Source organism: Carassius auratus, chromosome 19 (assembly GCF_003368295.1).
Source record: "Carassius auratus strain Wakin chromosome 19, ASM336829v1, whole genome shotgun sequence".
Classification (NCBI taxonomy): domain Eukaryota; kingdom Metazoa; phylum Chordata; class Actinopteri; order Cypriniformes; family Cyprinidae; genus Carassius; species Carassius auratus.
The window spans coordinates 22,612,281-22,684,369 of NC_039261.1; the positions used below are offsets into that span (position 1 = coordinate 22,612,281).

The 72,089-nt window shown below is 35.8% G+C and overlaps 1 protein-coding gene and 1 pseudogene across 1 annotated transcript; both read right to left on the reverse strand.

The window, feature by feature from the left end:
- Positions 1-847: 847 nt before the first annotated feature.
- Positions 848-58,214, reverse strand: LOC113119845 (trafficking protein particle complex subunit 9-like). Its single transcript, XM_026289531.1, has 3 exons — positions 58,009-58,214; positions 2,039-2,240; positions 848-1,328 (listed from the first exon to the last, which is right to left on the reverse strand). Exons 2-3 carry the CDS (start codon positions 2,222-2,224, stop codon positions 1,158-1,160), a joined length of 357 nt encoding a protein of 118 aa, XP_026145316.1. The 5' UTR covers positions 2,225-2,240; positions 58,009-58,214; the 3' UTR covers positions 848-1,157.
- A 3,722-nt stretch (positions 58,215-61,936) lies between these two features.
- LOC113120215 (trafficking protein particle complex subunit 9-like) overlaps positions 61,937-72,089 on the reverse strand; it is a 139,495-nt pseudogene continuing 129,342 nt past the window's right edge.

A 72,089-nucleotide genomic window follows, 5' to 3' on the forward strand; every position in this document is an offset into this window, starting at 1 on the left:
CTGTAACCTAAATATTATGCAAAAACAGCCACTGTAATGTTATCTGAACTTCTACATCAGTCATTTGAAAAGCAAAGGACCTCTTCTGTTAATGAGTCAGATGGACTTTGAGACAATCTCAGCGCTGGAATCCCTGAGTGGATGTTTAATGCTAACTGAATTACTGCATCTGCAATCACTTACCATTACAGCACATAATGTAGACCATTTCAGCACCTCTCGCATTATCATCGCTGGACCACACCACAAAAAAAGCATTCATATTTCAACATTTCAAGCAATCATCACCAACCCCCTAAAAACTGATCCAAATGTGCTAAAAGCTGCTTAATACAATACTACAGATGACAGATGAAACTGATATTTACATGCACGATTAAGGCAAACCCCTAAACACTTGCTGAGAACATATTTAGATCATATTTCAGCCCCAAATAATTTTTTATTAAAAAGCCTGTTTTTATCCAGAAAGATTTTTCAGAATTGTCAATTATTCTTACAACAATTAGGAACATTTCCCTTCCTACTCTCACTACCATAATGAAACACACACACACACACACACACACACACACACACACACACACACACACAGACAAATACATTATATTATATTATTTAAAGAATCTGTTGACTGTTTAATGTTAAGTCTGTTTTAAAAAAATATATATTAGTTATATATATTATTATTGCAATATAACACAAATATTGGAGGATTGCAAACTTAAGGCAAAAATGTTTTTAAAAATTACATTAAAATAATTTCACAATGCAAAAAAAAATTAATGGTTAAAAACAGGCTTCAACCAAATTTAATCTTGTGTGTTTTTTTAAATATGAGCAGGAGATGATTCATGGATTAGAAGCATGACGTTGTTGTGCAGTCCAGCACATTCTGCATTTCTTCACAGTCACGATCACTTAAAAAGAACGATTCCGGACCAAATTGTTATCCCTCCTTAGATGTTTTCAGTTAGTGGTTACCTGAAAAATGTTCTTCATCCTTTAGTCTGTCTCTAAAGAGGAGAATGAGGGCTTCAGAACGGAGTGTAAAGTAGAGGATTTGGCACAAACTCGATCTTTAAACTCTAAATGCATCATACACTAGAAATGCACTCACTCTAGACTCAAATATACTGAGTCCGTCAGGTCAAAGGTCAAAGGTCAGAGTTCAGCGTTCGACTGGCTCCTGGGCTTTTGGATGCTGGGCAGACAGAACCAGGTGGGCGGCAGGTCACGGGACGTGCTGTCATCTTGGAACTTGATATTCGGATAGAAATCACCGGTGTATAAGAAGACACACACACCGAGTTCTCTGTAGGGTTCACCTGCGGGCGAGAACATCACACTCCTCAAACACCTGCAGCCTACACACTCCTCACATACATGTCCTGTGGCCGTCAAAGACAAGTCTTACAGCTGCAGAAGTGAACAGTCTGTCCTCTTTAAAACAACCAAACCCAGACTGCTTCAAGAGGACCAAAAAGTGAACAGAGTAAACGGGATTCATTGTTGGAAATCATGGTTTTAAATAGAGCTCAGTTCTCATTTTATTTGAGATTCAATCTACTTTTGTTTTATAAAAATTGATTACTAAAACACTATATAACGTGTGTGTATATATATATATATATATATATATATATATATATATATATATATATATATATATATATATATATATATATATATATATATATATATATATGAATTTAACATTACTGGTCTTTACATAATTCCTATATTTTTTCACTGATTTGATGACTTGTGTAAAATAATATATGTGTGTGTGTGTGTGTGTCTGTGTATGTGTATGAATATATATAGTGTATACTTATAAATACACTTTATATATATATATATACAATATTTACAATAATGTATATATTGTAAAAGTCTTGCAAATCTCTCTTTAAAAGTCTTAAAGAAGATGGAAAATGGTTGTGGAAAACTAAATGAGGATTTCTTTAGGAAGAAACCTTGCTCAACACATATGTAAGTGACCTGTGACTGAGAGCTAAATGTTCCTGTTGCTCACCGTGCAGATGTAGAAGGTGCTGGCGCTGATGAAAGAGACGGTATCCTGCAGGTCGTAGTTTTGGACTCCGTTCTGGTAGTGTTGGAAGGGGACGACGGTCAGAGAGAACGATCCGATGACGCTCTTGCTGCGGTTGGTCAGTTTGACCTCTAATGGCACATCGTCTCCGACCCTGCAGTCTGCCATCACGTCACAGTCAGATCTGCAGACAGAGAGACAGGCGTTCAGAGAAACTCTTCTCTGCTGAAACACCATGCAGAGAGGCAAAACTCTTCAGCTCACATTTATTGAAAACGAAACCGCAATAAGAAGTCATTCAGAAATCATCACAAACACAAGCTACTGTTTTTCTCAGCTGTACACTTCCTCAATCCTGTAACACAGTTCTCATTACTATATATATATATATATATATATATATATATATATATATATATATATATATATATATATATATATATTTTTTTTTTTTTTTTTAAGAAATTAAAACTTTTATTCAACAAGTATGCATTAAACTGATTAAAAGTGACAGTAATTACCTTTATAATGTTACAAATGATTTCTGTTTTAAATACATAAATTCATTTGAACTTCCTAATTATCAAAAAATCCTGGGTACAAAAAATAAAATAAAATAAAAAAATCAGTTTTTACAAAAAGTATTAAGCAGCACATCTGTTTTCAATATTGATAAGAAGAAATGTTTTTGAATGATTTCTGAAGGATCATGTGACACTGAAGACGGAGTGATGCTGCTCAAAATTTAGCTTTGCATCAAAGGAATATATTACATAATATTAATACATAATCAAATAGAAAACATTCATTTTTAAACTAATATATTTCATAATGTATGTCATTTTTTATCAAACTATTATTATTAATTATTATAATTTCAAAACCTTATTGAACTGTATGGTATTGTAATTCAGACTATTTTTAACATTTTTGCAGCTCATCGACTTGAGTCCACATTCACTATTACAGTAAGAAAAGAAAAGATGTCCTTTGATTTCCGCCTAAGAGAAAAAAGTAAATGCTGACAAATCTTGGATGAACAAACCCTTTAAAATTAAACAAAACCCACATAAAACAGGTTTTGTGTTACTGATAGTGAAGAAAGCTGTTCTCAGCTGTCTCCATCTATCCCGATGAGGAGTTTTCTGTGTCTCTTCAAGCGCCGGAGGCAGAGCTGTCACACGAGCCCCGTCCCCGGAGAGCGGCATGCTGGGAGATGCGGTCCCTGTGGGCTACTGTCAATGACACAGAGACAGCCAGCCTGCACCGCAGGACTACAGCAGCTCAATAATCTCTCACTGACAGGACAGCTGTAGATGTCTTGGCTCGTACGGCTGTCTGTTTTGGTAAAGATGATTTAACAGTCGCTATCAAAAACCGAGAAGGCAAATGTCAAGCTTTTTTTAATAAACCGAGCCAAATGTTTTGCTTTGCATGCTCCCTCGCTCCTGACGTAAAACTTGGTGAAATAAAGTTTTTCACTCTGCAAACCCAAATGTTATTTCAAGTCCCAAAATAGCATTTCACCAGAAACAGAAAGCGTTTTTGGAACAGAACAATGCCACCGGCACCGACTAAACACAAGCTGTTTAATCAAGATCCGTTCCAACAAGTCCTGTTTCATTTAAAGCTTAGTCTTTAAATGCCACAAAACACATCGTCACTTAGCCGTCAAAATAATGTGATGTATGAAACAATATTAAGATGAAAATAGGGCACAACTTTGAGTCGATTGAACTGGATTATGAAAAAAAAGGGTGTTTCATGGGTTGTTTATGATAAATAAAGGTTTAGGTTTGTTTTGGAGTAGTACGATTTTTATGTTTTTTTTTATTTATTATTATCTTATCCTCATCAAGGCTTCATTTATTTGATTTAAAAAAAAAAATACAGAAAAAAAAACTTTTTAACCTTTTATTCATTAAAGGATCCTGAAAAAAGTATCACAGGTTCCAGTAAAAATAAAAAATAAATTAATAATGATAATAAATAAACAGACAAACTGTTTCCAATATTCTGAAGGATGAGGACTGGAGTAATGATGTTGGAAATTCAGCGTTGAATCACAGAAATAAATTACATATATGATGTAATGATATATTTATTATATTATAAATTATTATTATTTTGCGAACAATTTAATTCCATGTTTTGGTATTTTTGTATAAATTAAATTTATTTAAAAGGAAAAAAAAATATTTTCAGAAACCAATAAATTCCTTACATAAAATAACTTTTAATATAATACATACACACACATATACATATATATATATATATATATATATATATATATATATATATATATATATATATATATATATATATATATATATATATATATATATTATTTTATTATTTTTTTTTCTCAATGTTCTGTTTCACTGAAATGCATCACATTGCAGTATAATTGGTTAAGAATGACATTTTCATGTTGATTTTAAGAATGTCTTAAGCTTTGTTGTCTGTTCATCCACAGCAGCTTTAATAGGATACAAATTCTTCATTCAGAAAGTAAATCCACCAAAAATTATCCAACAGATGAATGATGTAGGAACATGAAGGATGCTCATTCAATCTTGTATTCTGAACACAAGTTCAGTGGTTGGTTGTTATTTCAGGAGTATTCAGAGACGATCTCTCTCTCTCTGCGTGTGTGTGTTCAGTTTGTAGACAATACGAGATAATTTTAGCTCATTTTCTCTTGATTCACTTTACAAATAATAGCCCTCCATTTCATCTTCAAACATTTATGCATGGCAGCATTTTAAAAATTACAATTTTTCTTAATCAAAATCATTGGATTGTGCTCCCGTATTACAGTCGTGAAAGTCTACTGAGAATCAGAAATGACAGAAATGTAAAATTACAAAAACAATCAATGATTACATTTCAGGGTGCATTATGTTAATGTTCATTGAGGTGAAAACTATGCTTAATTGTCATGAAAAGATTGGCATAAAATAGGACCAGTTTAATATTCGTAACGCTCTTTCTTTTAATTTTATACTGAAATTTGATCTGGACTTTTCTTTGTCAAGACGACTGGCATCAGAAAGCACAGTTAGTGTAATGTCATATATCAGTGAGACTTACAGCACACACATGCCCACGGATAAAGCTGGATCTGTACGGAAACAAGACTCCGCAACATATGCATACACACACGGCTCTGGTGCGACACCTTACCAAGTGTTATATTTAGTACAGTATTATAAAGAGCTGTTGCTAGGGGATGTGAAAATGATAGGTAGATCAGCTGTAGACGGGTGGAGCTATTCCTCCAAAATGATGAACAGAACAAAGACAGGGAGAAAAAGGGCAATCAGACATGCAAATAAATGCAAACTCCATACAAAAAACTGCCCGACCCGGCAGAGCCACATGCGCAGACTGATTCCTGGAGTTTGCAGGGGTTCTGTGTATTACACAAGTCTGAGCTGCTGTTTAAAACTCACATGCACCCATAGGACATCAAAACAATTCAACCTAAACAGACAACATTTCTCTATGACAAAAAGTTAGACGACAAATTCATACTTTCCACTAGGAAAGCTCGCAAACAATAGCTGTGGCCATTTGAGGTGGTTAACATTGCAATAGCAGGCCACTTTGCATCAGTACTAGAAGGTATATTCATATCAATATCTATTATATATAATTGTTATTATTGATAATATAAGTAGACATTCTTAAAATCATCACATAGTTTGCACTCTAAAACTGCACACATCCTCTGGTACATGATTACATTTAAGCATTTGGCAGATGCTGATTTTATCCAAAGCAACTTACAGTGCATTCAGGCTATAATTTTTTAATTCATTTTTTTTATTAGTATGTGTGCTCCCTGGGAATTGAACCCACAACCTTTTGCGCTGCTAACGCAATACTCTACCACTGAGCCGCAGGATGTGCATGCAAATGGTTTCAAACAAACTCTTACTAACCAGATCAGAAGGGTTTCTACCGAGAGGTTTGGATAAACTCTGTTCCTAAGCTTTCTTAGATTCTAGAACATAAATGTCAGCGATCTATTAACAGCCCTCCTGTAAATGTTTAACCATGTGGTCATTTAGATGAATTATTAAGCGGGTTATACTAAGAGTTATGCTAAGGTGGAGCGCTGTCATGTAACAGCATAAATTTTACTTGGAAATCTATATAAAAGCACAGAAACAGCAGGGGCGACCTCAGCAAGAGTTTATCTTCTCATCTCATTTGCTCCACATTAGCGCTGACTCTCGGCTGGCAGACATGAAGGTGTCTGGTGCTTTCAGGCCACTACAATCACACTACAGCCGTACCTGCTCGAGGGTTTTATTCCACAAGGCTAAAGGAAACATCCGTCTTGTCTTCTTCAAGATCAGGGCACATGTTCTCAAGTGCACTACTCAACGCTGAAAGAAACACTAGAGGGAATCAGGTCTGAGCGACACAAAAGACCCTTTTCAATCTGCTCGTTCTGAATTGCAAAGCTATAGACAAGAGCAATGTCCTTCAAACGCAGTTCAGGCTGGTCGACGCGCCGCTATTAATCAGCGTTGAAAGAACGAGGGATATCTCTCACTGTCACGGCTGAATCATCGAGCACCTAAAAATGTGTGGTAGACTCTGAATGGTTATATAAGATCAATTAATTACAACGCTTCAAAGTGGCACTCAGACTTCAGATCCCTCCCTCAGATTCTTTTTCTTCGTCTTCACAAAATTCTCCAATTAATTCAGCTCCGACTGCTTAACAGATGTCTGTAGCACTTAAATTTGACATTAAAGTTTGAAAATCCCCACTGAATTACCGTAATTATGAGTTTCAACTTGTAAAAATAGCTCTTATCGGAGTCTGAGGTCAGAATAAAATCTCTCAGTTGCCACTTTTTTTTTAATGCAGGTCACTTCGACATTCAGAAATCTTGCCATCACTGATGATGTAATAGTAATATTTGCAAAAGAATTGAGAAAAATAAAATAAAAAATCAGTCAGTACAACACTTATGTGTGCTCAGCCACAACTGATCTTTTCTTTCATGCATTTACATGCAACCTGAATTGTTATTGCTTTTTTTTTCTTTTATGTGTGCATATGAACACTGAATTTAATTTATCTCTACATTATTTTTTGCGAATCTACTTTTAAAGTGCATGCACCAGTGCATTGAATAGTGATTCCATTTTCCTTCATGCACATATTCACGCTGAATTCCACGTATCCACATTTGATGAAATGAGAAATGTGTGTTCAGTGTGAATAAATGTGTATACACACACACATATACTGTATATCCATCAACACTTACTAAAAAAAGACTAAGCTTAAATGACTAAAATATAAAATTGATATAAAAAAAAATTATGAAGCAGCATGATACTATACAAGACATCCACACAAATATCAAGCCTTACATCCGATCAAGCAGAACCATTTGTTCAATCTATTATTTTTCTGTCACATTGACACTGGCTATGAAATAAAGAGACTGACACCAAACCTGGCTGTGAGCCTCCGGCTGGCGATGCTTCTTTCTCCAGAGAGAGTCTGATCAAATCAGAACTTCCTGTTCTGGACCACACTGAATTCATCTCAAGAACAGAATCACTCCTGTTCATTTCCAGCTTTAATTATTCTTCTATGGCAGAATTCCTCTGCTGGATCCATCCTGCCACATTCTTCCCTCGGCTCTGGCCAGATATGGCTGGATATTCACAATCAACAAAGGTGACTAACAAATTCATAGAGGCAGCAAATGCCTCCCTGCATCAAATGATAAAGAAGCCCTAGGCTCAAACTTTTGCAAACAAACAATTCAAAGGTTCACTGAGCAGAACAATACAAAGAATCGAACACAAACATATTGCTTCAAACTACAACAATGGAAAATTCTTCAAGTATACAGTGGTGGCCAAAATTATTACAAATATCAGTTTACATTTCCAAACATTGATTTTGCCATTACACACACACACACACACATAAGATTATATAGGATAAGTAATTAATTTAAATTTGCTATTTTATTGTTATCATTAAAATAAAATAAAATTACCAGAAAAGGCAGACTCCAACAGTACGAAGCTCATTGTGAGTGGTTATCGATGCTCAGCTAACCCGACGGACGCTGATCAATAACCAGCTATGCTTGAATCACAAACACAGGTTACAGTGTCAGTTTAGCTGTGAAAACACTGACCCGCAGATCAATGACGAAGGGAAAACGCCGTGAAACTGCTCTACAGTGCTGTCAAATGAGCAAAGCAGCACATAAAAAGAGAAAGGGAAGTCTGGATGTGAAATGTTCTCTGAAGGGAGGTCCGTGTCTACTGGAGATTTCATTTGGCCTTACGAATGATTCATCTAAACTCGATCCACTGCACAAAATTATTTGCTCATCGTCCTACTTTGCAGATTGAGGGATCTATGACACGCCACTGCAGATCTTTAGAGAGGGAATAAAGGACAGCGCAGGGTCCAAGCAGCACATAACCCATTCTATTTGGGCAAAAAAAATAATAAATTAATAAATTAACAAATAAATTTAAATAAATAAATAAATGTTGTTAAATGTTAGGCCATTTTCTGTTTTCTGTGCCATGTTGGATCTGTCAAATGCATAAAAAAATTAATGTCAATAAATATAACACAGGCTTGATCCAATTTCTAGTGATTGCACTTAACCCATACAGGCGAAATCCACCACTTGGGCAGATATTAAATCAGCACTAGCCAAAGATGAATTGCCACTTACTGCTTGCCTGTTGCCAACATGAGAGGCTTCTGCTTGGTCCTACAGTTGTCATTTAACGTGGTCATTTAAAAATGTCATTGTGACAAAGCAAAATTGCACGCTTAACATGACTATTGCCTAAATTAAAGACCTGTAGTTTGTCTGTGTTGTTCTGAAATGGACTAAATTGTCACATTTTCTTCTTTGTTCATTCACTTTTTTAGAAGCCACAGTATTTCAAAATAGACCAAAATTTAGTTGAAAGCAGCATTTCTAAACTTCAAAATAGAAAATGTTTATGCAAGCTTTCACTGGCTTTCTTTTTGTTTCATCGACATTACTGAGTGTGAAAACAGGTTGCATCTGGAAAACTGCAGTCCTTAAAAGGCATTTTTGTGTAATTTTCTTATGTTAATCACTTGAAGTTTTAAAATCTTGGGTGGATGCATGTAAAATGCTGCAATATATGCCTACACAAATCAAACACACCAGTCTCTGAATTAATTTCTAAAACTTGGGTGACTTCTTTAAAAGTGTTTGGAGATGAAATATTTTGGAGTGTAGTTTACTACTCTTAGAGAACAGCACGGTGTCTTCTTAACTTCTCTAAAGCTTTAGGTAACTGTTTGCACAGATTATTGTTATTAAATGTAGGAATCAGGCTATAATGAGTGTGCTGTCAGTGTGTGTAGCAGCAGACTGCAGTAGTACTGCGTTTGCGTTCTGTACACCGACGTGTTGGAGGACAGAACCACAGAAGTGATATTTAATAACAGACTCGTAAATGTTGCAGTGTTTTTCTTTCAGTGTAACTTTCTCCTTTTGCTGTGGGGTTAAATGAGATCAGATGCACCTAGATAGCATAGAATTAAGTTTGAAATCCAACATGGATGGGACAACTGTGTTAAGATCTCTACAGTGGACTTGCATAGTGAATGTCAGGAAATCCGTTAGTAGGGATGCAAAATTGCATAACTTAAAAATGCATAAAACTGCAAAATGTAAAAGATGCATAGAAATGCATTCCAGTGCATTATTTTGACAAAGAAACTCAATGCACCAATTATGGTTTACGGATCAATTAATAATTATTGCATTGCATATTCATTTTTTTTTTATTTACTTATTTTCAGCTAAAAAAACCAAGTCCACATGTCAAAAATACATCCAGTTACATTTGTGTTTTCAGAACGTTTTTAAAAAGAATGGTTATCTTTTTAACATTATGATGATCGCTTGATTTATTCCTTATTTGTTGAGGCACTTTGGATAAAAGCATCTGCTAATTTAATAAACATAATATGTCAGTATTTAATCAAAATGTCATATTTCATTAATCAAATTGTATGCATGATGATGCATGACTTTCAGTAAAGAATAATACTGAATCATTATTTGAGCAACTATTTATAGTGGCACAAGATTCTTGTAAAAGGTTTTAAAAGAGGGTAATGCTTACATGCAAATGCATTGACATAAACATATCTAAAATATTTTTATATTGCAGTGATACAGAATGATGCATTAAAGAACACTTATTGCACACACAACATTTATAAAGCATGACTGTGAAGATTATGAATATTAAAACTAAAAAAACACCAAATAATTAAAGAGTGATTACCATCACATGGCAACTGGTGACTGGTTTAAAAAACATGCCACAAGACCTAAGGGTCCATAAGCACCAGTCAAACAACTAGTATTAATATGACTAGAAATGTTTGCATTGATTTTGTTATGACTGGGAAGCTACTTTGAAACAATCTGTATCGTATAATGGTGACTAGTATTAATTGGTAAGATAGATCTGCTGGGAACAAACAGAAAGGCTGACTGGATCTGGCACAAGGACAGAAGTCTTCAACAGAACAAGATGCAGCCTACACCAATCAGGCCAATCAATGATCTGCCATTTGAACGGAGCTCAATTGGATCTAGGTGCTGAGAGCTGGGTCTCCATCGGGAGCTCTAGCACACAAAGGCTTCTGCTCATAATCCTGTTATCCTGCCGGTAAAGAATTGATTAAGCATTTGATGTAGGTGGATGCAGGTATGACGGCAGCATCGACCACTAACGCCGACTTGGATACCCGCTCAATTACGCCAACACCTACGGCTGTAAATGTATGCGCAACAACGCAGAGCCACAACTCCCGAAAAATGCCGATATCCAATATCCACACTGAGAAAATGTAAAGTGTATGTTAAATCGGTTTTGAAGGAGGAAATAAACACAAAGCAAACATGGGAAATTGGACGACAAGCTTTTAAATCTTGGCTGAATCCATCTTAAAGTGAGACAAAAAAAAATGTTTCAGAGAACAAAACATCTCTTTAATGAGAACCATAAAAAACAACAAAAACATTTTATCCACCAGGATCAGAGGGCAACGGCTACCTGACCAGACTTCTTAATCTGGGGTAAGATCACCACTTTTGTTACTTGGCTTGGCCGAGGGTTTCTAAATGCTGAACCAACCAGCTATTAGAGGGCAAATCCTTCTTTATCAGGCACTAATTAGCAGTTTCAATTCCGCAGCATGTTTTACACAACCTAGGATCAGAGCAGAGTCAAACCTCTGCTGGCAAAACCTTTAAAATGACCCCACACGCACACAAACACAATCAGCAGTAACGCCGACCGTCTTTCCGAGTGGCCTTCCCTGATTATCCGCTAGGGATTATAATTTGATTTGATTCCCGACTTGACCTGCTGTGGAGTTTAAATTCAACTGGATAAGTATAGGTTAAGAAGAGTGGGGGCGAAGACTTTCATGATTGAAATCATTTCACATATCAGCAAGCCTCATCTCTGCGGTTAGCAACCCCATCACACACAACTAAAATATACAAAAATACATGGTAAATCAGACATAAATGACATACACATAAAATAATACTTTTATATTACAGAAAAATTTATAATTTATCAAAACTGCTTGTCCTTTGTATGGTATAATGTATACAATTAAATTAAAATACACTTAAAAAACTATACAATAATGAAATCGACTAAAAATACTGATTTAATTAATTATGTATAGGGTTCAATGGATTTTGTTTGACAATAAATCATTCAAGTTGTTTATTGTGTTTAAAAATCTAACAAATGTTTATGGTGGCAAGGGGAGGTATTACATAAGGTATTGATACAAATACTTTATCTAAAATAATGTTTTTTTTTATAACGTCTATGTTAATACTAGTTCAAAACAATCACTTTGTTTGTTGAAATTTTCTGCTTATTTGGAAAATAAATAAATAATTTTTGTTCAGTAAAATTAATTATATCGATTCAAATTTGCTATTTAATCTACAACATAAAAAAAAAAGATATAAAAAATATATATTCAAATTAGCACAGAATCAACGTTGCGCTGCTGAGTGCACAGAATGTGTTTTGAGCGGAGGGGCTGGGGGGCTGCTTCGTTTCCTCTCTGGAAAAGCATTCTGTCTTTGTGCTAGCAAATTCCGCTGAAAGCAAATCAGCCATGGTGCAAGCGCAACTGGCTTTTAAAGGGAATGGGAGATAAAACTCTGACTGGTTTATTGCATGTTTTGCCCAAAACACACTCATTACTTATTAAGAGAATACGGACAACTCTTTTAGACCATGCGCCAGGAACGCAGACCGTTTTCTCCATCGTTAAACTACTAGGACCCACCCTAAGTGCACCTGCACCATACGCTTTAGACCTACAGTAATTGTGTTTATATTGTTAAAATAGGACCCAAAGATAAAATAGGGCTCATTCGTCACTCGATCTTCTGATTTATATATATATATATATATATATATATATATATATATATATATATATATGTATATATATATATATATATAACATGACACTACACATAAAGTTTCTTTATAATATTAAATAAACTCTCATGATAATAGCCTTCGAGTATACCATGAGTTTATTAACAAGGACACCTTTAGCTAACGCTGTTGGAGATCTTGAAGTTAACAGACTGTAACCATTCCATTAAGAAAATACCAAACCACAAACCTCTGAAAGGGCATTTACTGCCTTCCAAACCCCCTCGAGGAGCTTCATACAGACAGCTGTGAACTTCTATAAAAGCTTAGAGCCGTGCACAGTATACTACACTTTCACATGCAAAACAAACCCAATGACTCCGTATGAATGACCAAACGATACAAAAGACCATTCAAACCAGTCATAAAATGCTTTGAATCATTCAAGCTGCGAGCCGCTCATAGCCGGCCTGTAAATATTTGTTAGTTCAGTAAAAGACGGACACTAATTGGCCTAAAGGGGTACGAGGGACGGCGGCAGGCGTTTCTGTAATAACACAAGCTGAGTGAATGGAAAGACAAACACAGACGCACAAAACGACTGCTCTTATCAGTCAGATAGCATCTGTGAGGAAGACACGAGCTAGTGGGGGAAAATACTGTATTTGACTATTGTGGGAACAAACTAGTAAGCGTCCACAACATGCCGCTTTCATACTTGGAGAAGTTGTTTAACACACATTTATGCATACACGCACACTAAAGTATGTAATAATGGCACTGGGATGCGAAGCACACATCGGAAGGTAAAGTGGACGCCACTTTTTTCCAACGATGCAAAAGGTGGTGGAAATAAACAGCAGTGCTTCATTTTAAATCGCAAAAACAATCAACTTAAAATTACTTTGGAAAATCTCCATCGCGGGACACGCTCTCCTCCAGAGTTCTCCTCAAACTTGCCATTGTCTTAGCCTAATAATGTAAATGAGACATTGTATGTGCTATTCTGAACACTTAATGTGCAGGGGGAAAAAAGCTACAGGACCCATGAATAAACAACACACACAGATGCAAACACAACCCATTTAAACAATCTAATCACTTTTGTCCTGGTCACCATCACTGTGTGCGGGTGCTTTAATGAGTTTGCACTGATTACACAGTTAGAGAAAGATAGGATTGAGATGTACGGGAATGCAAGCGCTTCTCGAAATGTATCAGAACGTAATAACATCACGTAAAACTACTACATTCTGCTCATTGGGGGATGTACAACAATTGTTGGGTTTGCTAATGTCTGTGAGGTTGATGGCACTGAGTCTGAATCATTCTCAAGAGTTTTGTTTGAGACACTTAGCAAGCTGCAAGGAAACAAGATTTTACATTAAAAAGCAAACTGGGGATGGTTAGATCTCTTCCAATAAAAGTGGCGGTTCAATAAACTAAAAATGTTTATACCCTTTTGTATTATCTCCCAGTTTCTACCTGATTTTTTTTTATTTAAACAGCCACGTTGCCTGAAAAAAACCTACAAATGAAAACTTAGAAATTACATAGTACATGAAAACCTATAAAAACTAAATGGACAAATTGCATAAAATCTAAAAATAAAACATACAAATGACCTGAAAACTAAATAATTTAATTTTTATAATTTAATCATTTTAAATGACTCATTTTAAATGATACATCTATCTATAAAGTAATGTTTTAGGGTTGAAGGAAATGTCCATTCAATTCTCAAAACCTGGAAGAGATTGTGTGTTTTCCATAGACTGTAAAAAGTATGGACTTACTGTCCGTGACGGCACCCATAGGTTTCCAAATAGTGTTCCTGAAGCCTAAAGTGCGTAGCTGACTGTCGCCATCTTGGCAGTGCGTCACGGCACAACACTCCCAGATAAGCGAAAATTGGATTAATTATTCAGAACTTTAAGGCTTAATAAAATTTAAATGGATGAGTTATACAAAATAAATAAATAAAATAAATTAAAAAAAAAAAAAAAATCACCCCCCTCACAGTTGTCACGAAGGTCAAAATTATCTATACAGACCAAAATAATTTTTGAACCAGGCTGTAAATCAATATATATTTTTTTTATAATGTAAAGTTGGGCATTTTATCATGTTGAGTCTATGGGACTGACTCCCTTTTGCCGCCAGCCTCAAGTGGTCATTCGATGAATTACAGTTTAAGTCACTTCCGTGTTGGCCTCATGAGAGAGAGCGGGACCTTGACGCTTGGTTTTTTCCCCTCAATGGAAAGTACAAAGTTTTAGACTTTCTGTGGGTGACGAACATGGTGAAGCAGAAGTTGAACTGAGTGAAGCTGTCAGGATTGGAAATGTAATGAGGACACACGCACAGACAGTTTTTCTGCCACCCAAACAGAGACTCCGACCAGAAAATTTACTCAAAATAAACAATAAAAGCAGCTCATTCAGAAGTCAGTTTGAGTTTATTAACATATGACCACCCATATTTGAATATTCACCAATTTGACCCACCCCACTACTGGGGGGGAAATGCAATAATAATAATAATAAAAAAATTAAATAAAAAGACAGCTAGGGAGAAATTCAAGATATAATACAAAACTAATTAAATACATGCTAAAAAATATGAAAGTCTAAAATAAAATAAGATAAATTCTAAAATAAGAAAGAGAAAATGCATAACAAAAAAACTAAATAAAAATAAATAAAACCATGCAAAAAAATTAAATACAATAAAAACTGAACATGCTAAAATAAAATAAAAATGTAAAGCAAACATACTTAAAATAAAATTATAAACCTATCTCATGCCACTGAGGTCCTAAACAGAGGTGCCACAAAACCCATTTAATAGGTTCATATAAATAACCAAACGCTTCTGACATGATACGAACTGTAGCATCAGTTTACGAGCAGTAGAGAATGACAAATCATAAAATTATGCTATCGTTCCGACAAGTTAAAAATATAAAGTCCCTTAATGGTTTCGCTGTCCTTGGATGTTAAAAGTCAAAACAACAACAGCATTATCCATCAAATGCTGCTGTCTCAGAGCGCACCTCATGTTACCACAGAGAGCTAGAGCAAAATACAGCCAAACAATCAGCTCGTTCCCACCAGGATGCGTCCTTCACAACACAGGGTTATAGATCTAGAAAACAACCGAGGAACTGCAGATCATAATCAATAAATTCTGCTTATGAAGCTTAAGGAATGAACAAAAAAGGACAATATTCGAAGAATCTGAAAATGACAAACACACCAAAAAGTATCATAAAAACTGTCTATATGACCCACACTGTAAAATATAAATATATAGACACTCTCACACACTTGTTTATTTCCTTCATTATATGGTATGAGTCATAAGCGAGGCACAGGATGCACTGATTGCAGGTCTGGATTTGTCTTTAATTGCAGGTCTCTTCTCAACAGCACATGAATCCACTTTATTTGAAATGCTATGGGTTTTACAGCTAGAAAGCGAATGCCCTTTGCTATCCTTACATTTACGTGCATACAGGAAAACATGCCTTATATAACTGGAGGCAAATGTAAGTATACATATTTCATGTTAGCTATCCCATTAAATATGTGCATTAAAAAAAACCGTATTGCATAAGTGTTACACTTTCTAACACATTTTTGTCTTATATACTGAATACTACTTTTGTTTTATTTACAAAAAAAAAATAATAATAATACTAGTAATAATACTAATAATTGATTAAACAAACAAACCGACCAATGGGAAGTTTGAAAGTTGAGAAAAATAATTTAATGTTCAGCACTAAATTCACATATCATCCTACTATATATATATATATATATATATATATATATATATATATATATATACATATATATATATATATATATATATATATATATATATATATATATATATATATATATATTTTACTCACAAAAAAAAAAATACAATTAAATAAACATTAAATGTAAAAAAAAAAAATGGGTTGCATATAGACAGTATGCTGCTCTCCATACACATACAAAGCACACACTTACACACATGCACACCATTTTTATCATGTCAAGCCATCAGAGTCGATGACCTAGTGTGTCCAATCATGGTCCATTCATTAACACTACACATCCGATCATGTATCTAATCAACCTCCCAATCACAGCGTTACTGCCACAAGACAGCCGCTGATGGCCACAATTATCAGCGCTTACTAACTCATTTGGCCTCAGCCTGGAATGAACGACGCTAGAAGTCGATAAACTGTAGGTGGATCTGAGCTGATCACTGTCAACAATTAATCAAAGAAGCTAATGGAAACATTCTTCATTAGAAGAGCTGCATATGGTTAGATACTGTACTTGGAAAACCACCGCATGGATCCAGCATGTCATTTAAAGGAAAGTGAAATGACTTTAACGACACAAGTGGCTTTGCGTTTACAACTTTTAAATAACGTTGTCAACATTCATTTATAATTTCCAAGTTAAAGAGCAGAGTAAAAGTGAACACAAATGAGTACCCTAAGGCCCCAAGTTACACACTTTTTATACAATTAATAATTCAGACTATAAAATTTGATTGGACGAGCCGTGCTGTAGAAAATCCTGAACGACTATTAATAACTGCCTAATAATAACTTGGCTGCATTGAAGAAGAAAGCTCAAGCCATCCCCTGTGGGAAAGCACAAACAGATCAAGTCAAACAGCTAATGAGAGGTGAAACTCATTTGGGCGCCTATCAGAATGAATATCAGAGGCTCTAACATTTTCAGGATTTTAGCAGGAGCACACTGGCACAACAAGTAACGTCAAGTCCTGAAGAACGCATCTTAATTTCTAATCCATGTGTTGTTGAGTTGTCCAAAACAGACATGATGTGAATCATCTCTTAGAGCAAAATGTGAGAAGCAATAAATATCAAAGCTTGTCAGTCAATATGTTTATTTGATGGGTTTTAGACCAATGGGATTTCATTGTGGGTGGAGCTACTCCGCAAAGTCTGATAAATAAATAAATAAACACATCTGACAGCAGATCCAGTACTGAATTCAATTATTATTTTCTAAAAATGCACTTTATAAATAAATAAAAACTTTACAACATTGTATAAAATATTATTTTAAAATGCTACCCAACCTCCCTTTCTTAAAATTTTGTATGCTTTGTATTTTTATGCATATTCTGCTGACAAAATAGAAACCAGGGACAGATCTGATGTTCTTTGAGTATGTGCTGAATTCAATGTAAAACTTATAAAAAAAAATAGTAGTAATAATAATAATAATTACTATTATTATTATTATTTAAAAATATAAAATAAAATGTAAACAAATTACTTAAATTTTCTTATTTGAAATTTTGTATGCTATATTTTTGTATGTATATTTTGCAAATTACATGGTTTATATATAACAAAATGTTCCTTCAAAAAAGACTTCCTGTAGAATTGCAATTTAAGTTGCATAACAATACATACTATTTCAGATATTAGTTAAAATGTTTGGTTTTAAAATGTATATTTAGTATTTTAAATGGCTCAGTACCAGATTGAGTTCTCTTTTTTACTGATCTTGTTGCAGTGTATTTTGGGATTGACTTGTCTGCAAATAATGCACTAAAAGAATATATTTTAGAAGACAGCATCACAATGCTGCTCATGCACCTGTTAAAAACCTTTTTTGGTTACATTTTCTAAACGTACCATAAATTTAACTGCTGTCGAAAACTGACAGTAAGTGCAGTTATTATATGTGGAAACATACTGACGTAAAAGGGGAGGAAGATGAAATGACAAGACTACAAGAAAGCAAACAGCAGACAAAAAGGGATGAAAGCAGAGTACATCGAGTCCTTTCATTATACTGTCTCCAGACAGTTTAAGCTTCGCTTTTTGACCTTAATCAGTTTTGATTAAGTGAATTACATCACAACATTAAAGGTCTCTCTCTCTCTAATTGATCAGAGGCAGGAAGTTGCAGAGAAAGGGACAAAATACTGATGACAATGTCTGCGATGATTAAGAACATAAAAACGACACATCAAAGCCGAGAGGGCGAGGAGCACGTTTGATGCTGCTTCACAGTCTCAGAGGTGAATGCTTGCACTTTAAATACTTGGTTTAGACAAAAAGGAGGAGGTAAAAACAGAATACTAATGGGAAGAATCAAGCGGACAAATAGCTGTCTGTCTGATTTGCTAGATTTTCAGTTCAATGGGTACTACTACAATTTAGTTGCATAGGATTTCTTCTTTTTAACAGCTACAAACTTGTTCAGTGATTCATCCACTACTAGCCTGATCTCATTCCTAAAGTGAATTTGAAGTCAACATGAAATATATTCTTAATACACTTGTTCTTGGTGTTGTGAATGATTCATCGGTGCATGTTATTCTAAAGAAAACCAAATAGTGTTTGTCTAATCGTTAATCCAGATTGCATTACCTACGAAATGGGATTCAAGTTACAGCTGACGTGGTCATTCTGAGGCCATTTCTATAATATACTATATTAAATTCAAGTTTCCTTCAGCTATACATCACGTTAGGGAACAAAAATGAGTTGAAAGCACTGTATTAAGGTGGTTGCACGTCTCTGTTCGCATTGGGGGGTGGGGCTTAAACTGTGCACTGGAGCTTAAGATACTTTGGTTTGTTGGATACCCAATTTTGTGCAGATCTGACAAACAGCATTGGTCAAGTTCGAAAAAAGTAGGTGGTAGAAATGTTTTTTTGTTTGTTTGTTTTTTTTAGAATGAAAATCGTGTTGACGCCAATTTGACATTGACTTAATGTTGGATTTTGGTTACTCAACCTAAAACCAACAAATATCAACATCAGCTGACGTCAGTATTGGACATCACCTTGACATTAGACGTTAAATTGACATTGAGTTTTGGTCACCCAACAAAGCAACCAAAACGTAACTAAATATTAACGTCTTATGATGTTGTGTGCATGCTTGAAATTAACTGATGATTCAAAAGCAGAAAAAAACCCACCAAATTTAATACACAGCTTAACTGATATGCCTTCCACTTATCTACCATTTTTTGGAATGATCGGCCATTCAGATTTTTACATTGTAAGCTGAAGTTTGATTGGCTGATGGTAATACACACCCTTAAAGGGTATAAGATACAAAGCAATACCCTTAATGGTATTAACTAACACACATTTTTTGGGCATACTTGTGTCATCAATGAAAGGCAAGGTAAAATCAAACTTAGATTTGGATGTGGTTACTTCATGAAAACCTCTTTGACACCAACCAAAAGACCCAGACTCATCAAGATCACACCAAAAGCTCTAGTGTACTGTTTGTTAAAACTGCTGGAAAGTAGCAGACGGCTGCTTAAATACTCAGCAGTGCAGAGCTCAGGAAATAGATTTGACATGATAGTGCAGTGAGTTCAGTTCCCAAGAGGAGAGTCTATGAGTGGAGTCACTTAACCCTGAGTCCCGGAGCGGGAAAACTCCTGTCCAAAGCCCAGAAATTCATTTACTGGGGAGATGACCTCGCATAACACCTGATCCAACCAAAAATAGAGCCATTTCCATTTCCTTTCCTACAGAAATGGACCGAAATGCTACATTAACTAACTATGCTCCAAATTATTTACTTTCAGACAACCCTACGGGCCAGAGTAGTCAAATAGCAATTTTTTGATAGACCCATTATATTTCTACGGATATGATTTGTCTCGCAGACATTAACCAGAAAAAAATTATAAATTATATTATACTTTAAAGTTCCCAAAATAGAGCCTTATCTGTATTTAAACAGCCCCAGGAGCCTCCGGCCAGCTCATTGTCTTCCCAAACACTTCTCTCCTTGGAGAAATCATCACCTGTACAGTGGAGTGCTGCCTGCAGCCGGTGAAAAGCTTTCATTCCACAGCACACAGGTCTGCGGCTAATGGCTGCCCTCATCATTACACACCCTGCCATATGATGAGGTGGGTATCGCCATGGTGACATATGCCAGGTGATGCAATGTGAAGCATCCATGAAAAAGTATGTTTATCAACCGACAGAACCAACCTTTCAACAGTACCTACAATAAACCAAAAAACAGCCTACTATCAGTCTATCCATCCATCTATCTGCATATACATTCGTCCAACTGTCCTTTGTCTGTTGGCGCAGTGGATAAGACACATGCCTTTGGTGTGGGAGACCCGGGTTCGAATCCACTGTGAGACACCAATGTGTCCCTGAGCAAGACACTTAACCTCTAGTTGCTCCAGAGGTGTGTGACCTCTGACATATATAGCAATTGTAAGTCGTATTGGATAAAAGCATCAGCTAAATGTAAATGGATCCATTCATCTGTCTATCTATCCATTTTGTTCCTCTATCTGCCTTTCATCCGTGTAATTGCCTGTCTATCCATATGTGTCTTTTTATACATCTATTTGTCAGTCTATTTTGTCTATCTGTCTACTTTTACCTGACTATCCATCTATTTGTCTACATGTTTTTGTCTTTTGCCTATTTGCCCATTTGTCTATCCATCTATCCATTGTTTATTTATGCACGTGCCTATCTATCAGACTGTCTAGTGTTTATTAATCTATTATCCATCTACCTATCAATTTGCCCATGTCTATCATCTTCCTGTCTATCCATCTACTTATATACTTACCCTTCATCTGTCTATACATATATCTATCCATTTGTCCATCCGTCTAACTGATCTATTTGTCTACCTGTCTATTTATTCGTATATCAATCCGTCTGTATCTATTTATCTATCAGTCCATGTATCCATCTACCTGTCTACCAATCCCTCCATATCTCCACGTCAAGTGTTTAAGCATGGTGGCTTCACATCACTTCAGCTCTGCTTTATCAATGTTTCATTCAGTAGTACAGCATTTTACTGAGCCTTTCATAAACACTGCGCCAAACCACCAGACGTGACCTTTAGATGAATCGATTGGACTGATGGTAGTCTTAACAGCTGCTCAGTAATGGTACTAATTAATACAAATTATGCCTTTTGATGGAGATTAACAGATTTGCTCGGAGAGCGGACATCTGTGAGTGGAGAGACGTCAGAAGAGAGAAAACGCATGATTAAAAATCAAAAGAACTTAGACTGCAATTGTCACGTTTACAGAGGAAAGATCTGGACTGCAGAAATGAGCATTTTCTTCACCTCTCATCGTCTCCAGAACCCCTCCCGTCATGAATAATTCAGGTCTCGCACGCGACACGTGAGAGCAAGAGCTCCAGAAATAGCTCATGCTGCTAAAAAGAGAACAGAGGCTCCAAATTTAGTCCGCCTGTGTTCATTATTCACTGCACACGGCAGGAGTGAGCAAAGGACCGGGAATTATGGGATGCTTTTAGGTCAAAGTCGCAGAATCGCACTGCTCTTTAAGCGGTCCAGACAAGGGCTTCTCCAGGGACACTTATTTATTTAGAGAAAGAGAACGGGAAAATGAAAATGGGCATTGAAAAAAAAACTGGGCATTGCAATGGCAAACATCAGCACAGAATGGACAAACAGCCCTGTTTGCTCTAACCCAGATAAACATGCAAATATGTTGACCAAAACAACACATAAACAAAGAGATTGGTGCACTTCAACAAAAAAAAAAAATTATCACAAATATATTGTCCCCATAAAAAAACAGACACTAAACAAAGGTATTTGAAGAAATGGAGATGGATTCATCCAAAGGTCAACATGAAATGGTATTCGCAACCATTTGTCTAATATTAAATAAAAATGCTCGACAAGACTTGATTTATCCATCAGGAATTATTTGGAGAAGATTACAAAGACATTGTTTTTCTCTACACAATAGAGTGCAACAATAATCATTCACAAAAATAACACATTCACGGTTTTGATTTCATGTTGCTTTTAAACATGTGAATATGCTGACTTCATTCCAGAAGAGATTTACTGACATAACTAGTCAACCGTAACCCTTATTTAGCACACCTGTGCTGTGCCAAATGAAATGAACTGCGCTTACAACCGGAATATAAAGCTGGAGCGCACGTCTCTGCGGCCCCATGACACCCGTGAGCCGCTCTCATCATCTAGAGCAGCAGGGGAAGAGAGAAAATTAATCACTGTCTTCACACGCAGCCTCAACTGGAACACAAAACTACCTGTCCTCAAAAAACACTAACTGGAACAAAGAGCGCTGACTTACTTCTTCGAACATACATTGTGCTTGGAAAATCACTTCATCACACAAACCAGTGTCTAATTCCATCATTCAATCAGGAAAACTTTTCCTAATTTATACTACAGCAATAACATCAGCACAAAATAATAAAAATCTGAGAAGCACAATATTAAAATTCAAGCTCATAATAAGTTACTTGAAAATAATGTATTGTACTATTTTGTCAAAAAAATTATAATCTACAGGAAACATTTAGCCATCATAACATCATAATGCATGAAAAATCAATGTTAATTTTCCAGATTTGCTAATGATTATTTTAACAGGGTTATTAAAGCATTACATTAATAGTAAGTAAACTTTAGATGACAGCAAAGGTAATCTAAATGTAAAAATACAGTACATGAAATGAGCATGTAAAAGTAATTAGATAAATACAACAAAACAGTGCCTGAACATTTGATAAATTTGTGAATTTTTCACTGCATTTTGTCATTTGTGTAATGGCCAACTCTTAGTCTACTCCGTTTCCCTGTGGTATTATGTGGTTACAGCATTGCTAATACTAATAAATACTTCAGTTTCAGTCTGCTCTTCAAATACAGCTAGCATGTAACTTGAAAGTATTCATGCCCTATCATGAGACATGAAGTATAGTACATGAGTGATATGGATGAATTAAATGGAACTCTTTGTCGTTTTTAAAGCTCAATCACTTGTAATTCTATGGAAAAGTACCGAAACCAGTCTTTTCCTTTTGCGTTTTTCAGAAGAAAGTAATACGTTTGTGTTATAAATGATGACAGGGTGAACTATTCCATTAAATAAAAAAGCTAATACATATTCACTCTGTATGACAGTCTAGCTAAAACACCAAAGCTAGAAAAGTGAACAATCAAATCAGCGTAAATCTGACACGTGAAGCACTGCAAACAAATGACTCATGAAATCAGCAACCCGCAAAACGGCTGCATCGCATTCTCTCACTATGTCCAGGTTTGGTTTATTTATCTGTTTGTCTAGGACTTCATTTCAGCTACAATTAATTGCGTGTCCCTTTAGCGAGTGAATCCAGCAGGTGAAGTGGTTTTGCTGCAGGCGTAAGACTACAGTAGTTTAACTGTGCCCACCATGAATAAACACACACACACACACACCGTTTGTCTCTCATTACAGCTAATTGTGCCGCTTCTGTAAAGGGGTTTTAATTAGCCAAAACAACAACAGCAGAGAGATTATGGGGCCGTACAGATGTCCCCTTTCTCTGTGTGCCTCTAGGATGAAAGATCAGACTGAGAATAAACAGGAGGCCTTTTTGAGGACAGCTAATCTGTTTGTGTTACGATCTGTTCTGAAAGTCTTAGACTTGTTTAAGTGTGACCGTCCTTTTAAAAGACTCCGATAGCACTGTATAAAGACCTCACAAAGCTTGTGAATAGATCTTAATAAAATCATTTCTAATATGAATTGTATGCAAATTTTGATCAAATAAACGCAGCCCTAATGAGCATAACAGACTTCTTTCAAAAATAAAAATTATTCCAGACTTTTGGCCACTGTAGCGTGTAGGGTATCACAGTGAATTAGACAATTTAAGATTCGATCAGAGCCAAGTTCCACAAAGAAACCCAGGATAACAAGGCAACGGCATAAATCTGTCCAGATCCTAGCGCCAGCCAGTCTGAAGAAAGCCTCGCCAACCAACTCCACAGTCTGAACAGCTAGCAACATTAACACAAAAGAACACTTAATAATAACGCCGACTCGGGAAGGATTGTCAATGCGAGGGTTGATTAAGTGACTGATGGTTGCTCAGGTCTGTGCAATTGCACATATTGCAATAAACTTGGGATTTCACATCTTCATTATCTTAAAATCATTCTTTCCTCACTTTCTCTCTTCTCTGCAACTTGTGCGAGTGCGTGTTTATGTGTTAGATCAGTTTCAATTGTCCTAGATTTATCCAATAAATTCTTATTGATATTGAAAGTAGAAGTATCTTGTGTTTCGTGCTTACAAGTTAATGTCTTAAACTACTGTGTTTACACTACATTTTGGATTTTAATATCCATTGAAGAGTCGTTCAATGAATCGCTGGCCGATTCAGTCGATCAGCCATAAAACAATGATTTTGTCCAAATTCCCTATGAGATAAAAAATAATTCCCTTCGAGCTAAATTGCCCTGTTTCCCTTACAAGTGTATTAATCTACAGTACAGACATTTGTTTAGCATTACCACTAACAGGACATGGCATTTCCGACCGAGCTTGTGTGTCGATAAATTCCCATCACGGCAGCAGAAGTGCGTTTTTAATTAGCAAGGCTTTGCATAAGGGGCTTATGGTTGTTTCGTGGATTGTAGTTTTGTGATCACGTCAGGCCTTGTGATTATTTCTGCACAACGTTGAGACCTTGGCGTTATCTGCGTAAGAAGGGAAATTTTTAGCATGGCGGCACATAGTTAATTGGAGGGTCTTGTATGTTGAGGTGAGGCGACGCTACATAGGAAGGCATCATAGCTGGAGTGTGAGTCGAGCAAATGGAAAATACTTGTGGTGGTAATTAGACCCTCTGTAAAGGTCTCAGGGTATTTGAGGGCTCCTATATTGTGCTTTTGGTACACTGCTCATTTGATTAAATTCTTTAAAGGAGAATCAATGCTATGAACATATTACTATAAGCATGTTTGCACACACGAGAGCCTTTCACAGCGATATAATACAAATAATTCATGCTAATCTACCAGTGGATGGGGAATTCAGACAGGGTTGGTTTGAAGTATTATGCTGGCTTCAAGTCTTCACTCAGCAAGTTAAGATTTCACCTAAAAATGAACGATCTGTCATCATTTACTCAACCTCGTGTCTTTCCAAACTCTCATGAATTTCTTTCTTCTGTGGAACACAAAAGGAGAAATCTGTCTTTTCCATACAATTTCAATGAATCAAGACAGGAGCTTTCAAGTTTCAAAAAGGCTGCCAAAGCACCATTATAGTATCATAAAATTGGTCTATATGGGCTATATTCTGTCTTCTGAGCCATATGTTATGCTTTATGTGATAAACAGATCAAACGTTTAAACTGAAACTCTTCCCTTGCAGTGAACCTTTCCCTCTTTTAGCTCCCACTTAACATTCGCATTCATTATAGAGAAACAGGATATTCTGCACATACTCTTCAAAAAGTCAAGCAGATTTTAAAATGCCATGAAATTGAGTAAATAATGATACATTTTAAAATCAGGGTGAATAATTCCTTCAAAGAATATCCAATAGTGAAAAAATGTGCTCATGCACACTGAAATGAATTTATATATATATAAATATATAAATGATCTAACATTCAAAAGTCCGGGGTAGGTAAGACTTTTTTTTTTTTTTTTTTTTTTTGTAAATTTATTCTGGTGGTGCAAAGGTGAATTTTCAGCATCATATCTCCAGTCTAGAGTGTTGTTTTAATATGCTGATTTTCTACTCAATTTTCTACTCAACTCATTTTTTGTAACATATATTTACTGTCTTTTTTTATATTTTAAAGGGGTGATATGATGCTTTTTTAAATATCATTATTTCGTGCATTTGCTGTAACAAAATATGTTGAGATTCTTTAATGTTCAAAAAACACATTATTTTTCAAATACTGTACATTATTGTAGGTCCTCTATGCCCCGCCCCTCTCAAACGCATAATTTTCTACAAAGTCCCTCCTTCCGACAAGCACAGTCTACTCTGATTGGCCAATTGACCTAGGGTTGTGATTGGCCGAACACTGCAAGCACTCATCTGAAATGTAACGTTCCTTTCCATAATCACGAAAAAAAGCGAGCTTCTTCTTTCAAAATAAAAGTAAATACAGTTAATAATGTTCTTATTTTTACCATCAGTTCAAGGCTGAAAGGAGTGTGACAGACACAGTGATGAAACTCATATGTGTTTGCAGAACACAAGCCACGGACGGTTAAGACAGCTGACTCCACTGTATGACATGTCTCTCTCTCTCTCTCTCTCTCTCTCTCTCTCTCGCACGCACACAGACACACACACGTGATGCGCAAAACTCCGCATTTGAACAGTCAGTAGCAAATACTTCAACTAATAACAAAACATACTTCCAGCAGCTGATTCAGAAGTGCCAGATTGTCATAGGAAAGTCAGAATTACCTCCTCTCCTAGGTTCACGATACGGTCGTCCATAAAATGCCTAGCTGTTCTGTTTAAAGTAATCTTAAAGATTCCTAAATGCATCTAATTTTGGAAGGCAATTAAAGTGTTTTTCCCTTCGCGTAGATACACACAGAATCTCCCTGACATGACTGCTTCAACACTAACTGCGGTTACTGAAACCACGGCTTCTTTCTTTGCATGAACATTTGGACGGCATTACACAAATATTTCCACAAAGTTACGCAGACAGGTGGGGGCGTGTTTGAATGAGCTGTTTTAGGGGGCGAGGCAGAATCTTAACTTTGATGAGGAATATCTCTTTGGATTTGAGACTTTAGTCTTTGCAACTTTACAGATCTTCTGTATGCACCCAGAGCTTGTAACACTCCAAAGAGAAAGGACATTTTGAAAACGCATCATGTAACCCTTTAATGCATCCATGCATTATTTCCTCAAAAAAAAAAAAAAAAAAAAAAATCAGAACAGTAATATACAGTATATTCATGAAAATGAAACTGTAATTATTTTTGAACTGAACAGAATTGAGACAGAATGTCACATTTAAATAGATTGAAGTTGGAACATGGTGCTTTAGTTTAACACATTGAAGAACACTGATGCTACGGCCCATCTGCCAACCGGTGAAGAGTCTTCCCATCCTCCAAAAATTCAACAACAGCTACTTTCTCTTATTCTGCTATGCCAATTAGAGTGTCACTGCAACAGGGACATGGCTGGAGGCGGTGGGTGGCTTCCTGTCCCATCCACTAATCCCTTGCCATCATCCTCCAGTGCGCCTGTCCATCTCAGACCACTGTGCTGAGACATCATTCTGGATCAGATGCCGCATGGATGAACCTGCTGAAGCAGCGCCTGTGGAGGAGGCTCATGCACTGCGGGGTCACGCGGGACCAATGCTGAGGTGTGTGGATGTCACCGAGCAGTCAAAAACCTTTCCGACAGACCCGCCCTTGATGTCACTGGACATTACGATCACAGTTCGGCTTGATATAGCTGTCTTTGTTTGATTACATGACACTTCAGTTGCCCTGCTCAGAGTGACAGTGACTAAAAGCAGATATCAACAATAGCCACTTCCGAAACACAGGAAAGTCTCAGCACAATCGATAACAATGTTATTTAATAAACGGGTACAACTATGGCACAAGTTCATCCATCAGAAATTAACCAACAACCGTAAACAAACCTAACAGTAACAAGATTTTCTCCAAAGTCCTCACTGTCGCAGACTGGGAACTAATAAAGATTAAAGGGGGGGGAAATGCTTAAATAGCTTAAATTCATTCAATATTTAAATTTCTAATAAAAAATGTAAATATTGAAAGGATTTGTTTAAAATATTAATAAACATAATAATAATTTAAACATAAATAAATAAAAAATTAAAACATTAAAGTACCTAAAAATGAATGCATTTATTTAATAAAATAGTACAAAAAAAGTTAACTAAAATAAACCTAATTACTTAAAAGCTAACTATTTAAATAATAAAAACAATTTATTAAAAATAAAATAAAATAAAAAATCAAATACAAATTAAAACAAAATCTTTAATACACAAACGTATTAATTATAAATACAAATATTAAAAGCTAAAGTGATAGTGTGATAGCGAACAACATTTATTTATTTTTTTACTTAGTGTAATCCTGAGATCAGGCCACTGGGTTCAGCTCTCTGTTCAATCAATTCAAATATAGTTAAGAACTGAAACAATATATGCATTCAGGTCCTTTACCAGTACAGCAAAGCATATTAGCCTGAAAGAAAATAAAAATCAATACCTTCCTCAAAGCAGCTCATAAAACAGAAAGACGGGGTGCAGAATAGAACGCTGGAGTAGAAATGAAACATCAGCTTAATGGCTTTAGCTATTGTATCTTTCTGTGTATCAACAAATGCTCACATGAGAGAAACCGAACTAAACAAGTGGATCCCTGTCAATTCACGAGTGTGTATTTGGATTGCCACAACACACATGAAGCTGAACTGAGAGGACAGGAAGAAGGATTTACTGAACAGAAACTCAGAGAAATTCAAAACAATCTCACCAGAGAAGAACAAAACAAGTCAGAACAGCTAACGTCCCGGGTGATCTGTTCAGCATTTCTGTTTATCTTGTATGCTGCTTCATGTTATTTGGCTCTGTTTTAAAGACTTTGGGGGAAATTAGATCAGCGTTTTCTCCATCGCTGGTGCTTGAAAACATAATACGATGGAACTCTGCTGAATCACCAGCACTGAGGCAGCAGGAAACATTTCAAAATAATAATATAATGAAGATACAACAACTAAACAAAAACACAAACAAGCAAACAAATATACAGCACAATCAGTGCAGTCCAATTCATAACAAAAGACTCTTATTAACTGAATTAAACTTTTACAATGATTCATGAACTCTGATTCTAATTAAACTTTATTGTCCTCAAGGGCAATTATTTGTGTAGACAGCAGTATACACATACATATAACAACACAATACACAAATTACAATAACTCATTTAAAAACCTAATTGCAGCAGGTATAAATTAATTTCTATATCTATTTGATTTACACAAGGGGAGTTTAAATCTCCATCCTGAAGGGACAGTGGATGAGTGACATCGGAAAGGACGAACTGGCCATTCCTAGTCGTCCTATGCTCATAAATTTGTGTGACAGTCCTTAATTCCCTAAATATTTGTACTGATGTCCCTTTATGACAGAGGGCAACACAGGTACCGAGCTCTTCTTACGGAAATCAATGAACATCTCTTTTGTTTTTGAAGCATTAATATTTAAAAATGAAGCATCACACCATTGGATAAAATGATCTGTCACTGGACCAGAATCTGATTCAAACTCATTAAGAGGAGACACAATCACGGAGTCATCCGCAAATGTAACAGTGTGTCTCCCATTAAAAATACTATGACAATCGTCAGTATAAAGAAAACAAAAGAGGGGACAAAACACAACCCTGCGGGGTACCTGTGGAAGACAATAATACATTCGACAACACTCCATTGACACATACTCTTTGGGATCTATTGGTTAAAAAATCCACCAACCAACGTACAAGAATTGTTAAAGTTAAATAAAGAAAAAAAAAAAAAAAAAAAAAAAAATATATATATATATATATATATATATATATATATATATATATATATATATATATATATATATATATATATATATAAATGTGGGTTGTCAGTCGGATTAGTCAAGATTAAATGATGTTTTGATTAATTAATTGAATTAATCGTAATTAATCGCAAAATTAATTTGACTGTGAAACTACTCACAAAAAATATTTAAAGATATATTTTTGTTAAATGAGAAAGTATGAAGTAGACATTAAAAAAATAGCTTTTGAACAATTTAATTTAATTCAACAACAACAAAAAAATAAAAATAAAAATACACATAAGCACTCGGGCGACAATGGCCTAACATAGACTATGGAACAAAAAAGAAGATAATTTGACAAACGTCTCAGCATTTTTTGTTCATGCAATGAAGTCATTAGTAACGAAAACAGCTTTGTTACAAACAATTATTATTATTATTTATTAATTAAATAATACTCTAAATAAGAAACTAAATCTGACAGCAGGTGGGGGTAAATGCAATTCATTCGATTCATTCAAATGGCTGATTCGCACAACACACAACGCACAACAATTCTTCTATAGCTTTAAAGGTAATATATTCTTCGCAAAGTTAAGCAAAAACACATAATATTGTGTTAAAACACAACATCAACTTCTTATTTACTGAACTTTTGTATAAAATCATATTACTTGTAATCATATAAACTATTAATACACGGTAATCGTGTAATAGCCTACTTCTTTCCCTGCTCGTGTGATATCGTATGATATAAATATGAGACAAAAACTCATACAGGGGCATTTTTGCACCAATATCTTGAATTTCATTCATGGAGTTTTTGCCCTGCATCAAATTTGTCAACAGTCAACTGTATGAAATGTAAGATGCCGTACAGATTTGGGGGCGGGGTCAGTGTATTAACTGTGTTAAAAATAAAAAAAAGTTAGCGCGTTAAACTGACAACCCTAATATAAATTATTCTTTACCATTCAAATGATATTGAATTATAAATTAATAAATATAATTAAATATGTATATACAAAATTCTAAATGAATTTTAGTTTCCTTTCCTATCTATCAAACTTTATTCATTTTATTAAAATAAATACTCCAAATGTTGGGTTTATAAATTTCATTTTACTTCTATAGGTTTAAATTAAAGTATTCATTGTGTTTGCTAACTCAATTCAAAGTCAGTGAGTGAAAGAAGGGGTCAAATACAACCAGCTGACACAGAGGACGAGGGTTTGTTTGATGTCCTGAAGCACCTGTATCCTGCTCCATTAGAGACCCTCCAACTCCTGCCTCCATCATCTCCAATGAAACCTCTTATCACATCTGACTGAAATCTCAACCTAGTATACAGTGTATAAAAATAGCATTCAATATGACAAATTCATTTGAGTTTAGCTATAGGTGTCTATGCTGTTAATGAACAGCGTACACCGAGGCTGAAAGAACGACATAGAAGCACACAAATAATTAAACAGGTCTGAGTAGTGATAAACAGCATTCAGCTGTGAGGAGAACATGAACAAAAATGTCTGATTGTCTCACAGCAGGATGGAACGAGACTCCGACAAGAGAACTAGAAATGAGATTTCAGCTGAACTGAACAAATGAACACATTAAGGAAGTGAATGAAGGCAGAGACAACAATTAAAACCCTGCGAAGTTCAAGCTGTAAGATTTCCCCTGGAATAAAAGCAGTAACGGCTGCAGGCAGTGGACGTGATCATTATTATCGTGATTACACAATTAGACATCAGAGGAAAAGTAATGCTGTATTACAGCACTGACTGACCCAGCGAAACCTTGGGAAATTTTAATACGATCTGATTGGGGTTCAGCAAGAGGCCTTTAAAGTAATGCTTCACCCATAAATATAATTGGATACTCCATTTAAACTGCTTTCAAAGACCGGAAACAAAAGCTGGCTTATCTCTCCTCCTCTCCTGCAGGCTATTCAAATCATCTCAGGAAAATAACAACTGATCCAAAATACAGTGCAATCAATTGCTGAGAAGTGAGAATGACAGGTACAGTAACCAAAATGTGTCCCAAAACCTAGTGAGCTGCCTTGGTGCCTAGTGCCTACTTCCTACATAGACAGCTGCCTTCTGAGGACACATCCCGACTGAAATGGCATCTCATCGGTGACTTATTTGATGTTCTACAACCAGCGAAACAAATGGGAGACTCAACACAACAGCTTGTGAAGCAAAAATCCAAGTTGTCAAATAAGTCCATCATTCATAATAACATTTATCCAGTGAAAAAGTCACTCTCCTGTTGCCTTCTCACATTAAAACCCACCAACATATTGGTTTAGGACTGCTGTAGGTAGTAAACGGTGCTTGATCTGTGCATATTTCCCTCCTGATTCAGACGAGATGACTTTTTCAGTTAATAAAGCAATATTATGGATAGAGGACTCTTATTTTAGCCGGATTAGTTACTTATAAAGTCGCAGACACATAGCTTTTCACTTCATATGATGTTAATTGACAGACTGGAGTCATGAGGATTACTCTTTATCAGCTGTTTGACCTATCATTCTGACGGCACCCATTCACTGCAGAGGATCCATTAGTGAGCAAGTGATAGAATGCTAAAAATTAATTTCCAGCAGATTTTCATTCTGGGGTGAACTATTCCTTTGACTGAGAATAAATGAGACGCTGAACATTGTTAGATGTTAAAATCAGTGCATGTTTCCCACATTTTGCACATCATAAGCAATGCATATTCATTTTACAACACCACACTGAGCATTTAAAGTAGGCAAGGCACTATTACACATGCATGCATACATAAAAACAAACAAATGCAAAACAATATGATTGAACTGTTTAAAGCACAATGTTCTGCCTGCACCCTTTTGTTTTCTTCATAACTCACGCCTGAAGTTAAAGTCGTGTTCTCTTTATTTACTACAAAGCAACACACAAACAGACACACACACTGGAGACCAAGCTGTTTGATGTCAGGATGTCGAGAGCTATCAGGCAGACAGATGTCAACAGCTTCACGCGCACTCTGCGCCTCAATGTTATCTCTCACTCAGACACACGCCGCCCAATGGCAAAACGAAGCAGTCGCCACGGCAACAAGTGTTCCACCGATTTTTTTTTAAGATGTCCCGATATCGTCCCCAAAGAGAGAGGCAGAAGAACGAATACTAATATTCTGCATTAAACATGCGCATCACATTGCTTGAGTGCTTGAGAAAAACTCCACAAAAGAAAAGTCCCTAAATATTTGGAATTCCAATGACGTGTTTGCTTTATATTTCATAACTTCATCTGAATGTAAACCCACCTCAAGCTTGCATTCCCTCATCGTCTTGAAAGAATCGGATTCAGTGAAACCAGACGTCTGACCAAACAAAAGAAAATGGAAATGTCTAGAAGTCACAGCAAGAAACCGCCAACACAAAAGACATGATTTCACAATGAAGACGACTCAGGATGGAATACTTGATGGAAAATTGTCACAGAGCTTTTTATTTTTTTTATTTTTTAGTACTGGCTGTGCAGGTTGATTGCAAAGCTACTGCTATTAGCATAAAGACTACTCCAAGAGACCTACACAAGTTTCTTTCTAACTTTACTACTGCACTTTTCAAATAACCCCTTGTATTCTTGACAAAGCCTTCATTTGTGTACCACTTGGTCATCAGTGTACCACTCTAGATAGATCGACTATTTCTGTGGCCCTCAAAATACTACAAAAATAACCAGTGAACTCTAGTAATATCCACAAACAACTAATTATTTTAAGAAACATTCTTAAGAATGAAGAAGCATGCTAAAAAAAGATAAAGCCTTAATGGCTATAACCAAGTTAAAATAGCTAACAAAGTTAACTTTAAAAGTTTTTTTTATTTATTTTATGATTATGATGACTGATTTTATGAAATGATTTTAATTTTGTTCAAATGAATATTTTTGTCTTATACAATTAGTATTACTATATTAAATATTAATGTTATATTATTACATTATCTAACAGAATATTTTTTTTATAATGAAAGTATATAAAGTGTATAATATCTTTATATTATATTTATATAAAAGAATACAAATATAAAGTTATAATCTATCTATATATCTATCTATCTACACACATATACATTATTTACACACCTATAATTTATATATAATGCTATTTTATCATGCATGAAATTAAGAGTCTTCATGAGGTCTAGTGAAGCAAAAAAGTGAAACGGAGATGCTGGCCTGAAAATATACACTTTCCCCTAAACATTCATATGAATATGAATCTAAAATCAAGATGTTGATTACAAAAGGGTTCATTGATGATGATGTGGATGAGGTCTGGCGGCGCACACAAATACATTTGTGGGCTGAAAAGCACACATGCATGTTTGATAAGGGTGATATTCATCAGTCTGGTCTCTATATGCGGCTTCAGACCCAAACAGATGCATTAATCACAGCAAGCAAACAGAGGATCCAGCAGCCAGAGCTGGCAAGAGATAATGATTCCTCACTAAGGACAGATCAGTCCGCATTAAGAGCTCTTAGTTCTAACCTTTAGCCAGTTTGCACAGCGGATGATGAACTCAGACAACCATAGGCTGAATCTCAATTCACATACTGTACAACCACAGCACACTTAAAATGCACACTTTGTTATAAGATCACACCATTATGGGGATATTTCACTTTAAGTCATGACCTAAAATTATTATTATATCACTTTTAGGTTCTTTCATTTAAAAATCACAAAATTGTGTAATGCAAGATAGTGGCAATATTAGACAAAAATGCAGGCAGGGATGCATTCTTTGGAAATCAGAGCTTTGCAATCACACCAATGCTAATGTCCCATACTGTATAGGATGCAAAGGATGCACAGTTATATAATCCATACGATAAAAGATGGTATAAGCCCTCTCAGACCCCTGGGTGAACACAGTGAGAAAGAGTTAAAAGCCTGTTATCTGAGAGCAGCGCATATGTAATGACAGCTAAATAAGATTCATCTTTCATTATAATCGTACGTCGTAATTTATTCATCATGTTAGATTTAATTTGCTATGGTTTTATACTTGGAAGTGTTGCATTCATTATGCGCACACCTGTACACGTCTCTGAAGCAGATTTCTGAGAGCTTCATTAGGCAAGACGAGGGGGGAAAAGCACAAACAGAAACAAAACACATTTGCATTGGATTAGCATGGACTGAACATGATGCTAATTATATCTGCATATGGATATTTGATGAATGACAGACTGATTGTAACAATACAATTTATCACATGTAATCCAATTCCACAGATTTCCAAACATAATCAGCAAAGAAATTATACAATAATAAATAAATAAATAAAAATGTATTAAAAAATATATATATAATTAAAAAACTGTTTTCTTAAGTGGATCGACTACTAAATAAGACTAGCATTAATGATAATTTTACGACATGGCAACAACCTCAAAGTGAAATGCTGTTCAAAAAATTTCTGCAATCTGAAGTGGGTAAATGTAGGGCAGGACTTAAGTAAAGAGAGCTGATTTTGATTTTAATGTTGGCTTTAGAGTGCCGTACAGACAGATGGTCATGAACAGCCAGAAAAGACACCTGAGACCAGGATCGGGACACAGTCCTCTCACTCTAAACAACCTTAAATCAGTCACTTTCCTCTTTGTTCAATCTCTAAACCTAAAAGCTTCCCATTCAGTTCTCGTCAGCTGAACATTCAGTCCCTGATCACCAGTCGAGCCGTGGAACCCTGCCGAGACAGACAAACATCTATCAGTCTCTCTCCTCAATCATGCCACAATATCTTTGTCTTTCTGCTGCGAATGTTTGTTCATGTGACCGCACCGGTGTGTGTGTGTGTGTTTGTGTGTGTGTGTGTCGTCTCACATGCATTGCGTGCATAGAGCAGATGGCCGTGTTCAAAAGGAAACGTTACATTCTGCCATGCCACCAGCAACCGGCCAGTCACACGCAAGGGGATCAGTGATTGGCCAATCACAGTCTGGATGTCTGTGGAGCCATCAGCAGACCTTTTACAGCTTGAACAAGAGCCATTTCACATCGCATGACAGTGTGAACGGTCCTGAGGGAACAAATCATATGGAGCCGATTTCAGTATTACTCAGTGGGGCGAGAGGAACTTTGACCCTGAAGGAGAAACACTGCCAAAAGCTCTGATAGCAGAGAGATACAGGCCTTCTGCTTAACACAGTCACTCTGAGCCTCCTCGCTCTCTACTGCCTACACAAGCCACTCAATTGCCCTTGCAGTCAACATTTTGACTGAAATGGTACCACAAAAGTGACTTATTTAAATTCCAGATGGAAATTAAATTCCAATAGTCTAACTATGGAAGCAGATTAGTCTCAAATATAATTCACGCAAAAAAACACGATTCACACATGCCTAGACAATTTCACATGCATGAAACCTAATTCACATACAAACAAAAAAATTCACGTGAGTGAAAAAAATATATATATTCACAAAAAGCAATTCACATGCGCAAAATAAAATTATATATTCATAAAATACATTTCACAAATGCAAAACACAATTCGTAGATATACAACTGTGCACAAAAACCTTTGAATGTTTAAAATGTACGAGTGTCTGAATGTACGAATCGTCATTTACTACGAATCCACTCGGATTTGTGTGTGTGTTTTTGAGACTTTCCTGGCAGAGCTCTCTTCCCACGTGGGTCTGTCGTACTCTTTAGCCAATCAGATGCGAGCTTACCATTCAACCAATCATATCATAAGCCACTGAGAGTTCATTCAAGGAGCACGATTCTGCGGCACCTTGTGCACAATATGGATTAATTAGAACGGAAATTAAGCCTTTACATAAGTAATCCAGCATGGCGAATGAAGAACGGTAAGCACGGGTAAAAGTTTAGTTTATTTCATAAAAGTCTGAGTTTACACATTTTATCCTTTACATATTCAATCAAGACAGTTTTTCTAGTTAGAAAACTAGTTAGAAAAAAATACAGTTGTAACAGGACAGTTACAGTAATTATAAATTAAACTACAATCAGGATAGTAAAAAGAAAGACCTGTAAAGACAAAAGTAAAATTTTGAGAGTTGTGAAATTATAATTATAAATATTCTTGATATCTGTAAGGTCAGTGAGTACTTTCTTACAGTAATACATTTTAAAACATGTAGCCTAGTCATTGTTAACCACTACGTTGAAACAATGTAGTTCGATCAAGATAAACAACATCAAATATTTAGAAACGTTGTTTAATTTGTAAATATATTGTCTGTACATTGAAATGCATCTTTCTCTTCTTATAATTTAGGAATATCTAAAGCAGTATATTCTTCAGTGGCTTCATGATCGTTTAGTTCATGTCTTGGAGAGCCACTGAACATTGACTACATAGAGTTTATTTGCAGACAGGAACTAGTATTTATTAGTGCCCTGGCTGAAATGGTACATATGTCAGAGGATGCAGTGGTAGCTCTTACAAATCTGAGCAACCTTATACACCGTCTGAGGGATATGGAGGCTTTGGAGCAGGTATCTGTAACAATGGAGCTGGAACCTGGACAGGGACGTCCAAAAAATTTCAATTTCTACGTTCAACCTTACCCATCTAATAGAACTCGGGCTTCCAACCCAGTCTATTGCAAATTTACTTGGTGTGTCTCGTGCAACACTGTTCAGGAGGGTCAATGAAAACAACTTATCTGTGAGAGCTATGTACAGCTCTCCAAGCCAGACGCAGGATATCGTATGGTACGAGGGGCTCTACTGGCACAGGGGCACTGCGTACAGTGGGATAGGGTGCGTGCATCCATGCATCGTGTGGACAGTGTTGGTATTCTCCAGGATGACCAACTTGAGATGTATTGCTCGAAAACAATATAGTGTTCCTTACCCCAAGTACCTGGTGCACATAGACACCAACCATAAACTCATCAGGTATGTCTGCAAGCTTGGTATTAATTAACATTTCTAAATAAACAAAACTAAATAGTCATCATTAATGTTCAGATTTTTAATGTCCTGTTTCTCAACCATCTAATTTTTTTTTATGAAATTATAGTGAATATAACTATAACTTTATTCTAGAGCTATATATATATATATATATGTGTGTGTGTGTGTGTGTGTGTGTGTGTGTGTGTGTGTGTGTGTGTGTGTGTGTGTGTGTGTGTAGAAAATTATAAATAAAATATAAAAAGTCAGTACTGTAATCAAAACAAACTTTGAAAAAAAAAAGAAAAGAACAGAACAACAACATAACATTTAATAGATAAACCTCTCAAGACCTTTAATAGTTATGAATCAAGAGGCACTCAGAAAGCTCAATCTTTCATTGAGTTGCATTCAAAGTGCTTAAATATCCTGTTAATCTTGAGTACCTATAGAGTAGTACTGCATCCTTCATAACTCCAAAAAGTCTTTAGTTTTATTATATTCATAAAAGAAAGATAGTCTGTACTGATTTTTCCCGGAAAAATGCGACCGGCTGGAGGCGTGACGTGTTGGCGGAGATAAAGAATCACGAGCGCGAGTAGGCTTTTGGGTTGAGAGCGTTTGGAAGCTGTGACATTACCGTGAAAAAAAAAAAACATCCAAAACAAACCATGGCTAACAGTCAGATTCAGCGTATATTTATGATCCAGAATCAGATCCAGAGGCTGAAATTTAACAAGAGCAGCATCAGCAACGACGTCTCTATGTGGTATGTACTGAAACTGTATATATTTGCTTAGCGGTTTTGGAAAATGACTAAGTTCCACTTTGTCGTCTTTTTTTTTTTTTTTTAAGCTGTACATGTGGAAAGTGCAGTTTGATGACAACATCGCATGTTGTTTAATTGATGTGCTTATGCGCCGATAGCTAAGTTAACAACACAGAGATATTTGAAGCAGTTTTACTCACCGCATGTGGTTCCAACACACGATCGTGACCCTTTTTCGTTGGGACTGCATTATGCTTAACAAATAAACGATGTGCAAATCCGGCGTCAAACTGGGCCTTGTTTGTAAAACAAGCATCTTCGAAATGCACGGAACAAACAAAAACACTTGCACAACTCCGTTGATGCTCTGTAAAAATAAACTCCATCCACTGGTCCCTTAATGCTGTTTTTTTTTACTCCTTGTGACAAACCGGAAGGAGTATTTTTGGAACAGAAATACTCCTTCAAACGTACAACTTAATTTTTTAAACTTTGTCCATGTTTAGCATTGGGAATCCAACTCTTTAACAGTGTAAAAAAACTCAGTATGCATGAAATAGCATTTCACCCCCCCCCCCCCCCCTTTAATGTTTTTGTCTTACTTTATATATTTATATATATATATTTTTACATTTAAAAGTATAATTCATTTAAATCAATTTCAACGAATGCTGCCAGCCATACAAATTAAGGTTTACCCAGAATCTGCTTTTTTTTATAAATCACAACAACTAGCAAAATAGTTATTCATATTAATAAATAATTATTAGCATTTAAACCCTTCATACTTGACCATTTAGGATCACAACAAGCTGCTGAACTCTGCTTACTTTATTTAAAATAGATGGTTCTGACTTGTCAGTCTACAAAACATTCTCAAAGAACCCCCGGCGCAGAATATAACACATTGCCAGCACTGAGATCATGCGTAAACCTTATGGATGATTCCAATGAAATGTGGCTAGACATCAGCATTAATATTTTAAAGAGAGAAATTACTCTGATCGTTTGCTGAGAAGCTCAGTACATTTGTTTTGGCATCAAATATTTAAGAAGCTAAATGCAGTGGTTGACATGCTCATGGAGACAACAGCAATAACACGCGGAGGAACATTACCTGCAGGCACAGATCAATATGCACAAAAGATTACACTTCAGAAAACGGGCTGATATTCAACAGTCATCAGCAACACAAAACACAATTTCTCACTGCGTTTTGTTTGTGATTGCGTGTTTGACAGGCACATACAGTACGTTGACGTGTATTTGCTTTCTGAAACATCTGCTATTGTCACTCTAATGCTTAGTATAGTTATTTGTTTATCGCTACACAGCTAAGGCTGGCTAAATTTGTTTTTGGGACTGCCTAGAATCAGACCATGAACTAAAAGACACATCAAATGTTAGAATTAAACGTATAACTTTGAGTATTTCCTCAGCCTGAGGCCTTAGATGAGTTTGTTTCTTCATCAGAACAGATTTGGAGAAATGTAGCATCGCATCACTTGCTCACCAATGGATCCTCTAAAGTGAATGGGTGCCGTCAGAATGAGAGTCCAAACAGCTGATAAGAACATCACAATAATCCACAAGTAATCCATATCATTCCAGTCCATCAATTCATGTTTTATGAATTAAAAAGATGCACTTTTGTAAGACACAAATCCATCTTTAAGACATCTTAAATTTAAAACCTAGCTTCCGGGCTAAAATGCGAAAGTCCAAAATCCATAATAACACATCCTCCAGTGAAGAAACCCATCTCCTGTTGTCCTCTCACATCACATCACAAGTCCACATACATATTTGTTCTTAACCTTTTTGGACTGTTTTGTCTTGTAAACAATGTTTAATCTTGTGCATATTTCTCTCCTGATACAGATACAAAGACTTTTTCGCTGGAGAATAGATAGAGGACTCATATTAAAGCTAGAAACAATAGTTTGAAGTTACTTATATCTTAAATTATGGATTTTTTTATTGCAAACATGCAGTTTTTGCTTCACAAGATGGACTGGAGTAGTGTGGATTACTTGTGTATCATTGTGATGTTTTTATCAGCTGTTTTGACTCTCATTCTGATGGCACCCATTCACTGCAGAGGATCCATTGTTGAGCTGGTGATGTAATGCTACATTCCTCCAATTCTGTTGAAGTCATAAACTCGTCTAAATCTTGTATGTACATTTTCAGCAAATTTACATTTTCAGATGAACTCTTCCTTTAATCAGATGCCACGACTGACCAATCAGAATCCAGCATTCCAGAGAGCCATTTATAAACCTTTAAAATCCTCAGAGCTTTGCTATGTAGTGTATGCTTCTTGTTCTCTGAGGCAAAAATTAGTGTTTTTTGTTTATGGTACAGCATGTGCTCAGATTGTGAGAGTAAACGTGTATCTGTCACTTAGGTTCTCCTTTGGGAGTGTGTGACTAAGAGGTTAACCTTTGTGTGCAAGGAGGCCGTTATTTAGAGAAGCAAAGATGCCCTTGGGTGTGTGTCTGTATGTGTGTGTGCAGATGTGTTGATTTGATCGATCGAGCTGCACACATTGATTATCTCACCTGCTGGATTCAATTAAAAACCTGCACACACAGAAGAGCCACTCCTAACTGAGTATAACCCAGCGACTGGAGATGGAACAGATAGAATCCAAACTACAAATACATCTGACATCTATTAATAGAAGTGCATTAGTCTGTCATTTACAGTCAATAAAACTCAGAGCCATTAACTCGCAACATGATGGCAATAAATTAAAAAGCCCTACGGATTGAAAACTACATGATTTATTGAGGGGGAAAAATGAGATTCTGATGGGCTTGCAGGAGGAAAGCACTCCTGCAAGATCTCCCGAGGTGAAGCAGCAAGTCATTGCTTGGAGACTTGGGGTCTTTGATTGTCTCTCCAATAGCATTCACAGACCCACTGATGCAAATGGGACACAATGGCATGTTTTCTAAGTCACTGCATTGCCTAATTGCACCAAATAAGCATGCAGCAACTTTCAATGCAATGTAATTGCAATGCAACTTTAAGCATGCATTCTAACTTTGAACAGAGAGACACTGTCTGAAATGAATGAAAATAAATACATAAAAATATATAAATAATAAACAAATAAATAAATAAAAATATACATTTTGATCAGATGTCTATGTTGGGAGTTCTTGTTCAGATTAAGCAATGAAGTGGCATATTGCAATTAGGCCATAAAGTGATAATTACATACATTGGAAAAAAAAAGTTTCATTCATCCGATAATAATAATAATAATAATAATAATAATAATACTAATAATAATAAATAGTTTAATGATTCACACACACACACACATATATACACACACACACACACACACACACACACACACACACACACACACACACATATATATATATATATATATATATAGGTCATGTCAAAATGTAGTTAATTGTAAAATGTAATAATTTTCTTCCAAATATGATAATTTTGAACTTTAGCCATTTCATTTTGTTTATTTTTCATTACAATTTATTCACTTTAAATAAATTATAATATATAATTATAGGATTAAAATGAATTGTAGTTGCTCAATATAGATCTTTTTTGTAATGGATAATGTTTTTGTAATGTCTGGGAAGCCAGAATGCGCATGCATCAACAGAAACATTTATTAGCTGAACCCTGTTTTTTTTTTACGTGCCATTTATAGCAAGACATATTACAGATGATATTACAGATGCTTTGTCAGATTTAAGTTGAAGCGCGTGCCGAACCGTGTGTGGTGAACCGAACGGTTTGGGTTTTTTTTATTTCAGCAAACCGTGCCATCCCTATTACCTCAATGATCAATCAATTACAGGCCTAAAACAATCATGCCCGAGCAGACGGATATTAGCATCTCATCACACCGGCACCCGCGTCTAAATCAGTTGTATGGTCTGGTTTTCAGTCTAAAACAGTTGTGTCCAGTATAAATGTCTCGTCTGTTTCGGGAGGTGCGCGCGCAGTCAGCGGAGGCTCGCACCTCCCAACTCGCACCGGAGGCTCGCACCTTTTGTTCTCAGATTTTAAAAAATCTTCGACTTAAAATGCTTCCAAGATCGACTTGTCGACTGCGATCGACGGGTTGGTGACTCCATTTATAGAGACCAACTTTTTTTGAGCAAGCATTGATTATGCGTGACACAGTCTCAATTTGTGGGAGGCATGTATTGGGTTCAAACGCTGTGCGCGCACGCGCTACGCGGGACGGGTGATCAACCTACCTGGCACACCCGTCTAGAGTGTGTCCACCTTTGTGTGTGGGTCCATGTACATGCTGAATCGACAGGTAAAAAAAAGCCTCAAGTCCAAATATTAATTTATCACCAATTAACTGTTTGACAAACACTTCCTGCTTCGATGTCCAGATCTGAATTAAAAAAAAATCTCAAACATGCTACGAAGTCCCGATCTGAATCAACCGAGTCGCGAACAGGCTCCGAAGTGCCGATCTGAATCAACCGAGTCGCGAACAGGCTCCGAAGTGCCGATTTGTCGCGAACAGGCTCCGAAGTGCCGATCTGAATCAACCGAGTCGCGAACATGCTCCGAAGTGCCGATCTGAATCAACCGAGTCGCGAACAGGCTCCGAAGTGCCGATCTGAATCAACCGAGTCGCTAACAGGCTCCGAAGTGCCGATCTGAATCAACCGAGTCGCGAACAGGCTCCGAAGTGCCGATCTGAATCATCCTAGTCGCGAACATGCTCCGAAGTGCCGATCTGAATCAACCGAGTCGCGAACATGCTCCGAAGTGCCGATCTGAATCAACCGAGTCGCGAACAGGCTCCGAAGTGCCGATCTGAATCAACCGAGTCGCGAACAGGCTCCGAAGTGCCGATCTGAATCAACCGAGTCGCGAACAGGCTCCGAAGTGCCGATCTGAATCAACCGAGTCGCGAACAGGCTCCGAAGTGCCGATCTGAATCAACCGAGTCGCGAACAGGCTCCGAAGTGCCGATCTGAATCAACCGTGTCGCGAAAAAAATATATATATATATATTCTAAGTAAACAATAACCCAAGTTTAGTAAACATTTTTTATTGAGACTATAAAAAATAATTCTGCATCTATTTTGAGGTGTGCCAGCTGCCACTGTGGGTGGCACAGGCACACCCTGGCACACCTGTGGCTATGCCACTGGCTTATGCTAAGTGAAAGTTATTTATATTTCATTGTTTCAAGTAAAAAATATAGATAGATAGATAGATAGATAGATAGATAGATAGATAGATAGATAGATAGATAGATAGATAGATAGATAGATAGATAGATAGATAGATAGATAGATAGATAGATAGATAGATAGATAGATATATTTGATTACACTTTTTAATTATTTAGAATTCGTTTTGATTTTTATTTTTAATTATAATTTAATTAAAGCTTCTTTCATTGTGTTTTTGACATTTTTCATTGTGTTTTAAGTTATAATTGTTATTTTTTTCTGGATTTAGTTTAAAATATTGGGATAAATCACAAGTTAAATAAAAACAGTTTATATATATAAGTAACAGAGTTTTTTTAGTTTGTTCTTATTCATGGTTTTAAGTTTCTTTTTAGTTAACTACAGCATAATAATATGGGATTATAATCCCGCATAATAACCCTGATTCCCATGTAGAACAAATAAGTAATTTTCAAGATCTAATTTTCAGTTCAGATGCTGCTTTCCGAAGTGTTTACACTGACAGTGATCTGCAGTGGAAAGAGTGTCAGTGTAAAAGCACTTTTGGAAGGAAACTGTTATGTCGGCAGCAGACAGCTAGACAGATTTTCACATCGAGACCTTGATGTCTTTGAGGACCTGTTGACAGGTAGTGTTGATGAACGGAGGGTGAAACACAGCTCCTGGAATATCCAACCGAACAGCTGACGTGCCTTCCCCTCACCCGCTGATATCAGAACCACTGATCGATCCAGCCGGCCAACCAATGAGAGAGAGCGAGAACAGTGCAGATAATGGACCCCCGGGTGCAGATTGGTGGATTTAATTATGCAGGACGATATTTCAGCTGTTCAGAGTGGTCAACGACGATCACATGATCTGTCAGCTCGGTAACAGATGATCGATGCCCTCTTCCAGCTGACTTCCAAGACTGCAGCAGAGTCTTCAATAACCGATTCATAAACAAGCAAATCAAATGATCAAATCTAACTATAGCTGGTGAAAGCATTCTGAAAATACAGCAAATGAGAACTGCATGAGCGCCTGTGTGTGTGTGTGTGTGTGTGTGTGTGTGTGTGTGTGTGTGTGTCTCTGATGGAGTAGAGTGACTCCCGCTGTGGTAACAGGTATTATCTAATGAGGCCAATTACTCTCATTCAATCTCTGATTAATTAAATATCATTTACTCACAGTAGCGGAGTCGAGCTCCACGAAGTCTAGAGAACCGAAAAGGCAGATGCAATAATAATTTCAGTCTATAATGATAGCCGATAGTTCATTTAGTAATAGTTACTAAAATAATCACACACTACTACAAGTAATAAATCGTTTAGCTTAATTTTAATATAAAAATGTTAACATTTCGAATGCATGATGATAATAATAATAGTAATAATAATAATAATAATAGCAGCAGCTAGTATCTAGTAGTAATATAAAATGTATTTATATATAATTTGTTTATATAATAATCATAATAATAAATATTATTATATAATTTCTTTATATAATTATATTATTAATAAGTATTATTAGTAGTAGTTATAGTAGTAGTAATAGTAGTATTACTATTATTATTATATAAATTATATAATAATAATAATAATAATAATAATAATAATAATAATAATAATAATAATAATAATAATAAATTATTATTTTTATTATGATTGTATAAAGAAATACTAAATTTATTTTTATTATTATTATTATTATTATTATTTTTATAAAATTTATTTATTTCTTTATATGTCTTTTATTTTCTTGTATTTTTGCTATACAAGCAGCAATATTTCAGGCAATGCTTAGGCTAAATTTAAGTTAAAACCTTAAAAAAATAGGAGAGAATTATGTCCAATAATTATATAAAACACTATTCTTACAACAATTTTAACTTTAATTCTGATATTTGATAGAAAATCTATATATAAACTATTCTTCTTCTTCTTCTTCTTCTTCTTCTTCTTCTTCTTCTTCTTCTTCTTATTATTATTATTATTATTAATCTTATAGTATAATAATAATAATAACAATAATAATGGTTTTATTAAATATATTGTTATTGTTATAGTTTTTATTACTACTATTGTTAATAATAATAATAATAATAATAATAAGGAGAAGAATATGGAGAATATTAATAATTAAAAATTATTATTTTAATTATTATTATCAAGCAGTTATAAATATAACAGAAAAACTGTATCAGTTATTTATATATATATATATATATATATATATATATATATATATATATATATATATATATATATATATATATATATAAACTTTTCATATCAATATGTACTATCGACAGTAATAGAAATGCTAGCATCATAAGCTGAATGCTTCTGCAGCAATAGTTCATCATGCTTTTTCATGAGAAAGCGGGACAGAGAGTGATTTGAAGATGCCTCTAATAAGTGCAACCACACAGAGAATGAAAGTGCGGCTGTGAAAGGCAGTGGGAGGTTGGTAAGAGCTTTTCAAGAGGCTGCTCTTCCAGCGTCTGATGCCCAGGCTGACAGATGGCAGAGCGGCCTGGCTCTAGCGCACTCACTGGGGAAAGACATGTGTACACGGTCCTCACAGCCTGATCCACAACCGCAACTTTCACTCCGGCTCTACAACTTACAGCTGCTGGCCTTAATGCCATCCCTGTCCCAGAATTCCCTCTTCTGCTGACTCGACAGCCATGCTAATGAACCTCTCCTTGATTCTCGAAGTTAGTTTTCACCGACTCTAATTATGCCTGGAAAGTGTCACTGGAAAAACGCTATAAAAAACATATTTATCCACCAGCGCTGGCTATTTTCAGCTCTTGTGCGAGTGGGTTGATCATTAGCTTGCCATGCTAAGGCGTTGAAGATGTGACTATGATGTCTCCGTGCCCTGCTGAGATGCATAAATCAAAGGGTTCGGGGGGGTATCTGGAGCCACCCGTCACTTTGACGGATGGGTGCTGTGGGCGGAGCCCAGACTGATTTATCTGCTCGTTTTCCTGCACTGTTACTCTGGGAGTGTCCATCAGAACAGAGCCAGAGCAAAGCAGCTGAAGGACTATTTCTATTTCCTTAAAACAGTGTACATATACAATTTTCTATTTCACATAAATGCCATTCTTTTGAACTTTCTATTCACAAAATAATCCTGAGAACAATAGAAAAATAGAAAAAAGTTTAACTTCAGTGACGTTGTTGCAATGCACTCTGGGATTTTGCCTTTGAATCTCCTTAAAGTAGTGTCTAGTCAGGCAGCACACAAGGCAATAAAGAGCTGAAACAATGAATGCTATAATGAAATACAGTTATTAAATATCTATCAGAAATTATTGCCAACAGGTGGATTAATCATATAAAGTCATGATTTAATTCACTTAGCAAAATGAATACATCTCTTGCACAGCTATTGTTCAGGTGATTTATGTTTTATACATGAGTTTTCATAATTCGTACAGAGCTGTTTTAATCATTTATGGCGCGCGTTTCATAAATATGCTGCGCATAGAGCTGATGATGTCATAATACTGAATCACAACACAAGTGATAAAAAAAATCAGCTCAGATTATGAGATTCAAGTCGTAAAACAAATGCATCATCTGAATCAATCTTAGCCTGCTCGACTTTCACAATGTGGCAAATAAGTGTGTTTCTCCCATTCTCTGTATCTTTCTCTCGCTCTCTAAACCTCGTATTAAAACGCTTAGTTTTTTCTCTCGCATTCTAAATGAAACAGCCTCTCCATTGATTTCCTAGGAGGAAACAACAGTCTCCCCCAAGGCTGCTTTTTCATCCTTAAAAGACAAATTACCTGACATTTCTAAACTTAACACAGTTGTGTGTGCGGCTACAGGCCTCTGGTATCGTTCTTATTTGTTTAAGCCTTAATGTGCTTCGTAAGTGTGTATATGTCCTAATGTGTGTGTCCTCAACAGACCCTCAAATCATGGGGAAGAATGCTCTAACTTATTATGATTACTGCATCTTCATTCATTCAATTTATTCAGTTATTATTCTGAATACAATGTAGAATTATTGTATTAAGTCCACCCTGCTACTAAACTGTAAAAATGGCTCATTTAAAAACCATTGGCTCATTAACATGTGACCCGCCCACATTCATCTGTTCAAAAGTCAGCAACCTGATTGCTACCATGCAGATTCTGGCCAATCACAACAGAGCTCATTTACATACATACGTCTTAAAAGCGCTAGTCTGCAGCAAACATAGATTGAAATTGCCGAGTGGAAGATTTGCCAGGGAAGATTTGCTTGTTTAACCTCTGATCTGTGTGATTAGTGGACAGTGGTCCTAAATGCGAACCCCTTCTCACTGTAAACACAAGCACAGCTGTTGGAATCACAGTCAGAGCACTGTAAACCGTAAAATGCCTGCCTGGAGGAGGTTTAACGTCCATTTGTTTGGATCTGTAATAACTGTAAAGCTTTTTAAAGCACCGTTCGTTCGCGCAGATCAATAGTATCATCACTGGAGCCTGCCACATACTTAAGGCCATGATTGTACTGTTTAAAGCTGTTAGTGAGGTGGAGAGAGATTGATGATAACTTGTTTGAGCATCAGATGGCTCACCCACGGACCGCCCACTGTCTCATAAACGCAGGGCACAACAGTGAACGCCCAGATTTTCAGCAGTCTTAGCGCCAAAGTTTTCCCCAATTCATTTTCTCAACAGGGATTTCAAACATGTTTTCAGTGTTTTTATGAAATATACAAAAACAACCAATAGTTATTAAAAGAAAATGAGGTAGAAATGCTACAAATAAATACAAAATAATAAAATAAAATACTATATATTACTTTATAATAATTATTATATAATAATGGATGAACATATTAAAAAGAGGAGTCCATAAAAATACAGCCCAATCCACTGCGTTAATATGATGTACTTTTTCTATATTGATTCTTACAAGTGTTTCTGGATTACAAATGTTAAATATGTAGTTGAAGCAAATCACTAGTTTTAACAAAACATACAAAAAAAAAAGGTTTAGGTGACTGTTACAAAGATTTCTATTTTTAATAAATGCTGTTCTTTTTAACTTCTTATTCATAAAAAAAATCCTGAAAAAAAGTACTGCAGCTTCCAAAAAAGACAAAGCACAACTGTCTCCAGTATTGATAATGAACCTCTGAAGGTGACACTGAAGACTGCAGTAATGGCTGATGTCATTCTTCGCATGACAGGAATAAATTATATTAAAATACACTCCAATTGAAAACTGTTATTTTAGAATATTTCATAATTTTACTGTACACACACACATACACACACTTGAATGTTGATGTACAATAAATGTAGCCATGTCAGTCATATATTTGTTATTATTGAAAAAGCTGACAGACTTTAGAGTTTATCTGTTTATCAGATTATCTTTTTATTTTCATTGTGAAAACCACACTTGAGTTATTAACATAACTAAGAAACCAACCTAAAATATAGGTTTCAAAGTACACATCCCACTTCTTTGAATGCAACAGTCACACACATAATAATAGGCATGATTGTTCCATTAGAGATGTGGATTAGAAAAGGAATGACAGCACACTTGCAGTACTGACAGGAAGAGTATCAGGACCAGAAGGCAAATGTCAGGTTTATATGAGAGTGTCAAACAGGTGACCATGCTTGACCAGCCACTGGAGCCCTTCTGATGTCAGAGGTGCCGCCCAGTGGAAGAGAGATGATGCGTCTGATTGGTGCTGACAGCTGTCCGTCACTCACAGGGTAAAGGGTTAATGCAGGAGAAGAGCAGGGAGGAGGGAAAATCAAGTGCTCCACACGGAGTCTGACTGTTGCTATGTGACAGCAAGAGCTCATTTCAGCTTTTCAGCAAGTGCTGAATCTTATTTTTAGAAAGATGACACACACACACACACACACTCACACTGTATGTCATTACATACAGCTATTTCTCTCTCTTTCTCTGTATTGAAAGTGGCAGAACCACAGACTACACACACCATCATGATTCATTTATATGCATGTGTATGAACTAATACATCTTCTTTAAAGCATTTCTGATATAACTTCTCAATTATTAAACTGTGTGCATAACTCATTCTGCAAAAACAGCCACATAGAAACACTCTGGAAACACCCGCAACTGCAAAACAAAACACCCTGATCACCCCAGCAACCTCATGCGCACAAAACACACAACACTGCAACTGCAAAGAACACCTTAGCAATTGCATAGCAACACCCTGGCAACCACTCATAAAATTTCAACCATGTGGATGTGACTTTCCACCACACTCTCACAGAAGTGAATGTGATTGTTTATCTTGTGTGTCATTAAGTGGGTGACTCTCTGCAGGGGGAGATCCACTCCGAGTCTCCTTACAGAGTCAACACACGCCGCTTAATCAATGCTGTCATTTACATACCACAGCAGAAACACTGTGTGTGTGTGTGTGTGTGTGTGTGGGGAGGGGGGGGGGGGTATGCAAGTGTGTGTGTGTGTGTGTGTGTGCAGATATTTGTTCAGGATTTATTCTGTAGTCAAGAATGATGAGGTTCTTGAGATTGGAATACTTTTTTCGAAATCTAGATAGAACTATAGAATGATAGATAGAACATAATATAGAATGGCAGAGGGAGAGAAAGACAAGATAAAAGATAGGATGGACAGATTAACAGAATCAAAGAAAAAATGGAAGAAAGAGCAGGACGGATAGACAGAACACAGACAGAATGACAAAATCACAGATAGCATGAGTGATTGATGGATGGATGATGTTTCTGGCCTATTCAGCCCATCCAAAATAATGACAAAAATCTTCGTGTTTTCATCTATACTTTCACTCTACTGTCAAGAGTCTCATTCTCACTTTTGGGATGGATACACTTTTTCCCACTCCTGTGTTGAGAGAAATGTTCTTTAGACTCCTCCAGCATCCTGCCATCTGAGTAAACGCTCATCTTTCCATTTGATGGAAGCCCTTCATTCCAGATGTGTACAGATGACAGCTTTTCACTCCAGCTATACGTCGCCTCTTCCATCTTTCAGTCTCCTGTGTTTCCAAGCCCTCTCTATCTTATTGGTGGATGCTTTTCACATGAGCAAGACTTACAGTATACTTCAATTTGCTTAGTGGAGATATGGGCTGTTTAATCATATCAAGTCTTCCTAGCACTTCCTCATGAAAAATTCATCTTAAGATACTTAGCAGAAATCACAGCTAAGAGTATTGCTTTATTTATATATATAAATAATAATAATAATAATAATAATAATAATAATAAAAGCACAGAGGACAGAGGTCTCCCTGTTCATCCTTTGCTCTGATTGAGTGTCTTGTCCTGGTTTAAGGGGCATAGCTAATTGCATCGAAAACAAATTTGAGTATCGCCAGCTGGGTTCACGTTCTCCTGTCAGTCATTTAGGAAGATGATTATGATGACAATAATTATTTAATAATACTCGCCCTCTTTTCTTTCCTCTGCCTCATCACTCCATCTTTGTTCTCTTAGCCAGACTCATCCATTCTGGTTCTGTTGGATATTCTGGTTTTTGGAACCAGGCTCATTGTTTCCCTCTGGTATTTTGCTTAGGTGTTTAGAATATTTTCATCAAAAAATTATGCTGTAATAAGAGACGAGATCTGAGAGTCAGAAAACACTCTGTAGATGCTTGTAAAGTCTGACAAGACACAAAAATCTCACCACAGCTCAACTATTAAATGCTTGTGTTATTCTTTTTTTGTCCAAAAGACCTGAGCTCAAAGAAGCAGCCCACAGGAGCAATGTTTCTAGCTGTTGTTTTTTTTTTTTTTTTTTTTTTTTTACATCAAAACAGAATCAACAGAGTTGTTGTGCATCTGTTGTTGTGAACATTTTAAGATGCCCCGTTCATGCATTTCTAACACAATGTAAAAAGGTCTCAACAGGGCCTGCATCTCAATTTGTACTTCATCTACACAGCACAATTTACTACCAGTATACTACCCTATATTTCCCAGTTATTACATTTGCAAAGTTCAAATTCTAAACAATGAATTTCCGGGCCTGGAAATCAAAAACAAAATGTATCTTCTCACTGCAAAACGAAACAAAACTAAACGAAACTAAAAGGAAACAAAACAAAATAAAACAAAACAAAAGACAAACAAAAAACATTAAAATAATACAAATCTAATATTTAAAAACAAATAAAAAGAACTATATAAAATCAACCTTTTAAATATTAAAATAAAATAGATAACTAAACTAAACTAAAATAATAAACTAAACTAAACTAAACTAAAATAAAGAGATGGAGGGACAAGAGTAAAACTCTAGGATGGGTATTAATTGACTAAAATACTGTACTATACTGCCTTCCATTACTCTGGTTGCCTTCAGGTTTAGAAGCTTTAATCATCACCTGCTGAGAGCAAATAAGACAGTGAGGCTCCTCTGCATAATTATCATGTACGTACGTCTGCGCAGACGACCTAATGATTTCACACCCTAGTGAGCAGAAACCCTTTCACTCAAAAGACCTGCTGACCACACTAATGCAGACATGCAATACGACTCTATTAAAGTCTGCTACACACGGGGGACGGGGCACAGTCAAACAACGGGAATGCACAATTAGACAGGGACCTATTGTTACATCAACATGGGTAAAAGATTGCAGAGATGTTGACTGGACGAGGCACATCACTGTTGTTGATTATCAGACGTAGAAATGCAATAACAGTTTCCCATTTAAAAACATCAAAAATGAGCTAGCTGTACCGAATTAGCTACTTTTTTTAATCCTACAGCTCAAAAGAGCTTGTTTAGGAATTGTACAGCGTGTCAAAAACGTGACAATGCTGTGCCACGCCAACACAATAGAACTACAAGGATCAAATACGCCTGTATTGTGTTGAGCCAGATTAGCTGTTCCCCTCAAGTACACACGCATTTATTAACATTATAAAGCGTACACAAAGTTGCTGGTAGCATTTAATTTATGTCAAAACCATAGGAGAATGCAGTCTTTAAGCTGCACTGCAGTCCGATACACACACCATGGAGAGAGAGACTTTCTTATTTGCGATAAGGATGTAGATTTAAATGTGAACATCATTAATCCTTGACTGCAAACCCTGACCTTTCTTAAGAAGAAAGAAAGAAAGAAAGAAAGAAAGAAAGAAAGAGAAAGAAAGAAAGAAAGAAAGAAAGAAAGAAAGAAAGAAAGAAAGGAACATTATTAACCAATGAAGCATGACAGGTCACACAGCAGCCAATAAAATGCAGAACGTAGCACATATCAGCCAATGAAATGCAAGACAGGTCACATATCAGCCAATGAAATGCAACACAGGTCACACAGCAGCCAATGAAATGCAGGACGCAGCACAAAGCAACCAATTACACGCAAGACAGGGAATGAGCTACACAAAAAAGTGGGTAAAGGTGTTTATGGACCTGATTTTTTATCAATGTCAAAATATTTTGTTTTAAAGTCATACACCCGGTGCAATGCAACGCAAGGTGCAGCGCAAGTGTGTTTGTTAGTTTCGGTCTGGCGCTGTTCACATTTTCCCATCCAGTGCTACGTATTTTAATTAGCAAATGCATTTGTGCCCATTTGTGTGTAAGGAACTGAAAATTGACTGCGCCATAGACCAACACAAACCTGGTCTAAAGTGGTCCTGCAGTGTGAAGTCGGATATGCAAATATTCCATGTACAAGTCGCACCTGAGTATGAGTCGCATCAGTCCAAAAATACGTCAAGACGAGGAAAAAACATATATAAGTCGCACTGGACTATAAGTCGCATTTATTTAGAACCAAGAACCAGAATGAACTAAGAGAAAACATTAACGTCTTCAGCCGCCAGAGGGCGCTCTATGCTGCTCAGTGCTCCTGTAGTCTACACTGAAGACATAGAGCGCCCTCTCACGGCTGGAGACGGTAATGTTTTCTCTTAGTTCATTTCTCTCGGTTCATGTCAAATTAATTTTGATAAATAAGTCGCAACTGACTATAAGTTGCAGGACCAGCCAAACTATGAAAAAAGTGTGACTTATAGTCCGGGAAATACGGTAGTGCCCATTATCCAAATACAGAGCAGCCAGTGACCTCTAGGATAATACAGAGGAGCCCATGAGTGTCTGCACACTCCACAATCTGCTGATTTCTTAGGAACTAACAAACAAGCATCCAAACACTTACAGGTACAGACACGCACACACAGAGAGGCATAAATCAGCAGCTGAAACGGATGGTGCTGCGCAAATGAACAGAATCATCTGAATCCTCTACCGTTCCCATGGTAACGCAGAATGCCGCAGAGTACCTGTCTTTACCTACAGCAAATAGATTCAAGTATGGAAATGAATAAAACACTAGATTACAGCTCTGACACTAATCGACTCTCTCGCTGTGCTGATGAGATTCCAAAAGTATTCCACACTAAAGGCATCGAGCATTTAAAAAAAAAAAAAAAAAAACATTTAGCATCCTGCAGCTCGCTGATTAAAGTGTTCCAGGGCTTTTTTTAGTGGCTCTTTACAAATAATGCATGCTCTCTCTTCACAATTCAATCAAACACTCTTCATTTAACAAATAATTACGATAATCTATCCATCGGCCCATCCAAAAATAAGCTTGAGGTTCGTTTCCTCATTGCTTTCTGCCTCTATCCCATCTAAGAAAGACAAAAAAGACCAAAAATAAAATTATAATAATTATAATAAAAACTATAAAATACTATATTTATTTTATTTAATAATAATTAAAAGATCACTTGTATTTTTTCCCTCACTTTTTCAATACTTTTCATTACAAATCATAATATATAAGACATGGAGAAATGTTTGGGGACAAAATAAATAAAAGAATAAAAAAATAATAAAGTGTGAGTGACTAATTTAGTAAAAAAAGTATATATTTTAAGAGTATAAGCATTTATCTGGCAGGAATGATAGATTGTTTTAATCATCTCGGTCACATCGATGTGATTTTACAGCTGTGATGACTATGATTATCAGGACTATGATTTATAAATGCAGTATATAGCAAGATTGTCTGATCTGAGTTCAGAAGGGGTTGAGAGTTAAATAAATGAAAGAATTAGAGAACCATAACCATACGAACCACAGCCAAGCTCTAGAAATAGCAGGCTTTAAAAGTTTGACAAAGTTTTTGTCTTTACTTTTTAATAATCCACCATCTAAAATGCAATGACCCGCTAAAGGTCTTCTCGTAATATACGTCCATTTAAGACAAGCGATGTATCAGCCTTCAGAGCAGATTTATTTAGTTCAAACAGCACAGTGGAGTTTTTAACCGCAGAAGAACTCCAGCAGCTCTCAGCAGATCTCAATGTCTTTGAGAGTATCTGGACTGGAAGACAAGCAGGTGCAGAAAGAGCCGTCAGACGTTCTGAAGCTCAGATGGGCTTTTAATCAAGAGTTCAGCAGTTTTCACATCTCTGATAAATGCATGTGAGAGGCAGTTCTGATAGGTCCATTAAAGCATTAAAGAGCGCTGACCGCATTTAATAGCTAAATAAATGCCGCTGGTTATGGGAAAGAATTTTAATGGCTCTTCTACTGCTCTCGTGTGTTTGAACGTCTCTGATATTACTGTATGTGTGTGTGCAGGGTTCAGAAAAAACACTCAATAAAAAACAAATGCAAGTTAAAACTGGCTTTAACCTTTATATAAACTGCAACATAATGCATATTTGAAATTGTGTTTAGTAACAAGTTTTGCTTAAAAAATAAATAAATCCATGTCAATCCTACCTGTACGCTTGAGGTGCAAAACTGAGTCACTTGGTAATGTGTGGCCATCTAGTATACAATGCTGTAATTCAACCTGCACTGTCTCAAAAATATCTAAGAAATAATTACTTTACAAATATATATATATTTGTAATACGTTTCATTATAAATCATAATATTTAAGGAGTGAAGAAATTCTTTTGAGGCAAAATAACTAACTAAATAAATAGAAAAATAAAGAATGATAATCAAATTAGAGTAATAAATTGAATAAAATAAAATAAAATATATACTGTATGGAGTGGAGAAATTGTTTTGGGCAAAAATATAAAAATAAATAATAAAATAAATATAAATACTGCTAAATATAAATATATATAAATAAAGAGAGCAATTTGAGTGAAATGAATGAATATTAATTAAATAATTAATAAATAAATAAACAAACAAACAAATACATATATAATAGCGAGGGAGATAATTAGAACTCTAGAAATAAATAACAATATATAAAAAAACAAAGCTGAAAAACATAAAATATAATACTGTCTTAGTATTTTGTTTGTCTGCTTTTGCTATAATGAACAATAACCTAATCAGACTTTCCAGAATTATTTGAGAATAATCCATAGAGCACGAACATCCTAAAACTTTCTATTAATTTTCAGATTGAAATTTAATTTTGAATCAAACACATCCAATGTGGACTCATACTGCATAAACAGCAAAAAATACTTGTCTTGAATAAATTTTTATGGCTGGTACATTTTCTCAATTTATCCACTACTGGCAGGTGAAACAAAACATTAAATCACACTAATACCCAACAAAACAGGCCTGGCGTAATGACAGATAAATGAGGCACTTGTGCTCTGACAGCCTCTTGGACACAAGCGTAACACTGAGGAAGGCAGAAGAGACGATCACCGTGTGATATGAAACATGTTTCATGTCACGGTCTGGTCATCTCAGATGAGTCCTCCAACATTTATGAGCTCATAAATATGCATTAATGTTATGCAGGTCTGCAGGCTTGAATAAACATGATCACGTGGCTGCTGACCCCCAGACAACAAGAAGAAAAGTGAAGAGGCACGACTGCAGATCCAGAAGTACAGATAAATATAGACACAAGTTTGAGCTTTGATCTCTGAGTGCCATCGGGAGACAGACAGAGAAAGAGCAGGTTACAACACACATACAACTCCCATGATGCTTTGCATCGAATCCACACAGTGATCACACACACACTTGTCACTTTCCAATCTATTTGGCTCTGCATCTACCTCTGTTCTTGTACCCAGAAATTGCAAAACATCTCAATTAAAACTTTACAGGAGACACTATAACCTGTCTACCTTAATAGCACACAATATAGCAAATTTGCTCTTCTGTACTTCATAAAAACCATTCACTGTTTAACTTTAAAAACTTTGTTGTGTGATATATGCAATATATAAGTTGTGACCATGCAATTAAATCAGATTGTGATGGTATAAAAACTGCATGAAATTAGACTAAAACATGTTCTCAAAAGGAGTTTTTTGGTGGAAAAGTGGAAAAGGCACATTCACATATACAGTGGGGCTCGAAAGTTTGGGCACCCCTTGCAGAATCTGGGAAAATATGAGTAATTTTCAAAAAAATAAGAGAGATCATACTAAATGCATGTTATTTTTTATTTAGTACTGTCCTGAGTAAGATATTGTACATAAAAGATATTAACATTTAGTCCACAAGACAAAAAAATGCTGAAATTATTAAAATAACCCCACTCAAAAGTTTGGAAACCCTTGGTTCTTAATACTGTGTGCTGTTACCTGATGATCCTCGACTGTCTTTCTGTTTTGTGATGGTTGTGCATGAGTCCCTTGTTTGTTCTGAACAGTTAAACTGAGCAGCGTTCTTCAGAAAAATCTCTAAGGTCCTGCAGATTCTTCAGTTTTCCAGCATCTTTGCATATTTGAACCCTTTCCAATATCTTACTCAGGACAGTACTAAATAAAATATAACATGCATTTAGTATGATCTCTCTTATTTTTTGAAAATTACTTGCATTTTCACAGATTCTGCAAGGGGTGCCCAAACTTTCGAGCCCCACTGTATGTCTTTAAAAAAAGGCATTTTTCGAGAAACATTTAGAAAATCTCTTTAATGAAACCCGTAAAACATGCCCATCTAATGCATGCCTACAATTATAAAATGGCACAAAGAACACAAAAACCTCATCCTGCACGAACGGCCTCCAACACACATTTCTCCTCGATTACAAATGCAAATAAGAAACATGAACAGAGACCAGTCCTACATCCACCGCTGGAGACAAATAACCTCTGAGTGTGAATATATTTGAATATCTGTATTCATGAAGCTAGGGACGGAGAGAGGAGAGTGTTCTTACCCCGCTGTAGAGAAGCCAGCTGCAGATGTTCTAGTATGAGCTGCTTGAGGACGCCCTCCACGCTGGCCTCCACGTGACGCTGAAGGGACGAGTGCACATTTGGTCAAGGAAAATGTGGCCTATCGGTATCACCCAAAACTGATGCATATTTGATCAGAACGTCCTATGATTTGCTGCCTCACTGACCTTTAGCATGTTCAGAACAATAATGCCACTCTGTGTTTTCTGCGTTAAATCAGCCAAGCTGATGAGCGTGTAGAAGGGGGTGAAATATTTGCACACAGCGACACTAATAACAGCGTTGAAAACAAAAGCTCATTACGTAACAGCAGTGATGCTATCAGAAGCCTGACTGCGAGCAGTGTAATGATGCTGAGCGCTGCGCTGACTCTGAGAGATGGCCTTCTTCTGAACTGAACCGTGCAAGTGTACTCTGGGATCTGGTAGAGAGGAAGAGATTCCTATTGGCGGATATGGACAGCAATAATAATAAAAACTAACTGGAATAGTTGACCAAAAATGAAAATTGAAAGGAGGGATGCTGATAAACTGTCAATGGATAGAGGTAATATGCGATATTTATACTATGGGATTGATTACTTGATTATGGTCCACCTGTGTTGGTTAGGCTAAGTATCTGACGCGCTCCTCCCTAATCTTATTAATAAAATTACATTTAGTGAGGCCTGACATACTATGAAGGTTACAGACTATGTGGCAGTGATATATCTCCTTATAATCTATCCAATGTGTTCACACGCAGATCTATTTGTGTTTATGGTTGGTTGACTGGCTCAGTATGAACTTGGACACATCCCTCATCTGGTACTCTTCATATCATTGTGATTTTACCCGTGCAAGAACGCCGATGCTTCTACACATCCAATCAGTCATGCTAATGCCATGAACATCACCACTCGGGACTGTGTCTCTTGATTATTTATTATTTTAGGGGTTTATTATTTTGTAAGTGTCACCGAGCCTCACCAGGGGCAAGCGACTCTTGAAGAGAAGAAATGCTTGTCTTCACGGGAGCGTTTAAACGCTATTAAAATGAGGGACGTTCGGAGCTCGTGTCAGTCTCCTGAGATAAACGGAAGATGATGAATGGCACTGGATGATGCGTAAGAAACCTGAGTGTCTGATTGGCTGCTGGGATTTTGTCAGTTTGGTGGATAGAAGATGGGATTGGTGAGTTACCGTGCTGCTCTTTTTTGAGAATGTAAAAACACTAACACAAAAAACATTTTCATAGCTACACCATAGATTTTAACGAAGCAAATTACAATTACTAATGGCGACACTGAGCCCTAAACTACATGTAAAAATACCATTTATAAACCATTATGTTTTTTCATTTGAGGGCATCTTCATATGTGCCCAAAGGGAGGTTCTGTCAGATTCACTTCTTAGGACAAATTTGTCCTCATACTATAGCTAAGTATATGTACTGCACACACACACACACACACACACAAGCACCATAAGTTTGAGCCATATGTCAGTTCATCAAGCTCAGTGAAAACATGTCTCCTCCAGTATGTCCAGCTGTTAGAAACAGATGCTGCCAGGCGGTCATCCTCACAGCTAGGACACATGTAACATCACCTGAGTCACTCCACATACTCCGAAACTCCAGCAATATAAAACAGCAACAAAAAACTACCATCTGAAAACATCTGATTCATTAAACAGACAGATACGACTCTAAAATTTTATTGGATGAGCCTGCAGTTAAGGCACATGTGATGCCTAAGGTGAAATCACCACAGACTGACATGGTTTATTAATTATCATAAAACTGAAAGTTTTGATAAACAACAATTTAAAAACATTATTCTATTCGAGAATAATTGATTATTGATTATTCTATGAACTATGCCAAAATAAAATAAAATTACTTTTTCCCCCTTTTATTTTACAGTTAGTCTGATGAACTGTATTAATTACAGTATATAGCCAAATAACTGTTTATTATAATTTTTTTGTATTATTCATTTGCTATTAAAACTGAATGTTCAATCATAATTATTATTATATTATTTAACTATTAACTAATATCTGTAAGGCTTGTCATACTTTGCTTCCACTATGCTAGGGTATTCTAGAGAGTTTCTAGGTAAAAAATAAATAAATAAATTAATTAATTAATTAAAATAAAAGCCTCTTTTTAGCAGAGTATGTGAGCGGAGCGAAGTGGGAGCGGAGCGTGGAGTGGAGCGGTGTGATTTTGACAGGAGCGAGGAGCGGATTTTTTAAAAGTTGGAGCATTGTGGTTTTCACTCGCTCCAAGAGCGCTCCACCACCGCTCCATCACGAGTACAATTCATGCCAACTGCATATTTAGCAAGTATTCACATTAAACATATTTAACTATAGCTTGTTACAGATGGATCTCTCAAATCAGAAGGTTACAATAACGACAATAGCCGAGCGGGAAGTTATAGGTTAGTTCTCAAGGAGTTTGTCTGTTCCTTTTACTGAATATTTTCGGGTCGAAGCATGATTTAAACACTTCAGCACAGCACATTCACACGCAATCGCTTTCGCAATAATGCATTCAAAGAAATGTAATCTTACAGTGTTACTTCATCTGTATCTGATTTTGAATGAGCAGAAATCTGTAAGAAATGCATTGGTCTGTAGACAAAATAAAAATGTACTGTTATTTTCATCACAAACAAAATTTGCACAGAAGAATACAGTAATTATATTAATGCTGACATCCATGTTATTAGTTTGGCATGTGGTAGGGAAAAAAAGTTTGCACACAATAGCCTAAAGCACTTTGAAACTCTCCTGTTATTTTTTATTTTATTTTAATATAGACTACATTATGAACATAACATTTTAAACATACTGAAATACTATAGCCACGGAGCGAAGGCGGAGCGGTGTTTCTGGTATCACTGAGCGCGGAGTGGAGCGGGAGCGGGAAATTGTGAACCCGGAGCGGAGCTGGAGCGGAGTGATTATTAAATGCTCTGAGTGCGGAGGGGAAATCGTTTCCACTCCACTCCTCTCACATACTCTGCTTTTTAGGCTAATGGAATATACAGATAGCTGTTTATTATAGTCTCTACAGTAGATTTAATTCTGTAAACATCTGTATAGTTTATCATAATGTGGAAGATACAATTTTAGACCTACTATGGAAAAATGTGACACTGGTCAAAATGATAAATTATCTTTTATGCCAAATATCATTAGGATATTAAGAAAAAAATCATGTTCTATGAATATATTTTCTAAATTTCCTACCGTAAATATATAAAAACTTAATTTTTTATTAGTAAAAAATTCTTAACATTGCTAAGAATTCATTTGGACAACTTCAAAGGCAATTTTCTCAGTATTTAGAATTTTTTTTACCCTCAGATTCCAGATTTCAAAAAGTTGTATCTCGGCCAAATATTGTCAGATCCTAAAACTCCCAAAACGCTTATTTATTCAGCTTTCAAATGATGCATAAATCTTAATTTTGAAAAATCGACACTTAAGACTGATTTTGTGGTCCAAGGTCACAAATATGTATTGTAAAAAGTACCCAAAATAAATATTATATATTATGTATAAGACACTGTAATCATTTTACAATATAAGATCAATATGCCAGACAAGACCAAATCAGGCTCAATGGAAATGCGTGTTTCAGGTGACATTTCTGCTACACTGATATTGCGTACTTTACCGCATGCTTTATTTCAACTGGAAACTACAGTGAATCATACAAATATATGTTTTTTTTTTTGTTGTTTTTTTTATGCAGAACTGTAGAAAATGTAGCATGTATTTTCAGTGAGCCTGTGTAGGGCAAGACTTTGTATTTCAGTGATTTTGCTTTTTAGTAAGTTGTGTTACTCAAACTATTCAACACCGTAGAGTCAAGAAGAAAGAGTTGGGGATAGTGCTATCAGGACAGCTGGCTTTAATAAAGGATATGATGGTCCAGTGGATGTCCAGTGTGCTGTTGATGAGTCCTCCCTGGACCTGCTGTCTCTTTCTCTTCCTGCTTGTGTACTGTAGCCTGTCGCACTGCATCATGGTCCGTCACGGGCATGCTGTCAAAAACACAGAAGCACACAAAGGTCAAGTGAAGTGCTCTTCAGATCCACAGAGGATGACATGCTCAGAAATAAATCCTTCAAACATCAGATTTCGTTTGTATACATAATGTTCAGAAACCGACAACAAAAATCCATCATCAGGAAAGGCTTGTCAGAAACGGTATACAAAAAAATGCCAAGGACATGTGCAAAAGCTCACAAAACCACTTCAGGCTCATAGAAACGCCAATAAAATATCCTTGACATTTCCATGTTCCCCATTATCAGCGAGCAGAGAGAAAGACAAAGCAGGAGAGACAGAAAGAGCGATAGAGGGATGGATTAATGAAGGAGATAAGACCCTCTGGGGGGCTGTTGGGAAATGCTCTCAGGCCTGGAGTCGGATCGCAGCATCTCTGCAGAAGAAAAAATCTATTGCAAATCTACTGATACCAGACAGAAAATATGCTGTGATGTAAGCGGTGACCTCACCAAAGAGCACAACAACCGTCGTTTGAGCGTGTGGCTTGGAAATGATAAATATGACAGAATGCAAAAGAATACACCATGGTTTTACATATTTTAGAAGAAAGCGCGAGAGGTGCTCACATGTGCAAAACTCAATTGCATTCTAGGGTGACTGATAAAGGCTTTTGGGTGGTTTCTGATTGCCGGCCCATGTTAACAGAGGCCACATTAAAATCTCTATAGCTATAAAAAAAAAAAAGAGAGGATTTTTCATTAATTCTTCTGAAAACATGGCACAAAAGTGAGGCTTGAATACATCCTCAAACGATCAACTAAATCACTATTTTAATAAAAGTACATTCATTTCAAAAAGTAGTATTTTCATGCCATATGCTGAGGACAAATAAAAAACATCATAGTTTGGATGGATGGATGGAAGCATAGATAACAAAAATACATTTAAAAATTAAAAAAGATTGAAGGATAAAAAAATACAGTTTAGTTTGGTTGGATACATGGAAGGATAGATCAAATAAATATATAAAATATAGAAGGATAGATCAAATAAATTAAATACATATGAGGATAGAAGGGTGGTAAAAATAGATAAAAGGAAGATCAAATAAAATAAACAGATAAAAAGAATAGACAAAAGAACAAAACACAAAACAAAAACAAAACAAAACAAAAACAAAACATTAGAATTTAGTTTGGACGGATGGACAGACAGATTGTGCTCATGCCATGTGTTCAGGAGAAAAAAAGACATGGTTTTTATTGACTGACATCTTCTTCTCTGAGCAAATGATTGAGGCCTGTGACTTGCGAATAGAGATTTTGTAAAACAGTAGTGAAACTTGGTTGAGAAAACAGCTCTAAAGCAGAGATCTGACTGCACACACGTCTTTCCTTCATTCATTCATCCGGTCCACAGAAGACAACGGGCCAACACAGATCCCTGCAGACACTGATACATAATTCATCACACACACATTAAGGAAAACACAACAGCCTGTGGCGTTCTGGCCGCCGTGCAGGACGGAATCATTCTTTTTTTATTCATTCACTGGTTTGTTTTCATGTTATCCTCCAGATCTGTTTAGTTTAATTTGTTTTTCTTTTGTTTGCTTTGCAATTTATTTCAGTTTAATCTTTCATTCTACCATTTGAGAGTTTGGTTACCTTTGTGTGTGTGTGTGTGTGTGTGTGTGTGCGTGTGTGTGTGCTTCTTGTCTTTTTTTATTCCTTCCATTCTTTAGTCCTTAATTTTGTTTATTCTTCCTTCCTTTATTTCATCTATCTAACATTTTTCTTTTTTGTTCTTCCTTCCTTGTTTTCCTTTTTTATTCTACCTTTGTTTTTCATTTTACCTTCCTTTCTTCCTTTTGTCCAACCTTCCTTCCTCCATTCTTTTCATCTTTCTTTCTATAAAACTTCCTTCCTTTTTCTGCTCTACCTCTATTTTCCTTTCTACTATCCTTCCTTATATTTCTTTCTTAATATTTTTTGTTCATCCTTCTTTTTTAAGCTCCCTTCTATTCTTCTTTTCATGTTTTGTTCTTCCTAAGTTTTTTTCATTCTTAGTTTCATTCTGTCCTTCATTTTCTGTTTGTCTTTTTTTTTGATCCAGCTTCTTTCCCTTTTTTGCTTGAACTTCATTCCCTTTTTCATACTTTCCATCTTCCTTCCTTCCTTCCTTCCCTCTTTGCTCTTTATTTCCTTTTTGTTCCTCCTTGCTCTTTCCACTCTTCCTTCCATCGTTAGTATGTTATCCATCCTTTTTAGTTCTCCTTTTTAGATCTTTCTTCCTACCATTTTTCTTCTTTCTTCCTCTGTTCTCTTCTTATATTACTTTTAGGTATTCATTCCTTTCTTTTTTCATTCTACCATCATGCTTCCTTCTTTTCTTTCGTTCTTTCCTTTTTTTCATTCCTCCTCCCTTCCTTTTATTTCTACCTTTCTTTTTTCTCCTTCCGTCCTCTCTCTTTAACGCAGTCAGTCATGATGTTTAGTCAGCTGATGTTTATGATTTGAGAGGTTCATCTCATGTTCATGTCAAACCTCTCTATCTTGAGCTGGACACTGATGGACGTGTCAGTAAATGTGATCTGATTTGCAAGTAAACTGATCTTGTAAAACAAGACACAGGTGAAATGAGATGCTGAGGCATGATGGACCGATAAATACAACGTCCGAGATGTGATCTGTGATCTGGAATCTCAAAAGCGAACTCACTCAGTCTCGAAACAAAGATGTCTCACCGCTAAACATGAACAGCAGTCAGAAGAGAGGGAAATGCCCAGAGTAACGAACTCAACCGCGAAGAGGTTTGAGATGTGTGGCTCATCTCACAACAGAGAATGAGAAAGACAGAAAGATCCTCTTATAGACACTCCACTGAGAAACTAAATTCAGCTATATTCAAATTATGAATATACAGATTGCTGGTTCTAAGACAAGGTTAAATCATGAAAACCACCTGACAGCTAAGAGCTAATGTTTCAACAGCTAATTTTAGCATACAGAGCACAATGTCAGCAGGCCAGTTAAAATATTAAAGGGGGGGTGAAATGCTATTTCATGCATACTGAGTTTTTTACACTGTTAAAGAGTTGGATTCCCATGCTAAACATGGACAAAGTTTCAAAAATTAAGTTGTACGTTTGAAGGAGTTTCTGTTCCAAAAATACTCCTTCCAGTTTGTCACAAGTTTTGGAAAGTTTTGTTCGAGTATGGCTCTGTGTGACGTTAGATGGAGCGGAATTTCCTTATATGGGTCCTGAGGCACTTCTGCCGGAAGAGCGCGCTCCCGTATAGCACAGCACTGAGAGCACAACAGACTTCACTGATCAGAGCGAGAGCGAAATGTCACAAAAGAGTGTGTTTTTGGTTGCCAGGGCAAGACAACCCTGCACAAATTACCAAAAAAAAAAAAAAAAAAACAGCATTAAGGGACCAGTGGATGGAGTTTATTTTTACAGAGCATCAACGGAGTTGTGCAAGTGTTTGTGTTTGTTCCCTGCATTTCGAAGATGTTTGTTTTACAAACAAGGCCCAGTTTGACACCGGATTTGCACATCGTTTATTTCTTAAGGATAATGCAGTCCCAACGAAAAAGGGTCACGATCGTGTGTTTATCCTATCTTATTATTATATGAAGAATAATACATTCTAATGCAGTTTCTTGACATTTTTCATCACTGATGTACAAAATATGCGAAGGCACAACACAAACGTGCAGGTGCAGAGAAACACACACATCCCTGTTCTTCATCATTGGCTGTCAGTATCACTGCATCTGGACTCAGTCAGACAGAGGGTGTTATCATTCTATGCATGAGCACTACAAAGGACAAAACAAAAATGAGAGAGAGAGAGAGAGAGAGAGAAAGAAAGCAGGACTGAAACAGACCTCTATCGACTGAAGGACAAAAATCACACACACACACACACACAAATGCACGTGCACTTACATACATGCATACATAAATAAACATTTACACTTGAACATGGCTAAAATGAATGAAATGGTTAAAGACATGCAATCTGTGATACACATGAGCCATTTATATGCATGTACTCTAGCTGCATTTTAAAACAACCAGTTTGCATGATATTTTCCCAACCATTTACAGCAGTGCACCAAAGTCAGTTTTATCAATTTTCAATATATACTGAATAAATATTTGATCAATTTATTTATCTATTCATTATATATTCAGGAAGAGAAAGATACAGCATTTATGCGATCAAGGCATTTTGCTGTAGTTGGAAAGTGTCACTGACTGTCTGCTCAGAGAGGAGAGAAAGAGAGAGAGAGTGAGAGAGAGAGGGTTATATTTAGCTCACGTGTGTGTTCTCTCCTGCAACTCCAGAAGCAGAAACACTGAGCTATTTATAGACTGTCCCCCCATAACCTGCGGTTACCAGCACATCCAGCATTACTGCGCCACAGCAGCGCAGCATCACCCCACCCAGCATCTCAACATCACAATAACTCACTGTGCCATTCAATTGAAATTATAATTGTATACATTCAAAACGACACAATCCCTCAGATGAGTCCACAGAAAAGATGACAGGTTATTAAAGCCCTCCATCTGCAAGAGTCCAATCGCACAAATTCAAAAAGATGTGTACATTTTTTCTTCATATTAATAGTGATGTGCTAATAAGCATAACATTTGTTTTATTTTTAATTGTGATCATATAACTTATAATTTATTCATTCTTTTATCCATTCATTCATTAATATATTATAGGTTTATAAAATATTATACACAACTATATACTCATATATACTCATATTATAACCAACAGAAATACAATACCAAATGTAGATTCTACGGCGTTTAATACTTCAGTTTCATCCATCGCACCCAAAGATAAACTGCAGTGCTTTACAAATATAGGACAGGAAGAGCTAAATAAACTTATCACTGTATCTAAACCAACAACATGTTTATTAGATCCTGTACCCATCAAATTACTGAAAGAGTTGTTACCTGTAGCAGAAGAACCCTTTCTCAATATTATGAACTCGTCGTTATCTTTAGGTCACGTCCCAAAACCATTTAAGCTGGTTGTTATTAAGCCTCTTATTAAGAAACCAAAACTAGATCCTAGTGAACTGGCAAATTATAGGCCTATTTCAAATCTTCCATTTATGTCTAAAATTTTAGAAAAAGTTGTGTCTGCTCAATTGAGCTCCTTCCTGCATAAAAAATATCTGTATGAAGAATTTCAGTCAGGGTTCAGGCCCCACCATAGTACAGAAACTGCACTTGTTAAAATTACACCATAGGTCATGACATACTCATAGATCAATTACAAAACTATACAGATATTACAAGGGCAGGCTCTAAGATGGTTTAGATACTAACTGTCCGATCGCTACCATTTTGTTTATTTAAATGGGGAGCCATCTCATGTATCACCAGTAAAATATGGAGTGCCACAAGGATGTGTCCTAGGTACTCTTCTATTTTCAATATACATGTTGCCCCTTGGTAATATTATTATAAAATACGGGATTAGTTTCCACTGTTATGCTGATGATACTCAGCTATATATCAACGAGAACAGATGAAACTTCTACATTATCTAAGCTAACAGAGTTTGTTACAAATGTAAAAGATTGGATGACCAATAATTTTCTCCTATTAAATTAGGATAAGATATTAATTATTGGACCAAAAAACAGTCACAAAACACTGGACTTTAGGTAGTTCCTAGGATAGCAAAGTCCACTAAAGGAAGTAGAGTTTTTTTGCATTTGGCTCCCAAACTCTGGAGTAGCCTTCCTGATAATGTTCGGGGTTTAGACACACATTCTCTGTTTAAATCTAGATTAAGGACACATCTCTTTCACCAAGCATTCGAATAATGCATCTCATAATTTGTGACTGCAGCTGTATCTGATAAAATGCACATTCTTATTCTTTAACTTGGGTTAAACTAATTAATTTGACTTTTTGGAACAGACGCTATGCTAATGATGTCTCTATTTGTTTCTCTGTTTTGCTCCAGTCTGGATCCAGAACACCTGAGACGAGATGATGCTGACCCCTCAGAGGACCCCAGATGATGCTTACCTTGAAACAACAAACAGAACTAACAAATATTGCTACTTACTATGCAATCACATTATAATTACTGTTAATAGTGTTCATCGTCTGGTTGACTGTCTTGTATAATATGTCTTGTATACATTTTTCAGAAAATTCCTGTCATTTGCACATAAACTGATCACCACTTATAAGCTACTACTAAATATTGTAGAAACTTAATTTTCTGTTAAGTTGCTTTGCAATGATTTGAATCATAAAAAGTGCAATACAAATAAACTTAAACTTGAATTTAATTGAATAGGCATCTTAGGTTTTGAAACAGCTACAGTAGAAAGATTCAGTTGCATTTTGAAACTCTGCAAAAGGGGAAAAAAGCAGTACACACACACATACAGAGAGAGTAAAAAGGAAAAAGTGGCCCTTCATCATGGAGGAAGCACTTAGAGGCTTGTTGCTACAGCAACAGGCTTTTGTTTAAATTATGTGGGTAATGAAGAAGTTGAGCAGAGTTTGTCAAACCAACACACACATACACACATACACACACACACAGAAGACAGAAGTGTAAACTCAAAATGTTCAATGTGTCTTAAAATGCACAAATTCAGTGCCTTTAATGGTGTGAATGAGTGACTGGCAGCTCAAACGAGCATGCACATGTATGATGTCATCACAAACACACTCACTGTGACTTTCAAGAAGCCTTCTGGTTTTTCTAACACAATCATTTTGTGTTACCAGCGCTCCATGGCTATTTATTTTTTATTTTATTTTTTTAGTTTAAAGAAATACATAAATGAAGAAGAAAGTCAAAATATTAAATGCCATGGATGAATATTTAATGAGTAATGCACCATTTTGTAGACAGGGTCAAAATTATTATTTTATCACCTTTGATCGCTTTAAAATGTAGCATAAGAAAACAATGATAAGATATTAGACCTAAAATATATTATAAATATGAGAAGTATAATCCATTGTAAAAGTGGATGCATTGTGTTATAAATAATCACACTCTCAATAGCTATAACCACAAATAAGTAACTATTATAATATATTAAAACTGTTCTTATGAATATTCATGAGATGTTACAACATATTATATGTTTTCTCTTTTTCTTTTTTTATAATGTATTATGCATTCATTAATAATGCCGTATAATACCCTTATAATGTATTATAAATACGGGCCTTATAGAAAGTGTTACCTAAAACTCAAAATCTCATATTTCTCATTTGATTGATAAATTAACCGCACGCACTGATTTCACTATTGTTTTTTTTTTTTTTTTCATTTTGTGGATATTTCCGATAACAGTTTACTTCAACACTGAGTTAAAGGTATAGACAGTAAACATGTTTATCAAAAAATAAAATAAATTCTTGAAACATTGTTTACATTAAATTCATACTGTTTTCATTTAAACTTTCTCAAGCTAAAACACAGATCATAATCCAACATCTGATATTAGATCAAATCTAATTAAAACTAACGCCATAAGAAGCTAAGTGAACAAGTAACATATTAATTTACTTATTTAATAAATAAAGATATATATCTAGATATAAAAAAATAATAATAATTTGGTTATAGAGATACAGTACTATATATACTACAGAATGCTTCAGTATAATATTACTTTACAGAACATAATCTGAAATATAATTTGGACTATGAGCTTTATTTCTCATTTTGTTTTGGTTATTGTTTCTCCCTGCCTTGAGGATTCCTTGAAAAAAAAAAAAAAAAAAAAAAAAAAAAAAATATATATATATATATATATATATATATATATATATATATATATATATATATATATATGTATGTATATATATATATATATATATATATATATATATATATATATATATATATATATACGTATATATATATATATATACGTATATATATATGTATATATATATATATATATATATATATATATATATATATATATATATATATATATATATATATATATATATATTAATATATAAAAAAAATTTCCAAGAAAAAATATTAATGAAGTAACAGGGTAAATTCTTGATATTTTTGCATAATACAGTGCAGAAAACACAAAATGCAACAGTGAAGGATTCAAGATCTCATCAGAATCTTATATATAACAGCACTTCACCAAGAGAAACTCCAGCGTATTCAGCTCTTACAGAAACAATCTCTCTCAAAAAAAAAAAAAAAAGAGGGCTGAGGAGATCTAAGGCTCAGAGAAATCGATTAGTGAAGGTGAGCCCCTGCACCGCTGGACGCCTCGTCGGATGACTGACAGGAATGATTGGTATGCAGCGAGGATAGTGTCATCCTTTAAAAATACTCTCCCTGAAAGCATTCATACAGAGACAGGAAAAAACAAAACCACCACGAGGTGAGACATCTCATATTATGAGAAAAGATAGAAAGAATCATTATGAAGAACTACACATAAACACATAACGCACACAGTGCCATTAAATGGAAGAGACCCGATTTAGTCCTCCACGAGATCAATAACCAGTACACACACACACACACATCGATCAGCATGTAGTCGTTTATATTTGATCCTCCAGAATCAATCGCCCCGCAGCTTCTGGAACTCTTTAATCTGTTCATCAATTCTTTCTGATTCAGGTTTCAGCCAAAGCAGCACGTTTCCCAATCAAGTCATTAATCAGGTGATCCATGGAGGTGATCGGGGGAATGGGACGTTACCCACAGGGGGTCAGAAGGGCACGTAGACTAAGGAAATGCAGCACTGTAGGCCAACAAAAACCTATGAAGCACTTGATGGTGGCTCCATTACCAACTTGATGGGATTTTCATGCTTTTGTTGGACTGGATGGGCAGAGAGAAAGGAAAGTGTGCATCACAGCAGTGAAACAGGGTTCAAAATCAACAGCGAATTGAGAAAATTAATATATATGTAATTTCTGTCATTTTCGATTTATTTAGTTTGTGCTATCCTTGATGAATAAAAGTAAAATAAAAATAACCAAATAACTAAATATATATATATATATATATATATATATATATATATATATATATATATATATATATATATATATATATATATATATATATATATATATATTTATTTATTTATTTATTTATTTATTTTTATTTTACTTTTATTCATCAAGGATAGCACAAATATATAAAAAATAAAAAATATATAGCTGACCCCCAAAGTGGATGTTATATTATTTTTTTTTTATTACTTTTTAAATATTATTCAATTTACCTGTGTTCTGAATTCATGATAAATTTACAAGTTTATACAAAATTTAGTGGATGTTGTGTATGTATTAAGCCAGTTTTTTTTATGTTTTTATTTATTATTTTTTAATAACTTGAACAAATTTAGAACCAGCATTGGGATAACTTTTAAAAACAAATTACCCAAAACATGAAATATAAATCATGAAATATAAATGTCAGAAACAAAATGACAAGCTAAGCAAGCATGGCGGGGAGCCTCAGTAAAATACTTCTTATTAGCTTCTGCAGTCATACATACGTATATATATACGCAAATATGTATCTTGATCTCCTCTATAGTTCTGAAATATAACTGATCATTTTCAATTTCAATTGAATGATGTCAATGACACCAAATACCATCCGAGTGTCTCCACCAAATACAACGTGATTTGCAAATGTAATTTGGGAGCTGCAGCACTCAGAAAATGTTTTAATATTTCACGAAAGAAAGAACATCATACGGGTTCAAAAAGACACACAGGTAAGCAAACGATGGCTGAATGTTGATCTTTTTTTGGGGGAGGGGGGGTGAACTATCCCTTTAATAAATGAAACGATAACATTTTCTGTTTATAAGTTATCAGCTCCTAAAAGAGGATTTTTTTTACAAATTTTATGCAGTCAAATTTTTATTGTGATTTTTCTCATTTTAAACACAAAGTCAGGCTGGGTATAAAACAGTCACATTTGCGTTTTATCCTCCATTTATTCAAATGAAAGCATTTCATGTGGTGA

Coding starts and splice junctions, on each gene's coding strand:
- LOC113119845 (XM_026289531.1), bottom strand. CDS start 2,224: ATGGCAGACTGCAGGGTCGGAGACGATGTGCCATTAGAGGTCAAACTG. Junction 1,329..2,038: donor GCACCTTCTACATCTGCACG/GTGAGCAACAGG, acceptor TCTCGCCCGCAG/GTGAACCCTACAGAGAACTC.